General features: G+C 32.7%; 4 protein-coding genes across 4 annotated transcripts; 3 read left to right on the top strand and 1 right to left on the bottom strand.

Annotated features, from left to right (window-relative positions):
* The first annotated feature begins 4,820 nt into the window (after positions 1-4,820).
* LOC127714823 (E3 ubiquitin-protein ligase Midline-1-like) lies at positions 4,821-6,303 on the top strand. Its single transcript, XM_052220856.1, has one exon. The coding sequence runs from the start codon at positions 4,831-4,833 to the stop codon at positions 5,710-5,712; it is 882 nt and encodes a 293-aa protein (XP_052076816.1). The 5' UTR covers positions 4,821-4,830; the 3' UTR covers positions 5,713-6,303.
* Positions 6,304-35,984: 29,681 nt separating this feature from the next.
* On the top strand, positions 35,985-41,166 carry LOC127713981 (uncharacterized). Its single transcript, XM_052219932.1, has 3 exons — positions 35,985-36,246; positions 39,618-39,847; positions 40,873-41,166. Exons 1-3 carry the CDS (start codon positions 36,069-36,071, stop codon positions 41,164-41,166), a joined length of 702 nt encoding a protein of 233 aa, XP_052075892.1. The 5' UTR covers positions 35,985-36,068.
* A 1,342-nt stretch (positions 41,167-42,508) lies between these two features.
* On the top strand, positions 42,509-48,854 carry LOC127715145 (ankyrin-1-like). Its single transcript, XM_052221168.1, has 2 exons — positions 42,509-42,606; positions 45,608-48,854. The coding sequence occupies exon 2, from the start codon at positions 45,652-45,654 to the stop codon at positions 48,604-48,606; it is 2,955 nt and encodes a 984-aa protein (XP_052077128.1). The 5' UTR covers positions 42,509-42,606; positions 45,608-45,651; the 3' UTR covers positions 48,607-48,854.
* Positions 48,855-60,549: 11,695 nt separating this feature from the next.
* On the bottom strand, positions 60,550-72,088 carry LOC127715146 (uncharacterized). Its single transcript, XM_052221169.1, has 3 exons — positions 72,047-72,088; positions 66,658-67,023; positions 60,550-65,699 (listed from the first exon to the last, which is right to left on the bottom strand). Exons 2-3 carry the CDS (start codon positions 66,995-66,997, stop codon positions 63,769-63,771), a joined length of 2,271 nt encoding a protein of 756 aa, XP_052077129.1. The 5' UTR covers positions 66,998-67,023; positions 72,047-72,088; the 3' UTR covers positions 60,550-63,768.
* Between the last annotated feature and the right edge of the window lies 1 nt (position 72,089).

Raw genomic sequence — 72,089 nt, 5'->3', positions numbered from 1 at the left:
TAACAAGAAGCAATCTTATATCAATCTTAGAATAATTGGCAGCCCTTAAGACTTTCGAATTTCTTATGGATTTAAGGGAATTCTTTGCCTTCCCTTATCATAAACTTATCAATTCGGGTAACTCGAAAAGATCTTCATTTTCTTGTCCTTTAGTAAGAACTCTTTGCATCAACATAAGCATTTACGAGCGTAACACGATTCTTACTTAACTCCTTTTAATGTAAGTGTGTTTCTACTCACCGCTAAACTACTCTTTGAATGAAAATAGCGCTTGTTTTAAATATGATGAATAATGAACAGGTGAAGAAATCAAAATCGCTTTACTGGCATGAACATAAGGATTTTGTGTTATTAAAATTTACAGTTACAAATTTTTGGAAATTATTTTAAATTAAGGAATATATCTCCCTCATGCCAAGCTCTGATTCTTTGCCCGATTTTGGTTATACTCTTTTGTTATTTTTGGTTTATAAGCTCTTCATATTTTTAATAAACTTTGGATTTTCAAATATTTTGGCCTCGATCATCACTGAAGAGAAATTTATTGTCCAAATGCGCATCTGGTGCAGAAAAATTGATACCTTTAATGTTATCACAAGACGTTTATTCCATGACCACTTAAATCCTCTTGATTTTGTGACGGATGGACAAATTATAAAAAAAACAACAAATTATCAAGAAACATCGGTTAGACAGAGCGAGCATATATGACTTATGGTTATATCCTTTATAATACCGAGCCCCCTTTTTTCCTGATACTCCCCAAAAGAGACCCATTTAGACACTAAAATATTAAAGAAATGTTTAATGTATACTTCTAACAACTGTCTTATATATACTGATTCTCAAATTTCCCCTAAAATTATAAAATAGTATCTCATTAATTCTGATCCTCAAATTTCCACCAAAACTAACAAAACTACTACATGTAACTATATATCGATCTATCAGTACAGTTTATTCCGTTCATGAAAAAGATGAACTGCATTTTAACGGAATAAACGGTATGAATATTCCGATATTTCTTATTTAAATATTTCAATTTAAATAAAATACTGTCTTATATCTACTGATCCTCAAATCTGCTGGAGGCCGTATGGAGACATATAGTTGTTAAATTCACGTCAAGTCGTCTCTGGTAGAGAACTGTCCCATTGGCAATCATACCACATCTTTTTATTTCTCAATGATCCTCAAATTTCCCCCAAAAACTATAAAACATCGTCGTATGGGGTTTCGAAAATGAATGAAATCTTTCTTTTATTCATAGATAGATAACCAGTGAAAATGCAAATTTCTCCGTTGGTGGGGGACGAGTATATTTCTTTATGTTGAATATTCGGTTTTCGTGATCTTTTTCACTGAGTCATCATATTCTTTTTTCTCTAAAATTTCCCACGTTGTTAACTTTATCAGGATCATCCTTATAATCAATCTTGTTTGACTATGTGTGTCTACAAGACTCGTCTCATGTTAGCTATGGTTGTATTCTTGTCATGGTGGTTTTACAAGCAATTCCTTCAATGATTGTTTTTCTGGTCCAATAATTCCAACTGCATGGTAAGTACATTTGCACCGCATCCTTATTTCCGTCTATTTCTTATCCCGATTCCATATCACTTATTTCAGTTTCATTTGTTGATTGTACCTTTCGTCCAATGAATATTGCAATGTAATTGAATTTGATATCCACAGACGTTGAAAAATTACCAAGTGCAGGATGACCCATACCTTTTATAAATTGTCACATGTATACTTAGTTGCAATAAAAACGCAACACTTGAGGGTAGATTACATAATATGATAAAAATTAGGAGCAACACATCTTCAGAAGTAGCTTAATCGTGGTACGATTTTGCAGATTTCTTAGAAAAAAACAGAGAAGATACCAATGGTGCTATCAAAAAGTCCAATAAACAGGCAACACATGGCCAAACAGGAAATAAGAAAAAATAGACAAAAACGACAAAAATAACAAAACATGTTCACATAAACTAAAGTTTGTGCATCAAGAATCCGCACAAAAAACCGGGGTGAAGTCAGATACTTAGGAAAAGTAAGCAGTTCCTGCTCCTTAAGTGGCACCTGTCGTGTTCATTCTAAGTAAAAGTCGCATTCGGCATAGTCGACGAAAAAAGGACAGAACTGATGTTACGTCAAGTTGATCATAATGTTTTCATCTGTGACCCAGATAATTTAGATTTGTCAAACAAATCATGAGATTGGGTCCGTAAGGAATTACTTTGATACTCTTTATGAAAGCAGAGCTTGAATGTTGCTACACAGAAATGGAAAGTTCACAATGGGGAAAATTGAAATTATTGCTTGTGTCGAATAAAGTAAGTTTTCATCCATTGTTGATTTGCATGTGTAGGTCGAGATACAAAACATACTTCATTTTATTTATTGCATCATTTATTTTAAAGTAAAGGTTGATAGATGCACTCATCATAGTAACCACATTTGCATCATTCAGTAAAAGGATAATGTCTATCTGAAGTAAAAGGTAGATGTCAGCTTCCTGACATATGTAAAGGTCTTGTATGAAATCTGCACCATAAGAATAAACGAACAGCTCGACCAGCAAAGTATGATTTGTCCTGAAACAAGATATTTGTAACCATGTTAGCCATTCTTTTTTTATGAAACAAACTTTGACTAATTCTTTCAATTTGTCTGTAACTTTACAATAAGGATTACTAATATAAAGAGTTGGAGTCAAATGTTGTTTTGTATATTATTGCACGAGGAGAGAGACTTACTTTGTATTAAGGGCTACTATAACATTGCAGTGTTTTAAATTTCCACGCCAATTCACTCGCATACGAAAAAAAGTCTCAACGAATCTCTACATAAAGTTTGGCGACTTTAAAGGTTACGGTTGATTTGGATTTGAAACAGTTTTGATTTGAGCGCCACTGATGAGTCTTATGTAGACGACACGTGCTTCTGGTGTACCAAGTTATAAGCCTGATATCTTTGGTGAGTTTTTTTCATATCTTTTGTAATTGTTTTTGCAACGAATAGGTATAGACAGAAAACAAACTGTAACGATGCTCAGCAATTACTATTCTCGATATATCTCGATCTATTAGATGCCATTAAATGATGATTTCTGACCAAGATTTGACTACGTCAATAACATGAATAAATAATGTGCTCCTGGCAGGGCAGAATACTATCATTGCCCGAATGACCCCCTTCCCGTTTGTAGGGCAGTTATTACAAACCCGGAAAGCTGTATATTTGAAAAATAAAATATATCGTTTTGGAACAATGGTTTGATTTAAAACAGTTGTAAAACCTTGATTTTCTGGGTTTTTTTTTTTAAATTAGAACATAACTAACTATATATTGCTATCCATGTATATGTACAGTTTTTTTTCCAAAATTTATGAAAAGCTGTTTGAAATACAATTTTGTGATTATTTTGAAAATATATTTCATCCTTATCTATGTGTTTTTAGACGTGGTCATGGGTGTCAGACCACACTGTTAAGACTGCAAGAAGATTGGCGTGCAGCATTAGATAATAACCAGTATATAGCTACGGTTTTAATGGACCTTTCAAAGGCTTTAAATTGCCTACAACATGAAATTCTGCATGATAAATTATCAGCATATGGCGTCTCTTCTCATTCGATTTCACTTCTTCAATCTTATTTGTCAAACAGGAACCATTTTCTGACACCATTGACATTTATCTATCATTCAAGAGGTCTTTGAAGGCTATATCATTCTTCAGCTATCTAAAACTCAATTGTATTGCACATTAACTTTCATATTTGAACAGTCATCGGGGCCAAAATAAGAAACCAAACTCCTAACTGTGTATTGCTACCTGTTATACATTTTTCATGTCGGGGCCTTTTAAAGCCGACTATACGGTATGTGTTTTGCTCATTGATGAATACTGTATGGTTGCCTATAATTGCCTACATCCACTTCATTTGAACTCTGGTGGGTACTTGCCTCATTGGCAATCATACCACATCTCCTTATTTTTATATTGTACTCAATAATAATAGCTTTTCTAAAAAGCTTGTATTCCAGAGGTAATAGCATTTAGAACATAAAATTTTGAAATGCATAAAAATATATTCTATAGGATATGTATTTCAAATATAGTTGGCGTCCATTGCATTGCTGTACAGCTATATTGTATCTTTGTAAAGCCGACTATACGGTATGGGTTTTTCTCATTGATGAATACTGTACGGCTGCCTATAATTGCCTACATCCACTTCATTTGAACTCTGGTGGATAGTTGTCTCATTGGCAATCATAACGCATCTCCTTATTTTCATATTGTACTCAATAATAATAGCTTTTCTAAAAAGCTTGTATTCCAGAGGTAATAGCATTTAGAACATAAATTTTGAAATGCATAAAAAATATATTCTATAGCATATGTATTTCAAATATAGTTGGCGTCCATTGCATTGCTGTACGGCTATATTGTATCTTTGTAATTGCAAAGTTAGCAGTTTCTATAATGAGCTTCCCTTCTAATGCTGAGTATATATATGAAACTGTTTTTGACATGTATTGCACAGTATAGAATACACGTTTTGAGTCTTAAAATTATCCATTTTGGGGAAGTGAATTTTTTCCAAGGCTAGTAATTTCTAAATACTAGTAACATCTTCTACCAAAACACACTCTAAACACATTTTGTCTAAACAAAGTCCTAAATATATAATGAGAACTTTAAAAATCAATAGACAAGCTTCTTTGAAAGTTGATATTTTTAAATACATATAAAGATTGTCGATTATATCAAGGGAAATAATTAACGGTATTATCAAAAGGAAGTGAAATACCTGTACAATGGCAACGGTAGGGCAGAATTATGAACAGGATGCATTCACGTGTCCTATTTGTCTAGAGACACTCAAGTCACCGAAAAGTTTGCCATGTTTACATACCTTTTGTGAAACATGCATTGGTGAGTTTATTGTATCAACTGAACAACGCGCAGACCAAAACCTTTCCAACTACCCTTGTCCTGTATGTAGGAAAGTTGTTACACCCACCAACCCAGAAGACGAAACATCACAATGGGCAGCATCGCTTCCGCATAATTTAACAATTTCATCATTAATATTAATGCAAAATGCAAAGAGTGTCGAACAGGAATGCCATATTTGTAAAAGGCAACACAAAATTTCCAAGGCTACACACTGGTGTCGAGATTGCATCGAAGCCCTTTGTAAAGAATGCTTGCACCTTCACGGTCTTATGAAACTTTTTGCTGACCATAAAATTGTCCAAGTTAAAGAAATAGATACGTCTGCCTCCGAACAGGAGCCCGACTTATGCATGATATCGGATTCGTGTCCAGTTCATAGCTCGAAAAGTGTGGTAGCGTTCTGTTTTGACCACCATGAGCTTTGTTGCGTGCTTTGTGTTACTGTTCAACACAGAAGGTGTGAAAATGTTCAAGTTATTAAAGAAATGAAATATCTGAAATCGAATAAAATAAACGCACTCGTGTTTGAAGTAAATGATATTAAGTCGAATATAGGAAATATAATGAAAGACAAGGGTGTAAAACAAGTAAAACTTGAAGCTGGATTTACAGAAATTGAAGTAAGAGCGAACCAACTCATTTCATCCATTAAAGGTAACTTAGACTACATTTTAGCCTTGTTTATCAAGGAACTAACATTACACGAGAGGAACAAAAACGCGAGTTTGAAAAAAAACTAAAAACGTTAGAAAAACTGAAGAATCATTTTGATCAGCTACAAAGCGTGACAAAAAGTGTTCAAAAGACGGGTTCTCTGTCCCAAATGTTTATCCATTTCGAAAAATCAAAAACCGAAGTAAAATTCATCCTGACCAAAGCAACACAGATTCTGAATACACCATCGGTTCGTGATGCTAAATTAGAATGTAATGCATTACTGGACCAGGTTGAAAATGTTGATCGTCTTGGAAAGCTAATATTAACACGTACGAATCCTTCTGAAATGAAAGAATATGTAAAACAAATTTTTCCGCACAACTGTTCTCTTTTGAAGGAAACTAAACCAGAACTTTGTTATGGGAATATTACGCTTAAACACAGTAAAACTATTTGTTTAGGTGATTTCAATGTTCACGGGGGTGCTTTTATATCCGATGACGTGGTTGTAATTGGAGGAAATGAGGGCGGTTCTGGTGGATTGATAAAAGCGATAAATATATCAAACGAAAAAAATGATTTGTGAAAGCACTTTTAAAACAACTGTTAAACGATTAGCGTATGATTTTGAAAGTAAATCTCTTTTTGTTTCTTGCTATGAGTCGATGTTGTTCCATTGTCATGATTGTTTGAACAACGAATTTACAAGCAAAATTAGATTAAAAGATTGCGGCCTTGAATGTAACAATGGAGATATTTGCACTTTTGATGGCGTGTTATACGTTATTGTTGACAATGCAATACAAAGAATGGATTTCACAAAGTTACAAGATGGAATGTTCGAAAAGTGTTTTGACTCCGATACAACGTGTTTTAGTCTCAACGGACTTGAGATTGATTCAAAGAAAAAACATTTGCTCTACACATCCGAAGATTGTGAAGCTGTATGTACATCTTTGAAAGGCAGAGAAATATTTAGATACAAAGATGAATGCCTCAAGCAAGCACAAAGCTTAGCCGTCCATTCCCATGGATTCATACTTGTAGCAAACACCGGAGAAGGCTCGAACGGATCTATACATGTGATATCCGAAGATGGAAAAGAAGGACGGACTGTTTTGCATAATTGCTTGAATAATGAACCCATTCGAGATATTTGTTTTGACAAGATCAACGAACGTCTCGCTGTTTTTGAACCGAGTTACGTTGAAATATACGATGTCTGTGTGGAAAAAAAACTCAAACGCAAGAAAGCCCGTTAGTAAATGAGTGAGTTATGAGAAGACAAATGCTCATTTTGTAAACAAATTGTAGTTTACATAAATCTTTACTTATAATTTTTGTTTGATTTTAGAAAATACACAAGTGTTAAACATGACAAAAAGTAATTGTAATATTCCAATTATTAAAAAGGAGTTTAACTCTTCCACATATTCACTTGTGCTTGTCAAAATACAGGAACCTCATCAGCGGTTGTCTTAGTTTTTTGCTTTTTGCCTCGCCTGCGACGAAAGATGCAGTTTGCGAGACAGTGGGATTACTATTCGGCGGTGGCGGCAGTTCAAACTATTTTATAAAGCTTTATATTTCAGAAGGTAGAAGACAAGGGTTCTGCATACCTTGTATGCAGATACCTTATGTTACGAAGTTTCCGTCTGTCATTGTCATGGTTCAGCGACTGCTTGAAAAAAATATAGTTTTTATGTGAATTTCTCACTTATTATGAGTAATAGGATAAACGTGTTTGGTAAATGGGTTCATTGTAACGTCTACATGTCCGTCAGACAGATTTCACCTGACTTCGACATAATTTCATTTATCTTACCTCCTATACATTTCTAGGAATATGATTGGTTAAAAGCGTCCGCGTTGAGACCGTGTATATTCCATATTAGGTTAGTAGGGAGGCGGGGCTTATTTCAATACACGGTTAGTAGTGGTGTTACGTCCCTTTATAAAAACAAAGCAGTACCGAGAAAAAAATCTTAAAGGTTTCAACAGACAAAGAAATTGACGATGAAGATTGAAATAAATTCATAAAACACATTTAAAGCTATATATATCAAGTTGTTATTGTTGGTATCTGTTTTTGTATGATCAATGGAAGTAGTTTCTTAATGCTAACGGTACTGAAGAATTGCTCATTTTGATGGGTCACTAGACAATGTCTAAATATCACACGTCAAGATAGTCGGTAAGATAAATTCGTTACATAGTGTGCTAGTGACGTAATACGGTATATATGGGGTCAGAAATTCCATATGGGGATTCGGGCTTCGCTCTCATCCCATATGGAATTTACTGACCCCATATATACCGTATTAGGTCACTAGCACACTATGTAACTAATAGTATTAAGTGATCAAGGTTAAAGTTACATGATAAGGTCTGTTTCTCAGAAACTATACGCAGTAGGTCTATAGATGGTGTGTATGAAATGATTGTAAAGGGTACATGTCAGTCTGACAGGTTTTATCTGACCTGACCTCGTTTTAATGGTTCATTGGTCAATGTTAAGTTTTTGTTTATGGTCTGTGTTTTTCAAATACAACAAGCAGTAGCTCGACTATATTTGGTGTATGGATAAACTCATCATAGATACCAGGATTGAAATTTTATATTTACGCCAGACGCGCGTTTCGTCTACAAAAGACTCATCAGTGACGCTCGAATCAAAAAATGTCAAAAAGGCCAAATAAAGTACGAAGTTGAAGAGCATTATTGTAAGGTGTACATGTCATTCTGGCAGGCATCATCCAACCTTGACCTCATGTTCATGGTTTGTTGTTCAATGATTTTGTTTTTGTTTTTTTGGTCTGTTTTTCAAATACTATAAGGTGTACATGTCAGATTGACAGGTAGGTCAATTATATTCATTACATGGAATGATTGTAAGGTGTACATGTTAGTCTGACAGGTATAATCTGACCTTGACCTCAATTTCATGGTTCATTGGTTATTGTAAATGTTAAGTTTTTTTGTGTTTTGGTATGTTTTTTAACTACCATAAGCAATACGTCAACTATATATGGTGTATGAAATAATTGTAAGGTGTACATGTCTGTGTGATAGGATTTATCTGACTTTGTTTCATTGCACTGCATTTTTGCGCCTTATCGAAGTCGGGAACCTCTGGTCTGTATTTTTTTGGTTCATTTATATGTTTTGAAGTTTAGTGTGACGCCAATTTTCTCTGAACTAGTATACTTTTTTGTTTCGGGCCAGCTGAAGTCCGCATCCGGGAGCAGGATTTTCTCACTGTGATGAATACGCATTGATCGCCTTGGGCTGTTTTCTGCTCTTTGGTCGGGTTGTTGTCTCTTTGACACATCACCCGTTTCCATTCTCAATCTTATATTTGAAAATGTGATACTTGTAGTAAAACTTTTATCTTTAACACTTTCAACATAAAATTAATGATTAGTAAAACAGACGAGACATTTCGTCGTGTGCATTCTTGTTTATATGTATGATTGTGTTTTCTGTTGAGTGTGTGTGTTTTTGTTCTAATCGATATTTTGGTAACATGGTGCAATACATGTTTTTGATACACTCTTAGTCTGAAATGTCTTTTTTTAGAAACCGAAAGTTCACATTTAAATATGTCTTTCAGTTTTTGTGTTTGCTGTCTCAAATTGCCGTATAACCAAAATTTACTTTTTCACCTCCAAATATTAAATGCAACATAAAACGCTGATAATATACTGCGTGGCAACATGGAAAAGTTAAACATGACCCTAGCATATCCTGCTATATCAATTATGCATGGTGCGACCCCATTTATCTTATATCTTAAAAATGGAGCTGAATACTGGTCTCAGACTGCTTCAAATAGAAGTTCTACTACACTAGAAGAAACTACAAATGTAAACATTCACTAACAAAATAACCTGTTGACATTCTGCGAAATAATTCGGTTAAAAGGGAACTTGCTTAAACTTAGCTTGCTTATAACCCAATTGATTTAAACTTACAACAAAAATAAACAAACATTGCCATTATTTTATAATAACAAAACCGTTTCAAACTACAGTAAGATGTGAGCCTTTATTTCTTGTAGAAGACTTCACTGTCACTCCGAGGTGAGGAATAAGAAAAGAACCTTGTTCTTTTGTTTATCAAGATCAGTTTATATGAAGTGCAAATCCAGTTGTATACGAGTATGTCTATTGTAGAATAAAGGATGATGGGAAAAACTGCGTTTGTTTACTTTTTGAAAATACAAAATAATAAATTTGAATGTATGTTTAAACAGAATTTCATTAGAATAAAACTTTTTAATGTATGATAACAGGATTTAAGTCCCAAAAAGTGTTATTTAAGCAGCAGAATCCATAATATTGATTACTGAATGCGATTCATTTTAACTATAGATGCGATGAATTATCACTGTAAGTGCAATCATTTCTGATGTGGAATTTTTGGAAGTGCGATGAATTTTCATTGTCGTTTTATATGATTAATCGACATACAACAACTGAAAATAGTTTTTAAATGACTTTAATATTGATGATATTTACAATTTGAAATGCAAGCTTATCTTAGATGCTTAATTGAATATACACGGGTATAACCACGTTCATATCATGAATATTCAAATATTATTGGTGAGTTTGCTATTAGCTTGTCATGGATCCGAAAATTTACTGGAGCAGAACAACCATGAATATAACGAATTTTCTTTGAAAAGTTTTATAACTCGCTTAAAAAGATAGAACATTTGTCACGCCGTGTCATACATTATTTCTACCGTATTGATAGGTTTTTGCACAACGAACAGTACAAGAATGTACAACGAACGGTACTAAAGAAAACTACAAACAGAATGAATCGTACAGTGTCAAAATTCTGAGGTCAGTTTTTCAAGTAAATGTCTTCAAATAAAATTAAAACAACGGGTTTCTCATTCGTATTATGTATTTTAACAACAACAAAGCACAAAATACACAGTCGCATTTAGTGAAAGAGCCAACCAACTATGCTCTATTTGTAGTTTAATCAAGTTTGAGTTACACACAGTTGTTGTTTCGCGATGTTTACAAGTAATTCACAGACCTGTCTATTTAAAATAGTCATATGGTGTTCATGTAATATAAATGATATACAATGCTGCCAGGAGCAGTAAACTTTGTTTTCATAAACATTGAATACTTAACTGAACAGTTAGTCTATTAGTCTTTGGTGTAAATATAAGAACAGTATATCTACCAACATTGCTTCGCGATGTATCGATTAACGTCGGAATCAACTGTACGGCGGTTATACCCCGTGGTATAAAACCATTTAAACATGTAACAATAAACTGTTTTCAATATTTCTGTGTATTCGCACAATTGTGTATTGGCTTATTTGTAACACCGACTTATAAGAAATTCAAGCATATTTAAGGTGACTCGACTGTTGCTCGAACTTTCTTTACTGTATAAGATTTATACACAATGACATGATAAATATCAATTATCCAGTCATCCAAGCGTCAATTGTTTGTGCAAGAAGAAAACGTTTCCACTCATTCAATCGTGAAATGAAGATCGTATTGTGAATGCTCTTTGTTATCTCAAATGCGTCCATTAGAGCTATTTTCCTAACGCTTGTAGTTTAAAGGTCTGGTTGGCCATGTTGGCTTGCTTGCTTTGTTTGTATAAACGTTTGCTCAATCTTAATTACAATGCTTGGGCAACATTTACACAATATATCAAGGCCAACCATACCTTTTAACTACAAGCATTAGGAAATTAGCTCTAATGACGTTTAATATATTAGTATGCGATGTAGATTTAGACCGAAACAGAAACTTTGCTTTTCCGGTGACGTGGATTGGCTTAACTGTCCAAGATATATGTATAAATTTAATGATGACGTGTCATAGGAAAAAAATTAATTTTATCCTACATATAGATCAGGACAAATTATTTGAGAAAATAGAATTGACTATATTAGCAATAAATACCATGTTTAAGGAACTTATTGATATATTACCTCAGACTTTCACTCACTAAGTATTCATATATAATCAATCCTTCTGACTTCATAAATTTTGTTAGAGAGTCGGCTGAATTAAGACTTTATATAATGAAAATTAATTAATTAACTGTGAAAATGCATCGCATATACAATAGAAATGAATCGCCCTACAGTGAAAATGAAAGTCTAGTATCATTATTCGACAGTAAACATGAATCGCATAACGAAAACAGCATAGTGGAATTTGATTCAATATCAAAAAAGCTGAATAACAAAACCCGTTTCAAGTTAAACAACATTAATAACTATGTTAAAAGGTACATTTTTCTGCAAATGAAACTTAACTGCTACTTTTAAATCTCTTGCACGCTCTGTTCGTGAACTATTCTTAATACTTATATATTTGTGTATCAATTTTGCACCTGGATGGCTGTAGACGCGATGAAAACCCGTTCGCATCTCATACCTATATCATGAATTTTTAAAAACAGTACACATTATATATAATTTCTTAATTTATTCAAAAATCTTGAATTTGTCTGTTTATTTATCATTCTACATCAGAAATTCAACACGGATACAGTAAAAATGACATGTTAGGATTCGCACATTACATACACTGAAGATCATATTGGAATTTTGTGTCATGGTATTTATACATCATACATTTTCTTCTCAAACAACAAGTATGATCAATGAGTAATAATTACTGATTAATTTTCAATTACAGCACTACGATCCAAGAGTAATGACAGATTAATTTTCGGGACAGCACCTTGATCCAAGAGTAATTACAGATTAATTTTCAATTACTGCACTATGAGTTAAGAAAAATTACTACAAATTTTTTGGAAGAAATATATGTTGGTCTATCTGCTTTATTTTGTATAATCTCATTTGTCATATAGATTTTTTGCAAAGGTAAAGCGTACGTCTGGGAATCGACACTATTGATACGTAAAACAATCATCTAGTAACTAACTTCACAAATAAAGCCCAAACATATCCATAGTTGTATGGTCAAGTGAAGAGGTGATCTAATAACGAAATATTATACTGGATTACACTTGGCCTTAATTATGACTTCTTCCAGTTTTTTTTAAACATTACTGTGAAAATTAAATAATAATAAAGAAGACAATGGTACTATATTCTGTCTAAGTTATTTCTGTTTGATAAAATATTATATCATGGACTGATTCATTGTTGCTCTGAGTAGCATCTTTATCTACCTTTTTTTTTGATGATTTTCATAAATGTCAGTGTATTCACATCATCTAGTGTGATAAAAAATCCTTTTAGTAAGAGTATTTCATGGACATAAGGAACCAATATTAACTTCAGACTACCGGCTAGATACACATTGTATTACTTAGACTCATACGAACCCATACCGGCCTTGAGCCAAAAGACCCGTAGGTGAGCATCATTCTGTTAAAATAGTTATAAAACACAGAAAAAACATTAATACCTATGGGATACCTATGAAATTTGGAGTGCCACGGGAAAATGAGGGTATATTGGATAAGGACAGAAATTGAGCCTTGCAACAGGCCACCTACGGACCCCTCCAAGAGTTGTTGCAAGGGTTCTTAACGTGCAAAGAACGTGGCACTCTCTTTACACGAGGCATCGGATTTAACGTCCCCATTCTGACCGGACGTCACTACGAACTTGTACATCCCGCATAGCCAAACGGACGCCCCACTTTACCGAGGGTTTTACCCCCGGTCGGAGGAAGACCAATGGTGACCATATTTCTATTCCCCAGTCACCCTTGGGGGGAATATCATAAGAGAAAAACCATAACAATTTTCATAGCTACTTGATACTAAAAGTACCATAAACAAAGGCTAGTAATTTAATTTTTATTTATTATTCTTTAATCGAAAAAAAATCGCATTGCTTAAGGATGTAGTTAGGTGAGGTTTTGGAATTTGTGTCAGATATTCGGACTCTTTTTTTTTAACATACTATAAAAGGTAAAATATTTTACCCCATAACACCCATTTATCTTTTCATATAAGACTTAATAGCTCATAAAAGGTCATTTGCCAAAATTTAAGCAGATTCTTAATTTTTTTTCTTTTGATTTGAGACCCAAATAATACCAATGCAAATATAAGGTAAAAGTCCGAGTCAGCATTTTCCCGCTATATTTTAAAAATCAAATATCTCGAAAAGGAGCTCCATGACCTATCAATATTTTTAGCTTATTTTGTTCCTTAACTAATGCTCTTCCGACTTATAGTATCAATTTTGAATTCTTGATTTTTTTAATTTCACCTTAGTACATCCTTAAGTTATTTTGACTTTGTTTGTCTATATATATATATATACGATGAAATCTCGTGACATGTTACCTATAATCATATTCTTGTCACGATAGTTTTACATCAATTCCGTCAATAGGTTGTCTTTCTGGACCAGTGAGTGATTTCAGCTGGTTATTACTTTTACATCGCATGTATATTTCCATCTATTTCGTATCCCGATTTTATATCACTTATTTAAGTCTCATCTATTATTTGAATTTTTCGTCTGATGAATATTGCAATGAGAATTTGATATCCCCAGATGTCGAAAAACAACCAAATGCAGGGTGACCCGACCTTTCATAAATTGTCACATATATACTCAGTTGCTATCAAAAAAACAAACATTTGTGAATAGTTTCCATGTAATAAGAAATTAGAAGCAATAGGTTTTTAGAAGTAGCTCAATCGTAATACAGAAAAAAGGCAAAATGAATGCAATTTAAAACCCCCAAAAGTCCCCAATGTCAAATCGTTTTCTAGAAAATGCGAACCGCTGTAACACTGAAAAGGGAAGGATTAAAACTAACTTGTGAATACATGGGTCCCAATTGACTGTATTTATATAAAAACAACTTTTTGTTAACAACTTTTCTGGTTATAAGGTTGTTAATTGTGATACGACCAATCGATAGATTGAGGTTTCAGAGGGATCAAACTATCAAAGTTGCTAGTATTCATCTTAATGTATACACTTTTATATATATTCGCTAAAAAATAAATAATGTATTGTATTAACATCTATATACCATTTAGGCTATTATATCCGAAACGAATTATTATTACCAATTTTAGGGACCAATCCAAACCTGTTTAATTCCAAAACTGTTAAGCATGCCTGTGAACCATAAACATTCCTCATTCACAAAATATAGATACGAGAATAAGGTGATGTCAAATTAAAGGTTGGTTAAGGATGGGGGAGGTCCGCCTATATGAAGCTCCATATATGGCTAATGCATATGACTTTTTACAAGCCCAAATAATAATGTTACCTTGTTGCCAAATCTTTCAAAATCCTGGCTACGTTACTTGGATGTGATATGATTTCCAATGAGACAACTATCAATTAAGGATGTTTGCTACTCTTGTTTTTGAATTTTTGGCATATTTTTGGAATCCTCTGGTGTTATCCATGTATTGCCATAATTTTGCACGCTTACCCCTACTTTTATTTTCATAATTTTATTACATATAGTTTAATATGCCATATTTGAAAATCGTATACAGTCCTTGTGATTTTTTTTATAGTTTTTGAAACAAAAAGGTGGCCAATGTTAAAACTATGAAACATCTAGAGAGAATCATTTCCTGCCAAATTTTCAATGGCTTATATCTCGAAAACAAGCATTATTTTTCTGCTTTATCAGTACCTTTATTTATATACTATCATTTTAGAACAGTATTTTAAAAAAGCTTGTTATTTGGAAACAGAGTAGCGAACACCCTTAAGGACAAATATGTTTAAAATAACAGATAACCGTAAAACTTTCAACATGGCAACACCCATTCCGTTCAGTAAGATATTAAAATTAGGAACTCTGTATGACCAAATGTGAACTATGACAACTCAAAATGAAATCAACAACAGTGTTTGCCTAAAAGTAGTAATAATTGTTTGAATATATAGTATTTCCTGACGTCAAGACGTCAGACTACTAGATTCAACTTGAAAACTTCCGTTTGAATTGATGTAGGCGTCCATTACAATGTATCGTGGATAAAGTGATATGGAAATAGCTTTTCTAAAAAATGTGTTATTTCAATGGTTATAGCAGTTTGAACATAAAACTTTGACATGCATAACAACATATATGCAATTAGATGATATGTATTGCAATTGAAAAGTTGGCGTCCATAAATTTGATGTACAGCTATTATATTATGTCTTCTGAATTGCAAAATTAGCAGTTTCTTTAATGAGCCTGCCATGTCAATAATAAGTATATACAAAACATGCATTACACAGCAGGGAATAAACATCTTGAGTCTTAAAAGTAACCATTTTAAGGAAATAAGTTATCGAAACCTTTCCAAGGCTAGTATTTTCTAAATAATCTGAATTTGTTCCTTTTTTTATTTGGAACCAATGAGTTTGTGTTATGAATTTTCAATCTGACAATAGGTAATAAGTATTTGAATTCGTGCCTCGTGGGTTGGACCCAAGACCAGATCAAACCAAAGACTTGTAAACTTGTAATTGTAGCTTCTCCGATAAGCACGCCCTATTTAGAAGAGCAAAGAATTGTCATCCCGAAATAATGTGTCCAGTTATGATTAAAAGTCTTCCTGTGAACTATTATAATAAGAACCAGCGTACGTTTTAAAACCCGAATCAATGTGTTTATCTATTACAAAGCATGGCTCATATTCAAATGTTATCAAATTGTTTCTGTCCTAAATATGAATTTCACTAGCCACTGAACGTTAATACCAAAATCTTCTAAAAGCCTACAATACATTACCATCTGGTTGTATACAATAGTTGAACATTACAAACAACATTCTGTATAAAGCAAGAAAATAGCATTTTTTTATATATCAAATAAAGATATGAGCATGGTGAGAGGATGTCTTCACTACAACACATTTTATAACTTCACAGATATCTGTCGTAAAAACATTACCATTATTTCATATCTTCTATCAAATTTTCGTGGCAAATAACATCTTCCAACAAAAAACACTCTATACCCACTTTATCTGATCAATTTCAAAATGTAACTTTTAAAATCAATAGATAGTCAGACAAGTTTCTTTGAAAGGTAATATTTATATATTTATATACATAGAGGGAGATAATTAATGGTCTTAAAAGGAAGTGAATTACCTGTACAATGGCAACGGTAGAGCAGAGGAATGAACAGGATGCCTTCACATGTCCTATTTGTTAAGAGACACTCAAGTCACCGAAAAGTTTGCCATGTTTACACACCTTTTGTGAAACATGCATTGGTGAGTTTATTTTATCAACTGAACAACGCACAGAACAAACACTTTCGAGTTACCCGTGTCCCGTTTGTAGGACAGTTGTAACACCCACCAATCCAGAAGACGAAACATCGAAGTGGGCTGCATCCCTCCCACATAACTTTACAATTTCGTCATTAATGGATAGTTCAAAGAATGTCAAACAGGAATGCCATATTTGTAAAAGGCGAGACAAAATTTCCGAGGCAACAAGATGGTGTTGCGATTGCACTGAAGCGCTTTGTGAAGAATGTTTCATGAAGTCACCAACGAAAATCTTTTACGTATTAACCCAAAGTATGAACGAACTTCAAATCTAAACACAAATGCCTACAGTGCGCGACATGGTGCTCAACCAATTCTTGGCGGTGGTACCATAACACATGCAAAACCTCAGATTATCTTCAGTAGTTGAAAAAAATGATTAACATACTGTCGGATGATTGTATCTGCAATGCATGTATATAAAAATGGCGAATTTATTTTCAGGAAAGCCACCATTGTAAGAGACGAAAACAGACACTTGTCAGCTATGTATAAACATCGGACAACATATTAACCTTGAAATACATGATATGTCCAAGTTTTTTTTTAAAAAGTTATGGAGGAACATATTATTGAGTCGTCAACTAATCTCACCAAAGTTTTTCTTTGCGAATCGCGTTGTAAACGATCGCGGGACACGAGACATTTCGTGTCAATAACATGTAGTTTGCCACATTGCTCTGAGGTCAATCGCTTACCAACGCGATCTTCGTCGAATTCCCGACTTTGACGTTATACTTAATTATTTCCCTGCCAATCAAAAGGAATAATACCTTTCATTATCCAAAGAAAGTTACATCTGTAAAACATGCAACTATACTCTATCAAAGCTCGTCAGGAAACAAGCAACCATTTAAATTCAAAAAGATGGGGGGGTATAGTGTTCTTGTCTGAGATCGAACATTTTTTTTTCTTTCCGACTCTTATCAATCAATTAATTTTTTTTTCAAAATTTAACACTATAAGGTATGGGGAATATCTGGATTCATAATGATTTTTTTTTTGTCATTTGCTTGACAAATTTTTCCATCGAATTGGGGATCAGAATAATTTTTTTAGGAATAAATTATACAGTTTCATTTATACAAAAGTAAGTCCTTTATTGTTTAAAAGAATAAGGAAACTATTATCATGTTTTGGAAATATCGACAATTTGCTTGATATGACAAATCAAAAATTTAAATCACATGTTCAGATGATCAAGTTCTTGGAACAAAGAGAAGTGGAAACCAATGGCACTGCTATATCATCTCAGCAATTAAATCACAAAACATCAGAGCTTGTGTTAGAAATTAATAAATATGTAAAGCACAAGAAAAAACGTGTGCGTCTGAACTACCATCATTACTACAAATGTATGAAGGAGACATTAACATCTCTTCTGTTATGGATACGTTTTATAATTCTGCATGAAGAAAAAAAAAGACGGTTCCTTTTGTGGGATAATTTTATTTATAGAGATTGTTTCTCATACATATCTTTATATATTGCTTTCCATAGTTCAAATTGGAATCTCAGATTAGCATCATTAAAAAGCCTTTCCCCTCGGTTCCATCCCTTTGATCGGCATATGTACTTTAGAATAAGTCCAAGACATCTGACTGTCAAATATAGCAGAACCTCCACACAATATTTTAACGTGCTTTCAAAATGGGGGCTTTTCAGCCAGCTTAACAGGTAGGGCATGTCAGCAGCTTGCACTAGACGAGGCTCATGAGTTTCTTATGAACCGTGATGTTAAGGAATCTGTTCGGAAACAATCTCCATAACTTCTTGATAAAATTACTGTCTATCATCCTTTTCCAGCATTACTGCAAAAAAAAAAATTAAACAAGCAATTAAAGCGGGGTTCTAACCACATGTTCCCCATACAAACGGATCTGAACACAGGCCACTGGATTTATACATTAGATGCATCACGAGATATATACATGTCATGATATATATATAAATTAAAGATAAATATAAATCGAAAATGTTGAATTATAATTAATGTCTATGAAACCACAAGATCTTACATAATTGCCCAAGTTTTCAAATCATGTCAAATGTTTTCATTGGTCTTTACTTGCTGGAAAAATGTACTGGATTCTTTGTTAGCTGAATTATCAATGTTAGGTTATTGCATACCATATTTTTAGAGCTGTCAGTTTAAATAATGAATTAAAAAAGGGGGAATGGAATAAACATACTTAACCTTTGGCTATATATTGAACATATCTATCGAAAATGTGAGAAAAATTACGTTTAGAATACGAAATATCTCACTTATTCTGTAAACAATTGCAGGTATTGTAGGATTATTAAGGTATTCCGGTATTTTTTTAAACACCCCCTTTTTTTGTAATATACACCACAAAAATATTTAGTTAGGACAAAGAACCATTAACCCGGTAAATAGAATAATTGACATTGAGTTCATTTTGAGTGATAAGCGCTACTTAGCGACTTTATGAGTGTGTATTATATAATGTTACAGTGTAACAAACCTAATCAAATACACCCGTAAAAATAACATTATTTCCCCTGAAAATGCTTAACAACAAGACAACTGCTACCTTTTTTTACCCTATATCACATAATTATGAAAACACATTAGATAGATAGGGGATACTGTGGTTGTGTTCGTGTTTAAATGTGTAGGTGGCACACTCAGAACGATCGTCTCTAGATATTTTTTTTAATTTTCTACCTTCGTTTTCCGGGTCATCGTAGCAACACGTTTCTTTCCTTTCCAGCTATTCCTGATTATGAATTATTCTACAACATGCATTTATCCTAAAGCAACAACTCACCTTTACCAATGAGGATCGTCTAGTTCCTTACGGATTCCTTTAATCGTACCTGTCCTGACGACACCCATCGTTGTCGCGTCTACCATTGGAGGCAGCGAAATGACAAGATTTGACCGGAGAGCGAAATAAAAAAGAGAAGCAATTTTAGCAAACCGCATCCCGGACTGGTATTACTTGTAACACTAATAGATCGACAACTACCCACACTGATATGTGTCCACACTTGTTTATCTAAAAGGAGACAATTAAGGGAAACATTGCTAATATTAAGGAAGTGAATTACCTGTGAAATGGCAACTCCAGAACAGATTAATGAACAGGATGTTTTAACGTGTCCTATTTGTTTAGAAACACTAAAGTCACCGAAAAGTTTGTCATGCTTACATAACTTTTGTGAAACATGCATTGGTGAGTTTATCTTATCAACAGAACAACGTTCAGAACAAAAACTTTCCAATTACCCTTGTCCCGTTTGTAGGACAGTTGTTACACCCACAAACCCAGAAGACGAAAAATCGCAATGGGCATCATCCCTTCCACAGAACTTTATAATTTCGTCACTAATAGATAATTCAAAGAGCGTCAAACAGGAATGTCATATCTGTAAAAGGCGAGACAAAATTTCCGAGGCAACACAATGGTGTCGAGATTGCACCGAATCGTTTTGTGAAGAATGCTTACAAATGCATAGCCTAATGAAACTTTTTGCTGACCATCAAATTGCGCCAATTGAAGAAATAAATACTTCTACTAAATCAGAGGAATCCGATTTAAGTATGATATCCGATTTATGTCCTGTTCACACCTCAAAGGTTTTGGAAGCCTTTTGCTTTGACCACCAAGAGCTTTGTTGTGTGTCTTGCCTAACTGTACTACACAGGAAATGTGAAAATGTCCAAGTAATTGAAGATATAAAACACCCAAAAAGGGACAGAATAAACGCGCTTATGTCTGATGTAACTGATTTTATAGTAAAAGTAGAAACAATGATGAAAGATGAGAGAGTTGAAAAAGAACAACTTGATGCTGCCTTTACCGGAATAGAGGTACAGGCCAAGAAGTTCATCCATTCACTAAAAGATAAACTCGACAGCTTGTTAGCTTAATTATTAAAGAATTGGACATACATCGACAGGAAAGAAAACTTGAGTTCGAGGAAAAAATGAGAACTTTCGAAAAACTTTCAAACTGTTCTGCTCGCCTACAGTGCAAAATACAAAATGTTCAGGAGCATGGTACACTTAATCAAATTTTTATTCATTTCGAAAAATCAAAAATTGAATTTAAGTCCGTTTTAATGGAATCAAGTAAGATTCTAAATACTCCTTCAGTTTTTGAAGCTATATTAGTTGAAAAGTGCGAACCTAATTAAAGTTGAAACTGTTAATTGTCTTGGAGAACTTAAAACAATAAACAGTATTCCAATAGAAATGAACGCATATGTAAAACAATTGCTACCATTAAACAGCTTTGTTCTTTCGAAAACATATCCTGTTAGTAGTTTTGACAGCATTATTTGGAAACACATTAAAACGATTGAATTAGATGGCTTCGATGGATACAGTGGCGTGTTCGTAAAAGATGAAGTGGTTGTCATTGGTGGAGCAGCAGAGTCAGTTGGGAAAATAAAGGCTATAAATTTAATGGACGAAAGAATTGTCGACGAATGTGCATTACCAACAGCAGTTAAAAGACTTGCGTTCGATTTTGAAAGCGAGTCTCTGTTTCTTTCTTGCTACGGATCAAAGTTGTTTCGTTTAAAATTTGACAACGAATTTAACTCTAAAATGAACACTATTATGAAAGATGGCAATCACAAAAATGGAGGTGTTTGCATATCTGATGGTGTTTTATATGTAATTGTCGATACCACAGTTAAAACAATGAGAACGGAAAATGTAGACGGGACATTGGAAATATGCTTTCATACCAATACAAGTTGTAACAAACTCAACGGACTTGCAATTGATTCTAGGAATTCTCGTTTGCTGCACACATCAGAAAATTCTGAAGTGGTGTGTACATCGTTTAACGATAGGGAAATGTTCAAGTATACTGATATGTGTATGAAGCTAACTAAAAGTGTATCTGTCCATTCAGAGGGAATTATATTTGCAGGAGATATATCTGGAACGATTCATCTAATATCAGAGGATGGGGAACGAAGACGGACCGTTTTGAAAAGCTGCGACAAACTGAAATATATTCGCGATCTATGTTTTGACAAGTCTTGTTCACGTTTGGCTCTTTTTGGACCTGGTTATATCGAACTTTATGATGTATGTACTGGGAGTGGATAGCATTCATATAACGTTCAACGGTAGATATTATTAAGTATAAAGATTAGCAAATATTGCTAAAGACAAATTAATACTTTCATTCAGAAGGAATTTTATAAGTCAGAGATACGATTATACCGATTCATCTTATTCCATTTCATGGTGATGAAGAATAACCGTTTGATTAGTTGCGTTGCGATCTTTGTTTTTACAAGTCTAGTACACGTTTGACTATTTTTAACCCGGTTATATATACATTTATGATGTCTGTGCTTGAACTGCATTACAACCTAACCGCTAGATCAGATATGAATCTGCGGAACAGGCTACTGTGAGATAACTTTATGTACTTTGGGACGTGGTTAACCATTTCAGTCAAGTAGACATAGTATTTTCTTAATGGAATCATTCTATTAAACATTTTACAAAACGCCCGTAATATTACCAGAAAAGAAAACAGTTTTTGTAAATATAAAGAAAATATGTATTTTGAATTGTAATAATTTGTTAGTTTAATCTGGCTTGATCTTGGTTTATTTCATAGATAGGTCGATATGAATAAAAGGATATATGGGGTATGTCAATAAAACAGCAAACCAATGACACTTAAAGAAACGAAACGAAATATGGATTCCAACAATGTAAATGTGAATATTTAATATGTCAAAGAGAGTTGGACGGACGGAACCAGAGGTATATTCGAATTCGTACGTAGGAAACAAACTGGCAACGCCATTGCTAAAAACATATTAAATACGACGAAAGGACAAAGTACAGCTTAAAAAAAAACAACAAAGAAAACTACAAGCTGAGCAACATGAAACTAATCAAAAACAGTTGGTGTTCAAAGGTGCTTCTAAAGTGTAAGAAGATCCTGCCCTACAAATGACACTCGTCGGGTTGATTAAGTTGACTGCTGTATCCCTATTTTACATTTTTACCTATCATGTCTGTTTGTTTTATTCACGCATCGTTGTCAATATAATGGAATTTGATGCGACTGTAATACAAGTGAGAGGTTTAGCGCTATAAAACCAGGTTCAAGCCACCATTTTCTACATAAGAAAATGCCTGTACCAAGTCAGGAATATGGCAGTTGTTGTCCATTCGTTTGATGTGTTTGTGCTTTTGATTTTGCCATTTGATTAGAGACTTTCCGTTTTGGATTTTCCTCGGAGTTTAGTATTTTTGTGATTTAACTTTTTAGCAGAAATGAGTTTTATTCGGGGATGTTAATAACAAAAGAAGGCGGTAACGACAATTGAAACATATCCATTGTCATCTGTGAAACATATATCCCAAAGCGGTCAACCAACTCGTGTTAATGGATCACTTTTAACGTATCCACGCGGTTTCATTGATTCAATAGTTTCCTTGTAAGCAGCAGTTCTCTATCAAGGAAATCATACTTGCAAAAAGAAGCTTTGGTATATCGTATCAACTGGGAGATATATGTATACGTTGGCGCTGCTGAAAAAAAAATGCTACATAGAAATAGAAAATTCAAAATTCGGAAACTAGACGTTTCTCTTTTGTCTTAAAGTTTCGTTCTAAACCAATCCTCATTGTCAATGTTGTAAGGTATTAAAGTCAAGATGTGAAGCAGACTTAACTGTATCATTTATTTTTATTTCAATGGGATAAATACTTTCAATATAGTGATCAAACTATGAATTATATAGTGAACACTCCCCATATCGCCCAATTGTAAAAAAAATTAACTGATCAAAAGTGATCATATATACCTAATTCTTCAAATGAAAAAAAACATTAATGAATGAAAAAAACGTATTGAGAGTTTTTTTTCGTCATTATCATACAAAATGTTACATATATTATCATTCACTTTTGTCATTAATTCCCTTACTGTGTAAGTCCTCGAGACAGCACGCCCACAATACAAGTATAAGAATAAGCAAAACAAAAACTTACTATCTTTAACCAGGGACAAATGTTTACACAAGTGATGAAGTTTGTATAAACTTCTGCATGACGTAATAGAGTATGCGTCAATGATCTCAATATTTGGAGATCTTATTTCAACACCAATATTTGAGCTAACGATACAAAAAACAAATAAAGATAGTAAGATGAAAAAGAAACATATTCCTTCTAACAACGACACAGGCAGATTTATAATAACTAATAAACCTGTGTCGTGGTTCCAACTATTATATATAGCTTAATGAGTTATAATTGCGATCAGCAAATATGTCTTGAGAATTTACAAAATGTTCTCGTGCATTGTCTTTGAACCGAACGAAAAGCTATGAAATTATGTTTTACAAACATCATCTTAAATATTCCTTTTCTCCATTTTCAGCTTTTCGTTTATAAATAGATTATGACGACCCACTATTTAATGTAGCTAATAATTATATCTTTACCTACATACGTCGACCCCAAAATTATAAACACAAACTCAAGATTTCCCAAAAGGTACTATATATTAAAAAGATCGCAAAATTTCTAAATTCATGCTTACGGTGAAATGGATTATACGTCAATGAGAAAGCAACCAAAAAATAAACAAAGGCCATTTTCATCTTCATCTCAACATACGGTCGTAGTCTTTGGTTTTCTCTTTTGAAATTGACTTGAAGTGTGACTCGAAACAAAACTCGAATGCGAGGCATTCTCGAGCTTTAATTCGAACTTCCTACTCGAACTTAAACTTGAACTCTAACTCTACCTTGATGTTTAGACACACTATTAACCGAACTGAGCAAGCGTGTTAATAAAAGGCATGTATTGATATTCATAAGTGTTTGTTCCGTTTTATGAGTCATGTTCTAAAATTCTTTTCTTTCTTTTTTTTACGGAAATTCACAAAATCAATGATATGTGTGCAGTTTATTGTTTTAACATTATTTATGTGTGCTTAAGGATATGTGATATAACTATAAATGCCACTGTAAGTTTGATAAATTTTGGCAAACTTTGTACATGTATATGTATTCAAACAACAAAAATGAATTAAATCATAAGAAGGCATTTCTTAAACAACACCAATAAGTAAACTTATGAATTATCTTTCAGAAACAAATTTATTAGACATTTCTAGCGACAACAAAAAATGAGAGAAGATACAAAGGGTGTAGTCATCTGTAAGTTATAAAAAAATCTGGATAAAACCATTGCAAAAAAAAGAAACGAGGAAAGATAAAACTACAGGCCATACACACTATACAGAAAACTAAAGATTGTGGCACAATAATTTTGTCGTAAAGAGGCAGCTCACTGCGATGATTAGTCGTCAGGTTTCTTGGTCGTAACAACTGATCTACAGCAGGGCACGGAGAATTCAAATGTTTATGTCCTGTCCGACGTTCTGTTGATAAAATAAACTTACCGATGCATATTTCACAACAATGTGTAAACATGGTAAACTTTTAGGAGATTTTAGTTTCTCTAATCATATCGGACAAGTGAAACTATCACATTTATTTACAGACGTTGCAATAATAAATCATAAAAGCACAGGTAAAAAGTGAAATAACAAATATACCGAACTCCAAGGAAAATTCAAAACGGAAAGTTCTTTACCAAATAGCAAAATCAAAAGCTGAAACACATCAAACGAATGGAAAAAACTGTCATATTCCTGACTTGGTAAATCATTTATTAGTACTAAACTAAATTATCTTCCCTTATATAGAAATTTAATATGTGATGATATGATTTCATAAATGATCCTAGTTAAATCTCATAGTGTTTGTCATAAATCATTGTTAATTGACAAAGGCTTTCCCTTGAAAATTAAACAATTTTCTTAACTTTCATATTCGGCTTTTGTCTATTTTGTTATCCATCCTTATAACTTCGAAGTTATTTGTGTTATTTTTAATTATTTTTTCTCAAATACTGTCATAAAACCGAAAATGTTTTTTTTTTTATAATAGAAGAAGAAAAATACAGCAAATGTAAAGAAAATATGTGAAACAAATAAACAGAAGATGTCAGTTGAAGGTTAAATCGAATTCTTTTCAGTTTCTTTCCTCTTTTCGTTTCGCATTGACAAATCTGTTAATTCGCTACGAAATCAAGAAATAACATCTTGCAATTAGATCGGAATTTCTACTTTAAGTTAGAAATTAAACACATACAGAAACATTTATTGTTTGCAATAAAAAGAGAAAATGAACTAAAAAACAATAAATAATTTCACCAATTGAAAATTTTTTGCCCGTCCCCATCTTTTCTATCTTCTCAAAATCAAAGAACTATAAATTAAAATGGTTCGAAAATAATTATATAATTTTCTTTGTAAACATAAAGAAAAAAGTAAAATAACAAAAATACCGACCTCCGAGAAAAATTCTAAACGGAAAGTCCCTAATCGAATGGCAAAATCAAAAGCTCAAACACATCTAACGAATGGATAACAACTGTCATATTCCTGACTTGGTACAGGCATATTCTTATGAAGAAAATGGTGGATTTAACCTGGTTTTATAGCTAGCTAAACCTCTCACTTGTATGACAGTTGCATACAATAGACCACTTTCGAGTTATGTCCTTCACCGGAAAAATTCTTCAATTTTGTGCGCCTTTGTGACGTCATTTACCAGATAGAGGGGATCGCCTGTATTCCTGCTCTATTAAAGTTCGTCAAACGTCTTTGTGATCGTCATTATGCAGGATAAACTAGAAATAATATTTGTTCCGTAAGTACTTAATCACAATTCCTTAATGATAGCAGTGCTGAATATCAATTATAAAAATTTAATTTGCCGAACAATTCGTGCAATATAGCATTATCATTTTTTCAACCAATCGCTCAACATAGGAACGGAAGTGACGACGCCCCTAAACGCACGAATGCTGTTCACTAAAACCAAAGTTTTTGACGGAAATGCAACGAACTCGAAAGTTGTCTATTCCATTATCCTGACAACAATGTGTGAACAAAACAAACAGACATAATAGGTAAAAATGTCAAAAATAGGGGTACAGCAGTCAACATTGTGTTATAATCTTAATCACTATAAAAACAAACAAATATGTCAACGAAAGACAAGAATTCAAAAATTTACCATAGTACAAAAACACAACGGCGGGATGTATAAGTACCGAGCCACGTCAAATGGATATTACCAAAAATAGACCAAACAGCAAAACAATAATTTACAAAGACAAATAAAAGAATACCATAACACGTTATTAGGATTATAAACAACGCCAGTACCTAGAATCTTTACTTCAAGACCATCGTGTAATTTTTTTATACGAAATATTTATCAACAAGGTCTTGGTATCTTCCGATGGACTTTTTTAGAAAAAGGACGAGACGTTCTTTGACATACCCCTGGTTCATCAACTTACTGCTCAGACACTGGTGACGTTTTACAACTTCTGAGTAGCAGCTGCAAGCTCTTGAATACCGAATGAGATGGGAAATGTATATCCCATATGCAGGTGAAGTTGGTATATTGCTACAACGGTGGGGGGAAATTGATAATTTCAAAACTAAAATTGTCTCGTTTGTCATAGATTCTGGTACTGAGTACTGAGATGACCGCTTATGTCAAATTCGAGGTATAAGTCTAAAAATGAGGCAAAGAAGCAGTGTCTGTGGTTTCTTTAATTTTTAGTTCTGGAAGATATATTAATGGAACCAAATCAGAAAAATATGGATTGGTAATGGAAAGAACATCATCAATATATCTGAATGTGGAATTAAATGATCTGGCTTTTTTTATCTTCTTGTATTTGACTAGTGTTTGAAGGAACTCCGACTCGTATGAAAATAAGAAAAGGTCGGCAAGGAGAGGCGCACAGTTCGTTCCCATAGGAATGTCCATAATTTGTTGAAAAGGTCTACCTCCAAATTCAACAATATGTTGTCAAGAAACGTCCATATTTTTTTTTATCTTTTGTACTATATATCGATGACAGACGTAGATATATTACATATATACAATGTAGATATTATCAGATTATTACATGGCATTTTTCATATCAGATGTATTATCAGCCCAAGATTCAATATCAGCCCAAGAGCCGAAGGCTGATAATACATCTGACATGAAAAATGTAATTTTATAATCTTTTTATCATATGCTTCAACAATGGAGAAAAATAATAGTTTAATATATTGATCCTTTTAAGTGGTTCTCAAGCAGAAGTTCAAAAAGTGAAAAGTTTACGGACGACGGACGCCAAATGTAATACATCTGATATGAAATCAGTCTATCATATGCCTCAACAGAGGAGAAAAACAACAGTATAATATATTTTTATATTCACGATAAAAAAAAATCAACAAAACAAAATGAACACTGTTTGTCCGGAAAAGTCAACATTCGTAAAGTTACTTGCTAAATTATGCTGGAAACTTTGAAAATGCATTTATTGTATCATTTGTTTTGTATTTTACATAATATATTGTCCTGTTCCCTTATATTTGTTTTGTACCCTACTTTGTTATGTTTTGAGATATCTTTGAAATGTATTTTCCGGAATTTGTCGAGTAACGCCGGAATGCCATGCGATAACATTACGGAAAGGCATGCGATAATAGCCGGAAGCAGTTGATAAATTTTTCATATCAACCAGCTTAGCACCATTTCGGAAAATATGGAATTCACGTAAATTTAATGCTATTATTATACTGTAAAATTATAAATTATTTACTCTAAGTATATGATAAATTTATTTAGATTCAATGCCCAAAAAAAACTCAAATAGGCACACGTGTATAACAATGGACTAGTACAATAAACATACAATTTTATTAATATTTATCAAAACGTATACGTAGGTCACTATTATTTAGAATAGAAATGTTTAATTGATTTTGGAATGATATATTCGGTGTGAACTATAACACATTCATATTGATAAAGAACAGGAATAATAGTTATTGAATCACTGTAATATTTAATTTCTTCCTTACTAGTATTGTACGTGAAACATAATTATATAAATATTTTCTCTCAATATGTAGTTCCGGGAGCATCAGTTTGAAGTGCCAACTTTTTTTATTATTTTGCATTAAAGAAACAAATGTGTGTCTCCTCTACAAGTGGACCTCATGCAACAACAACACCAGGTTATCCCCTGGTCGTAAAATAATGAAATTCTGTTCTAGGCTATGTACAGGATTCGTGTATGGAATGCAGTATCAGCAGTCTGTATCTCTGACCGCTCATTGCTTCCATTGTGTCCAGTTTAAGACTCTGTTAGAATGACGGAGGAGATTTTCTTCATGTCTATTAAAACATACTAGTGTACAAATACAACAACACACTACAGTTAGATCATCAAATATTTCTATAAATCTTTTTTTTTTTATCGAACTCATCGTGGCTGACTGAAAATGGCTTCCTCAGATATATAGTGTTTGTTTCGTTTTTTTCTTTGTTTCCGCCTTATTTTGTTCGATTAACTCTAATTTCATCCGCTTTTGTGTCTGTTTTATTTCCTACACTAATGGGAATAATTTGTAATCAGATAATATTTTGATTAAATGACAACACATATTTCTATTTTTAAATAAAATCAAATCGATATTTCATTTTCAAAAGGGAGACAATTTTTAATAGTGAATGACGTATAAAATTGTCTACCAGGTTAACAAATGTGTTTACTGAACATTGGACCACAAGGGAAAGAAGATTTCCCTGTACATGTGTTTGTAAGTTTTTCAATGTTTTATTAGTTAATCTGACAGTTCTATGTCTTTGTCATATTTAATTTTCATTTCATATACATGATATATGTGTTGTTTGGTATTACCTGTACAATGTTAATTCATTCGAATCATTGTAGCGGAGAATTTCATTTATAAACATGAGATCTCAATGAGTCAGCACCATAGCATAACAGGTTCGTATGATGAATATAATCCTTACGTTGGTCAATTTAAAAGGCGTCTTTTCGGTTATCAAGGACTTAGTCCTTTTATCTACATGTGTATAAAGTTACAAAGGAATTATTTCCGCTGATCGTGTAGGCTACAACTTCCGTTGAGAGTAATTGTCTTGTCGTCATATCATTTAAATAAACTCCTTTGTCTACAAAAGAAAGACTCATATGTGACTCTCGAATAAAAACAAAAGTTTCAAAGGCCAAATAAAGTACGTAGTTTGATGAGCATTGAGGACCCCAAATTCCTAAAAGTTTTGCCAAATACAGCTAAGGTAATCTATTCTGACTACTGGGCTGTTGATACCCTCGGGGAATAAAAACTCCACCAGTAGTGGCATCGGCCCAGTGGTTGTAAATAAACTCATCATAGATACCAGGATTGAAATTTTGTATTTGCGCCAGAAGCGCGTTTCGTCTACAAACGATTCATCGGTGACGCTCGAATAAAAAAAAAGATAAAAAGGCCAAATTAAGTACAAAGTTGAAGAGCATTGAGGACCAAAAATTCCTAAAAGTTTTGCCAAATACAGCTAAGGTAGTCTATTCCTGAGGTTAAAAAGCCTTAGTATTTCGAAAATTCAAAGTTTTGTTAACAGTTAATTTATAACTATGACCATATAATGATAATTCATGTCAACACAGAAGTGCTAACTACTGGGTTGGTGATACCCTCGGGGAATAAAAACTCATCCAGCAGTGGCATCGACCCAGTGGTTGTAAATAAAAACAGCCTTAGTATTTCCAAAATTCAAAGTTTTGTTAACAGTTAATCTATAATTATGACAATACACATGATAATTCATGTCAGCGCAGAAGTGCTGACAGATAGTAATAAGAATCCAGCGAAAAGGTTTAGTATTACCAAAAAAAAAATCAAATGTTTGTATTCTCTGTACAAAACTGAAAGACTAAAGACTGTCATTGAAATTTATATTTAAGTCATTTTGAAAATTTAAGATAAACATTTGAGGAAAAAGCATAAATACAGTACACAACACTGAACAAACAAAACGCAATTATCTCTGGCTCAAAATAGAAAACAAGATAAATAATACTTTTATTTTGGCCGAAAATTATTGTACAAGTTCATTTAACAAATAATATACATATACATGAAATAGAGTATACAACATTGCGGGCCCTACAAAAATAACCCGCATAAGTTAAATATGTAAAAAGAAATATAAAAATAAAAATAACTCACTAGTACAATAATTAAAAATTAGGGATGGGCGGGAGGGTAACTTATCGAAAATATATCAAATTCTGAATACAAAGTACCTTAAAAGTACTCACTGAACAGGTACTATTGATAGTACAGAATTTCGAAATGTTGAAAGAAACGAACTTCGCATATAATTATGCGTTTTTAGAATTAAAAACTGTACAATTATCTCTGGCCCAGAATAGAAAACAAGATAAAAAATACTTTTATTTTGGCCGAAAAATATTGTACAAGTTCATTTAACAAATAATATACATATACATGAACTAGAGTATACAACATTGCGGGCCCTACAAAAATAACCCGCCAAACAAGCCCGCAAAACACAAAACAAAATGGATAAAGCAATATTATAGAATTGTAATAAATCAGACTCACAAGCTGATATTCTTTTGTGTAAGCCTGAAGAGACTCAAGAAATCAATACGATACTTTCTTGTAAATCTCCTACTAAAGATCCAATGAATATGCTACTTCTTTGTTAATCTTCTGACTCAATGAATAAAGAACATCATTGTAAGCCACCTACTTGAATGGTTATCTACAAAATATAAACAAAGAAAAAGTTAACAAACTACAACTATATAATTAAACATATGCAATTTACAAATGCGAAATGACATGAATAAAACACATTTTAAGTTGAAAAACTCCAGCTTCATTTAAATGCAAACCTCCATCTTTAATAGCAAAAAAATCTTTTTTAGGGGAACACTTTAACAAAACTCTTCTATAAGACTTAATGAAACTTATTTTCTCCTCTTTACAAATGCCAATTAAGGCTTTATTAATCTCAACAACCTCACTTCCTAACTGAACAAAATCAACTGGTCGCGGTAAAATAGAAGATATCAATATATTTATGTCTCTATTTCTATTTCTTGTACTATAAATTAAATTTCTAAATTTACATAAAATAATCTCTGGAGTATGATTCTCTACATCATTGGTACCAAAATGCAAAATAACATGAGAAAAGCTATCAAAATCATGAAGATACAAATACTCCTTATCAATAATATATTTAATGTAACCTAAATTAACTCCACTAAAACTCTGTACTACAGTGTCTTTTATCCCATCCAAATATTTCCCGATAGAATCACACAAAATCAACACCCTCTTCTTCATTATTGCAATTAAGGGATAAATTTAGTCATAGCCTTAGCAACGGAGACTTTCTCTGATAAAGAAAATTGAAGATACAATTGATAAGCATCACTTGCCCAATCGCCATGAACTTGTATTAACTCCGCAGGCACCTTAGATTCAAAGGCAAACGTAGCACCCCCTCGACGGAAGCTGTGTGTAGAAAATAGTCGTGGATTCCTACCTATCTTAATAATAAACTCCTTAATATACTGCTGAAAATCTATATAGATCACAGGAACTGACTTGTGTTTACTAGAAAATAGAAAAGCTGGGATATCTCCGTTGGCAGGAATTAATTAACACATATTCCTCTACGCTCTCAATGGGACATAATGCAGATCTAGTATTTTCAACTAACGGTATCTTCAAAAGTCTATTACCCATCTGTTTGGCTTTTGACCAATTGAAAATTACAATAGCAATATTACTCACTAAAATTACTTTATTTCTAGTTAACTGTTTATCTTTGTCAAATGACATTTTAGAATCGGGAACTAAATTTGATCTACGCGCCATTAAGAAAAAGGCAAATAAAAACAAACACCATATGGTGCACTGCATAGGATCGTCGTGATTTATAACTCTATTGATATCAAGTAAAATAATAACTTATCGAAAATATATCTAATTATGAATACAAAGTACCTTAAAAGTACTCACTGAACAGGTACTATTGATAGTACAGAATTTCGAAATGTTGAAAGAAACGAACTTCGCATATAATTATGCGTTTTTAGAATTAAAAACTGTACAATTGTATTAACGGTTCCAACTTTACTACATCAGATTCTCATTTTGACAATTAATATTCATTATCGACTCATCAGTGATGCTCCTCGATGTCAAAATATTTGAAATCCAAAACCAATATAACATTGAAATAGGAGATTTACATTTTTATATCCTTTGCAATAAATGCAAAATACCATTGGGCCAGGTGATCTATTCTCATCACTTCGCGTTTGTCGTCCGTCGTCGTCTGTCGTCCGTTAACTTTTACAAAAATATTCTCCTCAGAAACTTTGCTCCAATTATCCTTTGGGTATCTAGTTTTAAGACCAACAGACCCTACATTGCTAAAATAGAACATTGGGATAAAATGCAAGTTTTGTCTATTATCTTGAAAACATCTTTAGGAAGAGAAAATCTTAAAAGGGTAGAAATGTGAGATCAACCTTTTGTTCAGTTACTTCAAAATTATCCGACGACTTTTATTAGGAGTTGATACCCTCAAATGAAGAATTTTATCATAATTTTTATAATGTTTGGCTTTTATCTTGAAACCTATAATAGATAAAGAGAAACTTTAAAAGCAAAAATGATCAGCAAGAAAATTTACAAATAAGTATAACATTACCGAAATTGTTTATGAGCGACATAGGCTCTTTAAGTTTAATTTGTAACCATCAAACATAAAAATATTTGCCTTTTTAATATACCAACCTCCGTTTTTATGTTTAGGTGACGAAATCAGTAAATGTTACAGGTGGATAATTATATATCTGCAGTAAATACTCTAAAACTTTATTATCTTTTTGACGGAGTTTATTTTTCTAAAATGAACAAAAAGTCACAAAACAAGTGAATTTTACATCAATTTACAAAAATATAGTTTGATCTTAATTTCTTTTTGTCTTAATAAGAATAATTATTATGTGTATTGCACTATTTAAGTCATAAAAAACTGGATCACAGGTTTTTTTTAAGAGTCAAGAAAATGAAATAAGTGCGAGTGAGAATTCCCTTCGTACATTTCAAAATCAATCAGATAATTTACTTCATGTTCCGTTTTATTAACCAAAAGAGAAACGGGATCATTCAACTTGGACAAAGATCAAACACTACAAGATTTCAACAAACTGTAAATAAATTCACGAGGTACTACCTCATAGTTTACATCCACATCAATTTCTCAATAAAATGAAAATTAAACAAACAGACCATTACAGAGAAATGAAAAGATAGACTTAAGCGTTCTGTGATCTTTAGAATCAATCAATCATGAGTATCAGCAAATACATTTGAACCAGATAGGGAAAATCGAACTTAAACAAATAATATTTGCACAAGAAAAGGGCACAACAAAGCTACCTTCATGTATATTTTAAAAAGTAAATATATTTGCGGTTCTGATACATCAGTGGCTTTCAAATATTCAGCTTTGAGCGTTCCTGATGAAGATCCAAAAAAGCGTTCGAACGCATAAAACTTATAAGTTGTTTTCAATTTTTAACACATTTCACAGACTTTATCTGTTCTACTACTCATAACGGAGTTAATACGTATTCTTGTTTAACCAAGGCAGTAGGCTATCAACAGTTGTTTTTCATACATTATTTTGAATACACAGGAAATGAGCAAACAAGATAATAAGCCACAACAACAAAAAGAAAACAATATTAGTAGCTTGTTGGACGAGTCCCTTTGATAAATTTGGCCATAAATATTGACTTTCAATTGTCTTATCATATCTTTACACCACTATTTACGATTTGGTATTCATATTTAGCTAAATTATACGTTTTTCTATCTGCTGTTTTGTTTTTTTATTCATTTATTTATTGTTTTTCTTTTATCATTTTGACAACTTCAAATTTATGATATTTCGCCAAAATTTTGCCATTTAACTTTTTAATTGCATTTTTATTCTTATTCTGCAAAACAAACACACATAAAATTACACATTAATTACTCGTTTTGTTGAAAATATTATTACGCATTGTTGTAACGTTTTTTAAACGCATAAAATATACCCTTTATTGGGAAATAAAAAAATCACATTGGACACCATTTGAATGATATCAGCTTATCAAAATGAAACATATGTATCATGATATTACATCTTGATGAAAATATTATATATAGTTAGTTATCTATATTTGTAGAATGATGCTCGCTTGATTTATTTACTTCATTAAAAGAATGGACCTTGTTTTAGCTATTTTACTAGCTGTAGTACTAGTCATAATAACCATACTGTACCAAAAGGGATGGTTCAGGGTTTTGCTGACAGAGTGTCATAAAATATTTGTGAGTATTAGAACTATAACACGAAGTGCTAAATGAATTCAAAAGCGTTTATGCTGTCAGTGAGCATGTTCATTAAAGTAAAAGGAAATTTGAATGAAAGGAGTGAATGCAAAAATATCTGTAAATGGCATTTTTTTTTTACCAAAATCTTATTTCCTCGATTATGTTATTTTGGAAAAAGTGTGATATATGTATACAATATGTTTCCTTTTATGTAATTTATCAGAATAACATTAACGGCACCAATTTTTATCGCACCATATGCGCATTCCGACAATTAATGTATTTTCTCAATAACTGACAGATTCAATTCAGATCAAATATGATGAACGTTGAAAACATTTAAAAACGTTTACAACATTAGATAAGATATATCAAATCTAGGGCTAATGCTCAGATGCATTGTATATGTAATTTAGTCTTGCATTCTTAAAATTCCGGCTCATCAGTTCATGAAATTGAGTAACATCCTCGGACAAAGTTCACTTTCAAAAATTTGTACAATATTAGCTCGTGTACATGGTATTTAATGTTTCTTTTTTAATATTATAAAATCTACTGGGCGCATGATAATTATAGTATTCCGTATTGTCCCCTACATATGCCGTTTGGAGAAGATAAAGTATCGAATACCTGATATCAAGTTTTATATCAGTTCTGTCACAATGATGCTGTTGTTTTAACGTCATTTTTCTTTTTAAGATTTATTTAAGGAAATCTTGGAAGAGCATCTTCAGAGGACTGAAATATACTGAAAATTCATTAACAGAGAAAGAAGATAATTTTTTACGGATGTTTCGATTGATGAGTAATGTTGCACCTAAAGCAGTTCGAGATAAGTTCAACCATTATTACAATCCACTAGCACTATCGGCTACTCTTGCAAGAGACAAAGCTTTGATTACCAGCCGCCTTTTAAATTGCCGTATCATCAATAAGAAGCAAATGGATCTACTATATCCAACATCAGGTATTTAATATGAACATGCAATAAATATTTCCATAAAAGAATCATAGTTAACCAAATTGATTCTCAACAAGCTTGATCGCCAAAGATAAGGCAAAGTTTGTTTTTTTTACATATAAAAGACATATATATATATACATTTGAAGCAAATAATTGTGAGACGTAGAAGTCGCGGTTTTAATATATTTCATAAAAAAAACTTTGTTTCTTGAATGGTTGAATTTATCATTGTCTAAATAGAGATTTACGGAAAGTCTCGGTACCGACTGTTTACACCTACTTTGACAGATAAAATGAAGGGGATCGTCTCAAAATAAAATAAAAAGTACGAAACAATTAGCATTTCAAGTATAAGTTGAAATAACATGTAAACTAGATTTTAACCAATGATTTATTTAATTCAATAAATATTGTTGTCTGGTCATAAGTCTTGCACATGTCACCAGAAAATGTCTGAGTTTTTGTCTTGCGTGCCTCCATAAAGGTTTTCTATTGATATAAACATGAGGAGATATGGTATGATTGCCAATGAGACAACTATCCACCAGAGTTAAAATGAAATGGTAGTAAGCAATTATATGTCACCGTAATGCATTCAATAATGAGAAACCTATACTGTATTGTCGGATATAAAAATCCCTGATAGGAAAAAAAAGAAACCGTCCAAACGAGAAAACTAAGGGCCTAATTTATAACAAAACAATTTACGAAAAATGAATATGGCAGAATATTTTACGCTCCACTCAATTTCGGAACTTATGTTTAAGTGTTACCTTATAACATGTATAAATAAAGGAAACAATAGTATACCGGTGTTCAAAAGTCATAAATCTATTAAGAGTAAACAAATCCGGGCCACAAACTAAAAACGAAGGAAACACATCAACTATAAGAGGAAAACAAAGGAACAACTGGAAATTGGCAACAAAAACCAACGCCAAGATACATAGAAACGAACTATTTGATAACAATTGACATATTCCTTACTTGGTACAGCACATTTTTTGAAAAATGGTGGGTTGAACCTGGTGTAATGGCTAGCCAAACCTCCCGCTTTATGACAATGTTAAAAAATATTAAGATATACCTTTGTCAAATTCACGGTCACAAGGCCTTTAGATTTTCACGTTTCATGAATGTAACTGTTTCGCAATGCTGGCTTGCACGATTTGCAGATTAAACTTATGATTTTCATAGATTTGTCTTATTCCAATGAGCATGAGTTATGCGTTAGTAAGACTTTTTATTAGTTTAGTATCATAGAATCACAATAGTTTTTTTTTTTTAAATACTGTTAAAAAGAGAAAATAATTGGCTCAAATGGTATCAAGTTAATTATGTAGAATTTCGATCACGTTAGTTTCTCTGCACTTTTAATTAGTGAGATTAACTAGGCCATAAATAAACTTCCTATATCATGCATTTACACTCTGTGTAGTATTTGTATCCATCTGATGAGTTAAGCCTTTTTAAACTGATTTTTATAGTTTGTTCTTATGTTGTACTGTTAAACCACTGCCGTAGGTTAGGGGGAGGGTTGGGATCCGGCTAACATGTTTAACCCCGTCAAATTCTGTATGTATGTGCCTGTTCCAAGTCAAGAGCCTGTAATTCAGTGGTTGTCGTTTTTTGTGTGTTACATATTTGTTTTTCGTTAATTTTTTGTACATACATTAGGCCTTTGTTTTCTCGTTTGAATTGTTTTACATTGTCATTTCGGGGCCTATGCGGTATGGGCTTTGCTCATTGTTGAAGGCCGTACGGTGACCTATAGTTGTTAATTTCTGAGTCATTTGGTCTCTTGTGGAGAGTTGACTCATTGGCAATCGTACCACATCTTCTTTTTGTCGAGCCTTCGACTTTTGTCGAAAAAGCGAGACATAGCGATCCTACATTCCGTCGTCGGCGTCGTCGTCGTCGGCGGCGGCGTCCACAAATATACACTCTGTGGTTAAGGTTTTCGAAATTTTGATAACTTTCTTAAAATCTCCTGGATTTCTACCAAACTTGGACAGAAGCTTGTTTATGATAAAAAAAATAGTATCCAGAAGTAAATTTTGTAAAAAAAAATAATCCTTATTATTCGTATTTTACTTATAAATGGACTTAGTTTTTCTGCCAGTTAACATTACATTCACTCTGTGGTTAAAGTTTTTGAAATATTAATAACTTTCTTAAACTATCCTGGATTTCTCCAAACTTTGTCAGAAGCTTGTTTATGATCATAAGATAGAATTTAGGATCAAGTTTTGTAAAACAAAAATCCTGTTTATCCGTATTTTACCTATAAATGGACTTAGTTTTTCTGCCAGTTAACATTACATTATCACTCTGTGGTTAAAATTGTAAAAATTTTAATAACTTTCTTAAACTATCCTGGATTTCTACCAAACTAGGACAAAAGCTTGTTTCTGATCAGAAGATGGTATCCAGAAGTAAATTTTGTAAAAAAAATAATCCTTTTTTTCCTATTTTACTTATAAATGAACTTAGTTTTTTGCCAGTTAACATAACATTCACTCTGTGAATGACGTTTTTTAAATTTTAATAATTTTCTTAAACTATCCTGGATTTCTACCTAACTAGGACAAAAGCTTGTTTATGATCAGAAGATGGTATCCAGATGTAAATTTTGTAAATATATAATCCTTTTTTTTCCCTGTTTTACTTATAAATGAACTTAGGTTTTCTGCCAGTTAACATAACATTCACTTTGTGGATGAAGTTTTTAAAATTTTAATAATTTTCATAAACTATCCTGGATTTCTACCAAACTTGGACAGAAGCTTGTTTATGATCAAAATATAGTATCTATTTTACTTATAAATGAACTTAGTTTTTCTGCCAGTTAACATAACATTCACTCTGTGGATGAAGTTTTTAAAATTTTGATAATTTTCTTAAACTATCCTGGATTTCTACCAAACTTGGACAGAAGCTTGTTTATGATCAAAAGATAGTATCAAGAAGCAAATTTTGTAAAAATATATTTCCTGTTTTTCCGTTTATTACTTAATTATGTGCGTAGTTTTACTCCTGTTAACATTACATACAATCTGCAGTTAAAGTTCCTAAAACATTTATTAGCTTTATAAAGTAGGCGAGACACTGGGTTCCGCGGAACCCTTACATATTTTTTATATGTATCATGCATCTGTTTTGTAGAAATGTAACAGTTGGAGTCAAATTCAGTTACAGTTTTAATTTTGCATTTTATTGTAGTCAGGTGAGTGATTGTGGCTCATCAGGACCTATAAGGTTTTAAGTTTATAAAAAGACTTACTGAATGTGGGAGATGCCTCTGAGAGCCTCCTTTTGAAATGCTAATTTCATTTGTACATGTGTACCTTTATTTCTTTTGTTCTTCATTATAGGAATAACATCATCTGAAAATTACGATATTACACTAATGATATGCTTATTAAGAAACATGACAACTATTGTTCCACCTTTACATGGATATGACAAACTACCACCGGTCACTGAAGTAAGTGATGGAGCCGACTTAGCCAGGATAAAATACTACAGAAATGTACTGGCTCATACAGACAATGGTCAATTATCAAATGAACACTTTAACACGATGTGGATTTGTGTATCTGAGGTAAAACGTTTATAGATGATGTACAACGTTTAGGCTTAAATTATTTTCACCTCACGTGTGAGCGCTGAAAAACGTACTTTTACCTTTTCAAAAATCATTCTATAACTTAAAAGAAATCAATTATATATACATTCTTTGTACTCATACTAGATAGTGTTTAATCAGTAGTCATTGTTTCGGTGCTGACATGATTTATGACATTTTTTTTATAAATTTTCCGTAAATAAATTTAGAAATCATTAAGAAACTAAGTATCAAACTTTACATTTAATGGACATGACTATTCTTTTTGTGTTCCTTTTTGCTCATATAGATTTTCACGTGTACTTTTGTTTATTAATCGTATAGTGTTCCTCGAAATTAATTACACATTTTATTTATATTTGATATCAAGTATTCAGTAAATGTTTTCAATAAGCATCAGAATTTATTTTTCACATAAAAGTATACTTATTAGGAATTCCAAGAAAAAAATTGAATGAATTAAAATCATTTCATTTGTTTTAGTGATAATTTGTGTCTATTTTCCTAACTAAAATTATGAAATGAAATTCATCAAAATTGTTTTTTTTTTTCAAATGAGTAAAGTATTACATGCATGTGTTTAAATGAATATTGTATGCTTAAATTTTCTTTGATTCATCAGTCAACGATAAAAGATTCGTCCCAACGAGAGACCGGGTATTATATTTTTTAAAGAAAATGTCAGGTTTAAACAATTGACATTCATATTAAGGATAAGTCTTTATCATCTGTTTATTGATTTTCGGTGTTTAACGACACTTGGTTGAGGAAGCCGGAATAACAGAAGCAAACAACCGATTTTCGAATAGAAACATGGGGTTACTAGTTAATTCGGGTACATATTGGAGTCATACTTATCTGCACGGACGGGGTTTGAAATCACATGCTTCTGACTAGTTTATTTGTTACGCATAGCGCTCTAGCCTAGAAACAGTCAGGTTTGTAACACTGGAATTGCTTAAAATAATCAGCTTTAAGTTTGTGCGTTATCTTTACTTCAGGCAATCATAAGTCTTGGTGGAATGACATACAAGCCGAAATGTGAGGAATTGAGCCAGATAAATCTTAACAAAGATATTCTTACTTACATTCGTCAAGATTTGAGTGAATTCCGCGAAGAAATCTATGACCAAATAGAAACATTAAAAAAGCAGACAGTTAGCAATAAAACATCCGTAACTTTACTTCAAGCCCAGACATCAAATATTCACAGTGAATTTAGTATTCAAGGTAATATTTGTCCTACTTTGAAAATGATTGCATTAATTGTACTGACAGCACTATATTGCTTGTAATAGGTGATAAGTTGAATGTTTTGTAAAAGGATGGGGTTGAACCTCTTACAAGAAGTTTACTGTTATGACCATTTGTGTTCAAAATTCTGGAGTAAAGGCGAACTACTTTGACTGAAGTAATAACCATAAAGCACAATGACATCTGTGTCTGATGCATATGTAATGATTGACCCTTTTGATTTTTTTGTTGTCATGAAAAAAGAAAAGTATGCTTTTTATCATTTCATGTGCATCAGAACAGCTGAATCACGGTTACTCAACAGCGCTTGATAGCAGGACAAAGTGTGAAACGATCCCTGGTTACAAATTGATTCATTCATGTAGAAACTATTCACTGTCTATTTCAAACTTTTTTTAGATTGCTGTTATTTAAACATGTTAAATACAACAAATTGTTTAATATTGTTACCATAGATATTGTTTTTTAAATCCAAGATTTTAAGATAAGGAATGGACATAAATCTTGAACGATATATGCCACAAAATGTCAAAAACAATCTTCTTTGTGAATGTGGTTCAACTAATCTAAAACGTAATTCATCAAATGGCACTTTAAATGCATGTTTCAATTACAAACAACTTTTAAAGATAACTGAGTAGTATATTTCTTAGTATCCTTCAATTCAGATATACGTTTTCTGAAAACTGAAACAGTATTAAACATTCATACGCATGACAGGTTTATTCCTACATGGCAATGCTGAAAAGGGTTTTGTATGCATCCCTATGGTATGGGCATTCGTTTGTTCGTTCCTAAGCCCGTCCCTTATTCGGTCTGAAACCCCAAGTGTTGGTGGGTTTGTGCTACTCAGTCTTTAGTTTTCTATGTTGTGTTTTGTGTGCTATTGTTTGTCTGTTTGTATTTGTTTTAGCCATGGTGTTGTCAGTTTATTTTCAACTTATGAGTTAGGTATTTTTTTTCATTTCTTTTAAAGTGTTTAGTTTATACCGTTTACCATGACAAATGGACTTGAAACTGAGTGCACATGTGGATTATGAGGTGGAGATTCAAAATCTGTTATCGTTTTACCCAGAAATCATGATAAAGGACACATGAAAATAAATTTTCACTTCCGTTTTTTTTTATATAGATAAAAAATGCACAAAAAGCCTTGAAAGAAGCTGAACTACTATATTAAAGAAACTGACTGTACATTATCTTACAGTAAACAAAATAAAATAAACGCCAAGCTATAAACAACCAAGTGAAAAAGTAAAAGCAATATCACAACCTAATTAAAGAAGCGTAAAAGGTTAAAAATATTCGAAAGATATCTTTCTTTGTTAGTTTAATAAATCATGTTACACGATAAAAAAAGTAAATGTCTATTTTAGGTAGAAATACTAGACTTATAACCAATAATGTTGCTACGAAAATCGAAGATGTAGCTTTAGAACTGAGGAGGCACGAAGAAGATACTATCCCAAAGAATATAAGAGGTATATATGTGTATCCAAATCTTTTAATCATTTTATCCGTGTCATTAGCCCCTTTCTTTTCGCAACGGTTGTACCGGTAAACTAAATATTGTTTCTTTTACTTGTTAAAGGCTCAACTGATACCCTGAACACCACTAATGTGATTCAAGGTGCATTTAACTTCTATCATCGATTATATCATTCAAATCGATTCGCCTCTTATTTGCAAGTATATTTTCTTTAAAAAAAAAACATTATCATTATATTTTTAGCAGAAAATTATCAGACGAGAGTTGAATTGGGGGCCTCGGTGGACCAGTTGTCAAAGTATTTTAACTAATGTATCACTTGCCTGGGGTTGTGAGTTCGAATCCCTCATGTGACTGACAGGTCCGCTCGACTCCAATCTTACTTGATAAGGATTGTCAGATGTCCGTTGGTTCTCTCCAGGCATTCCGGCTTCCTCCACCAGTAGAACATCAATCAATCGATCAATCAATCAATCAATCAATCAATCAATCAAATTATACTAGAGTGTTAAGTATTCTGTTTATTTAGGGAAACTATGATTAATTTTCATAAACTGTTCGATTCGTTTTGGAAGAATATGATTAAAATTTAAATTATAATGTGAACACAAGTTAAATATGTGATTCACATTGTACCAACATTATCACAAACATGACACGCACTCAAAATTCGTAACGAACTCCAAGGGAAATTCAAAACGGAAAGTTAATTATGTCAAAATCGAAAGCTCTGACACATCTAGCGAATTGAAAAAAATGTCATATTGGTATATACATGATATACTAAAATATCCTGAATTGTTGTAGCGAAGTTGAAGTAGATGTAATAAAACGTTGTTTTTTAAGTGCTTCTAAAGGTTATGTAGAAAACATTTATGTTTAGATGAAGGAACATGCATATATCAAGAGAAAATTGAGGTATAATGTGTTATCTCCTCATTTACTCGCTTAAAATCATGGAATTGACAAAATTATATCTAATATCAAGACTTTATTTCTAAAAAATATGTAAAAGGAAAAAACTACTAGTATTTATTGTTCTACTTAAATCAAATGTTCTCATTTCTTGAGTAGTAAACATAACTACTCAATTTCAATAAATTCTTCAACGATCTCAGTGGTACAGGGGTGACCTGAAACGAAGATCGTATGTTTGAACTTCTTACCCGGATGTGACAAAATTAATTTCTGCGTTAAATGTAACATAATTTTATTTTTTTTTCAATTTCAAAACGAACATTTAACACATATAAAATGTCAGATAAAGAACAAATTATGTTTGCTCTTACCAACATCAGTTTTCCCAATAAAACCTTCCCCCCTTCTGCTCCATTGCTGAAGCTATTGCCCTGTGTGAGCCACACACTTAGTAATAATTGGTAATCATTGAGATTTTCCTTCCAAAGGCTTAATTTTGTTTACTGCTTGAATGATCATGATTCAGACTGGCGTTTGTGTCAGACAAAATCGTTATTTGCATGCTACGGGCATTGATATTTCACGAAATATGACACGTTGTTATTCAGTTATGCAAAAACGGCAACATATCTGTTCCAAACAGGCTTGAAAAATAAGTTCTGCGATACCATATTGGTGCACCATGTTGTCCTCAGAATACTTTTCTCCCATGGATTTTGCATTTTTTTTTAAATTTTCCAGGAAATCATGTGACATTTGGAGAGGTATCACGTGACCATATAAAAAGACTGATTTTCTTAAATTTGATTTTATGGATTATTAAATTATTAATCTTTCAGTTGAGTCCAATATGACTTTTGTATCAGCTTAAGTGCGAATGCTCTATTAATTTGGACGAACTTAGATAGTGTCTCTTTTCCTAAAGTAGAGTTCTTAATGCATGTAAGTGAAAGCGTTTCTGTAGATGTATAAAATTGCCACATGTGTTTTCTAGATCTATCTTTTGTCTGTGTTCAGGTATTTTTTCCACTATTATCATTTAAATGTCATCTTATCAGCCCATAATTTAAGTTTCATTGTCTTTATCTCTGTTGTATATTTTTGGGTTTATAGTTTAGATACTTTTTGTACTACCGTTATATATATTGAAGCTTGGTAAAAAGATATGTCAAAGGGAGTAAGAAAGTGTAATTTTTTTAAAAAAAAACATAGGTCGCTGTAGCATACACCTTACACCTGACTGAATTTAATTTAATATATAAAGAAGGAATGAGGAGATAAGGTATATAATTGATAATTTTACACCATAATCCACGAAAGATAACATTAGGGCAACAACAGTTTATCGAATGGACTTTAAAAAGTGTTTACCATCTACATATAACCGTACAATCTTTAACAGTAAATATAACATGTACGTTTCATGATAATCCGTTAATGTGATTGGCTACGAACAATCGAGCGTCAATTGAAAATTTACCTTCATATCAAAAATGTCAAAGTCTTCGATAAAAAATGCACAGGTCAATACAAGAAAAACTTAACAATATATTTTCATTGTCTTAGCATAAAATGAAATTATCTGAAATAAATTCTTCTTTTATGCCTGAAATGCCTTAAGCAAGTCAGAATATGACGGTGGTTTTACATTTGTTGGATTTGTTTTAATTTTGCTATTTGATATAGAACTTTCCGTTTCCAATTTTCCTTGGAGTTCGGTATTTTTGTTACTTACTTTTCAGTAATTTGATAGGTTGTTAAAATGCTGATCTTTCACGCATTTTAAGAATAAAGCACTTCCACGCTTCATATAGAATGTGCCTCGGTCAACACTTTTACAATGCAATAGAATTACAAAAAGAAGCATGTATTTCTTTAATAAATCCAATAACATATACTAATAATTTTTTGCTCAAATAGTTAAAGTTATATTAGAACCTATAACAGCTTTTCGTGACAGTAGTCAACATTACAAATAATTGGTTACCATTTTGTTAATATAAAAAGTTATCAAGCCAACTCATAGACGAGACAGAATTCTTCACAGTTAACAATAACCTTTGTTATTTTGATAGCTCAACATCGCCAGTATTTGGATGAATGGATAAAGGACGACCAAATGTTTGTCGTCACTAAAGCTACAAAGTACGTGAAGTCGTTTCTGAAATATAAAAGAAGAAACGTTGTTGTTGTCACTGGGAGCTCAGGAAATGGCAAGTCATCAATCATTCACCATGTTGCGTTAGAGTTATATTTTAAGTATGGATATGAAGTGATACCATTTGTAACAGGACCGCAAGATATTATCAACTTTCGAGACCCAACAACGAAACAAGTTTTTGTTGTTGATGATATTTGTGGCAAAGAAGCAATAAATGTGAGTTTAGTGGAGCTGTGGAGAGATCATTCGGAAAAGTTAGCAAAAATTTTCGAAGTTAATGAAGAAAGTAAAAACAATCATGAATTAGATCCAGTGTGCACACAAATGTCATCTCCAAAATTGTTGGTATCCTGTAGATTACACTTATACAGGGATGTTCACGTTAAATTGTTAAAGTTGCAACTTTTCAAACGAAGCGAATGCAATTTGCTGTCAACAGAGCTTTGTTTGTCATATAAAGAGAAAATGAAAATGGTGAAACGGTACGTACCAGACAAAATGTGCTACTCCTGGGGTCGAGAATCCTTCGATTTCTTTCCTTTGCTGTGTAAATTGGCAGTTGGGAAAAATTCCGATGAAATAGATAAACTTTTTTCGTCACCTGTTGACACTATCGAATATGATTTAAAACAGTTTATAACGTGGCAGAATAAATATCAGCTATGTGCTTTAGTTTTGTGCATCTTATTTTTGAATGGTTTTAATACAGATTGGCTTAAACTAGAATACGCACCTATCTTAGAAAGAGACAAGATAAAGAAAGTAGTGGACGAATGTGGCATAAATATTAATCTAGAACGGAAAAGGAAATGTTTAAAGTGTTGTTTTGAATCTTTGGAGTTGACATACTTGAAGAAAAAGTTTGGAAATATTTATATCATGATTCATGATAAAATAAATGAAATTGCTGCTTTCCTGTATGGGCAGCATCTTACAGAATGCTTCATCAAATATGCACCAACATCATTTGTTCGCGATCACTACAGATTTCAATCATTTGAAAGAAAAGAAAATGACAAAATAATAACATTATCGGAAAACATGAGGGGAGAATATTTGAATAGATTGATTCGTGATATGAAGCAAGGTGACATCGTAAGCACATTAAGTAATAAGAATTTAGTAATTGACACAATTCGAGCAGGAATTATAAAAGCTTTCCAGCATGATCCTGATGTAAGGTTAGCCATGAAACAATATTCACATTCTATGTATTCAGCACCAATTATGGAAGCCGCAGCTCAAGGTTTCGCTGACATAGTGAAGGTTCTGTTTGATCTAAAATATGTAGAATGCGATATCAATTTCAGTAATTGGTTTTGGAAAACACCTTTATTTGCGGCATGTGAAGGAGGACACACTACTGTAGTTAAACTTTTACTAGAAAACGGTGCTAGATTTTATGGTTGTGGTGAACATGGTTGTTCTCTTTTACAAGTGTCCTGTTCAAAGGGGCACATAGGAGTGGTGGAACTTTTGCTTCAAGAAAGTTTTGGATTTTTTCGAAAAAAGAAAAGGAAACGATCTAACCGTGTTACATCTTATGCAGCAAGAGAGAAAATAGAAAACTATGTAAATATATCAAAAGTTGACACTCAGGGACGCTCTTCGTTGTTTTTGGCCTGTAAAGAAGGCCATACAAATATTGTTAAACTATTGCTGGATAGGAATGCTGATCCCTTAAAATCTAACAATCGTGGACAGTCACCGTTGATGTCTGCATGTAAAAAGGGTCATCAAAATATAGTTGAATTGCTACTTAAAAATAATGTAAATGTAAATAAAAAAAGAAAAGATGGACGTGCAGCATTACACTTTGCATGTAAAGGAGGTTATTCAGCAGTTGTAAAACTTTTAATTGAATACAAGGCCAATGTTTCTCAGAGGGGTTGGGCTGGGCAGTCACCTTTATATGAAGCTTGTGAAGGAGGACACATTGAAGTGGTCAAAATACTTCTTAAAAACAATGCAGATGTCACACAGAGTGCAAAATATGGGAAGACGCCATTGTATGCGGCTTGTAAAGAAGGACACATTTGCATAGTAAAAGAGTTGCTAGAAAATAAGGCTGACATTTTTCAGAGTGATAAATTTGGGAAGTCGCCATTATACATGGCTTGTCAAACAGGCAACAAAGATACAGTACATCTTTTACTTGAAAATGGTGCAAATGTAAATCAGTGTGACCAACGAAACCAATCTCCCTTGTTTGTTGCATGTGGTAGAGGGTATTTAGATATCGCAAAGTTGTTGCTTAAGACAAATAACTTAATTTCTAAAAGTGATGTACATGGCCAGACACCCTTACATATTGCTTGCAAAGGCGGACATATAGATATAGTTGAGTGTTTACTTGATCAAGGGGCAAAAATAAACCAGCAAGGTCGCACTGGACAGACTCCAATTTATTTTGCATGTTCTAGAGGGCATATTGATGTAGTAAACGTGTTGTTGAACAATAATGCCGATGTTTTAATCCGCAATAAGTATAAACGGTCACCGTTGTATGTGGCTTGTGAAATGGGATATACATACATTGTACAACTTTTACTACAACACTGTGCTGACGTATTAGGGTGTGACAAATTTGAAACGTCACCTTTGCATACTGCTTGCAAGGGTGGCCATAAGGAAATAGTGAAATTATTATTGCAGAAAAACGCTGATATTAATCAATGTGATAGTTATGGGCAGTCACCATTGCATATAGCATGTAGAGGAAACAATAGTCAATATGACCCCCGGGAATTGTTTTTATCTGATGAAAGTTATACAGATATTGTACATCTTTTACTAGAAATGCATGCTGATGTAACATTATGTGACAATCAGGGCTTTACGCCTTTGAGCATTGCGAAAACATATGGAAACGTTGATACAGTACGCCTATTCAGTCAAAACGATTGCAATTGAAATTCACCACTTCAACATGTTCAATTCGATACTTTAATTATCTAACTGCTGTCGAACTGTATCAATCAAAGCACCGCAATGTTACAAAAAAAAAATTAAATGATAAATACAAATTAATGTTACAGTACGTTACATTGATAATACATACCATACTCATCTAAAAAGTCGTATCCATTCTTCGGACAGATTGTCAACGTTACTAAACGTTGGTTACTTATGTAAATATATTGCTTGCATTTCCGTCATCATCATGCATTTGAATTCTATATAGTATTAATTATAAATATTTTATTATTTTTAGATGAATTTATATGTTGTCTAATTGTGATACAAACTCTAACAATTTTTGTCATAATTTTTAGTCAATTTATATAAAGCTGATAATTATGTCTGCATAATACATATGAACTTAAGATTGAAAACCTTTGCAGAGGAAGGTACAGGGTGTGACTACAGCAGTCATTCGGTTGTCTTCAGCAAATCATGTCCATCGACCAAGAAGATTTCCATGCATACTTAAATCATGTGGTCTAAAATTAGGTATAGAACGCATGGCTATTTGCTGTTATCATGGATTATTACTACTTCCATTACCTTATGTGAACCTTGTTCTCCTATCTTTCTATTTTGACCTAATTAGCATCTTTTTAATTATATAAAAGAACTTCTGAAATTCAATATTCCAATACTAGTAATACATCGATAACATCAACTAAATTAAACGATTTTTTTTAAAGAACTCAAAGGAACTACTGGTGTAACTTTGATTTTGATATGATAACAACTGTAATCAGTTAGAAGTTAACAGACAGCCGGGCCGTATTTCTTATCTTAACTCGACCATGAAAACTAAAACATTCATTACAAGTGTGCATTAAAGTAAAATTTAAAGTTTAAATATTCATTTACAGATAGTGTCTGTAATACCGTGAAAGGTTCACTTCTCTGTGGCGAGCTATCCTATCACTTCGTTAGAAATATAGCTTTTTAAGGTTAAGTTATGTCATGTCTAGTCTTCCTGAAATGTTTATATCGAAACATTAGATAACACATTATCTTTCACAGCCATTACTGTCTTTATTATGGTGTACTTATTTTTCTTTTGTTTTGGTCTTTCGTTTTACTCTAAAATATCATATTCAGTTTATGCAAAATACAAATTAATTTCAGTAAACTAAATGCATTTCAAATATATTATTTAAAAAAATCGTAATGGCGCATAGATAGATCAGCAATTGTAATGGTCATGTGAGAAAAAAAGGTTCTTTTTCGGGATATCATGAAATCGTTTATTGCGATTATTCAGGATTATACGAAAAACTATCGTAGTCCTAAAGCTCGAATAAATCGTAACAAATACACATCTGTTTCAAAATATCAGTCATAAACAAACATTTGACTTTCCATATCACTTAGCCGACACCCACGTTTCTCTTTGTTTTTGAATATAATATCACTTGTGGAAGAGGGTGAATATTGAGCATGAGTTTGTCATTTGAAGGATTGTTTGTTTATGTCGGATGTATAATTCATTCACTTTTTTATACTTAAAGCGATTTAGTACTTTACATAATGTATATATAGAAGACTAAAATAATATGTCAGTTTTTTTTGTTTTATGGTTTGAGGGTTTTGTCTTGTTTTTATTTCAAAACTCCCGGACAAAAAGAAAAATCTTACAAAATAAAAGTAACAACTAAATAGTAACAGCGGATAAAAAACAGATGTTGCACACAAATGCACTGTATCAAAGACAGTAAAGAGCACTGAGTCACAGTTTTACACCTGAGTTATTCATTACTTTTGTACAAATAGAATTTATATATTTCTCCAATAACCTTTCATGTTTGTCAAGCACAAAGACAGTTACATATATGTGTTTATACTTTACATATTTTCAACCAACCCGAAATGGTGATATTTTGACATGATGCTCGACCGCCTCCAATGAAGGAGATCGTAGATTTCGCTCCCTAGATTGATCAAACCAAAACTTTACAAGTTCAACCTAGGTCTGGAGTGCTTTGCAGTAAGATGAATTACGTCATCATAAAGCAATAAATTTTAACCGGGTCTTGTATACCCACATGCAATAATCTTCAGTTATTAATATATTCTCCTGACAGAGACATGTTCCGAATTATTTATCTCATTCTATCCAATAGAACTATGGCCACATCACGAGGCAACAAATCAGAACCGATATGTGTTGATTAATATTTTCAAGATGGCGTTTATATCGATTGAAAAGATTAATGCTGATTTTTTATTATCCGTCAAGCATGCTGCAAAAAAGGTAGGCGCATATACTGGTCGGCTCGGAATTTAAAAAATGAGGATGAGTAGTGCAAATGATCTATCTGTGGACAGAAATTATCACTTATTTAACAGTGATACCATCAGGACAAAAAGAAATGCCAAACTCGGAGTAGAAATCAGAGCTCGGCATGGTGGAGATGCATTCCTTAATTACAGTTAATTTTATATGGAAAATGTGTATGCTCCTTCAAAAAACGAAAGGTTGCTCAATTTAGAAACGTGCCTTCCTGGTAATGTATCAAGAATTACAAAATTATCGGATTTCCCTACGGCTGTATAAACTTTTGGTATTTTGTATTTTACACTAGGCACAAGTTGAATAAATCTTATAAAGTCCTCTTCATTAGAACTTCTCGTTATTTAAAGTGTCACTTGTAAATTTTGGCTTCAACAAAATCACATCCGACTTTTGAGCTTGTGGTGTTTGGCTGGCAACCTTGCGACCTCATTTAAAAGGACTTAACATTAGATCGCTGTGTCTGTTGTTTTTATGTTAGTTCTTTTCATGCTTCATGCTTTCATGCTTCATACCAATTTATTGATTTCTACAGTTTCTTCTTGTTTAACATCACTACCCCAGGTAAGATGGCGGGTTGAGGGCTGTACAAGTATGTGTAACCCCGCCACATTCTTTATGTGCATATCCCAAGTCAAGGGCCTGTGATTCAATGGAAGTCTGTGGTTGCTGTCTTTATATTTGTTTATCGTTACTTGATTGTTTTTTTAATAAATCAGGCCGTTGGTTTTCTCGTTTGAATAGTTTGTCATGTCGGAGCATTTTCTAGCTGATTATATACAGTTTTGGAGCTTATCGTTGTTTCAAGACGTATTGTGATCTATAATTGCTTATATCCACGTTCTTCAGACTCTAGTGGATAGTTATCTCATTGGTAATCAGACCACATCTTCTTATATTTATATTGGCATAGTTCAGGTTCATGCGAACGTTAAACTGGTATAGACCTACGACAGTATAAACCTATACCAAGTCAGACTATCAGAACCACGTGGTGTTGTTGGGTGTCTTTGTCTGCGGGTCCATTCTTGTGAGTCGGTAAATGTAGTCTGTTGTATTGTACAATATTCTTTTGTAACTTCTGTTATCTTTTTTTAATGATCAAAGTAATGTTGCGAAAAAATTACCTCTAAAGCCACAAAGAAACCAAACAAATCATGAAACTTGCGATACTAAAGCAAAAATAAGATTCTGTTAACCCTGATTACATTTACAAGTATGTGATAAAATATTAACATTTAAAAAAACTTTCATCAATAGGTATGAGACAACGCTTATTGTGCAGCGTCTTCTATAGATTAGAAAAAAGTTGAGTTTATAATTGATAACGTTTTCCCATAACTCTCGGAATTTCCACGTTTATTCAATTTCTTTAAAGCTATGTTAAATCTATTCACATAACGACGAATATGTTTTAGTTAGTACAAAACTTCATATTCTTCTACAAACTGGTCACCACAAACAAACAAAGTTGTGCCGGACTTATCAAAACAAATATCTTTAGACTCGTCGATTTTGTCAAACTTATCGGACAGTGTTTTTCTTTGCTTTCCATCTTCTGATATCACATGCAATTTACTACTTTGATCACATGCTATTATACATCCTTGAATATTAACAGCAACGGAGACTATGGATTTCATATGCGCGTCCTTGTAGCGAAATATTTCGGTGCCATCTATAGTAGTTGCCACTACCTCGCTAGTATCGGATGTATACAGTAAACGTCTGTTTTTGATATCGGCTGCAAGTCCATTTGTCTTACCATATTTTGTACTTATGTCGAAACATTCTTGTAATTCTGTTTTTTCAATGTTCATTTTTTGCAGTTGATTATCTGTGATACAATACACGATTTCATCACATGTACAGAGCCCGCCACTGCTCGGATTGTTAGTTTCTTTTTCGTCGTGTGAATAAAAAATACCTTCTTGCAACTTGAAAGTAGATATTGACAAAACATTTAATACCAATATATCAAGGCTTTTAATATCGCATGCCAAACTTCTGATCCAGCTTTCAGGCGTGGTGTTGGCTACACATGCACCAGTTACACAATCGACTGCATTTAACGTCCCGTTCAAACAATTATCAATGTTTGTGCCACCCACCAAAAGGATTGTGTCCATCATGCAAATAGCATTAACATTAAACGCGAAAGACATTGTGTTTTTGTGTCTCAATTTTATGTTTTTTAATGTGTCGGTATCCAGAGGATTAACATCTATGAATTCATTCATATCAACCGGTACATTACAATTAGCTTTAATTGGCACGTTACAATACACTTCGATGTCCCAGAACCTGTCTTCACTTTCTATTTGATGTAACCTTCCATTAAGAAACAATATAGATTCCTCAACTGATTCTGCATCTAAAATTTTGTTTGTTTCCACGATTTTAGATTTTAATTCAGATTTCGATTTGTTTAAATGAATAAACATTTGATTCAACGAGCCATAATCTTGTACAGATTTTGTTATGTTCATCAATGAAACAATGCTGCTCAGTAAATTTTCGGCAGTTTTCAACTTCCCTTTGGAAACACCTTTATGTTCATCGCCTGTTATACTGAGCTCTTCTAAGAATGAGGACAGGAGAACATCGATTCTCTCTTTTATTGAAGCGGCAGAGGTTTTTGCAGCTAACTCGATATCTTTGAAATAACTTTCAAGCGTTTCGTGTTTGTTTTTCTTTTCTTCAACTATTTTTTTATCTTGACATTTAACTTCTTTCAATTTAGATTGGAAGGATTCCTTCCATCCGTGTTAAGATCTGTCATTTCTTCAATAGCCTGAATATTTTCACATTTCTTGTGCTATAATGTCAAGCAAAGCACACAGCAAAGTTCTTGGTGATCAAAACAGAAAGCTTCCAAGATTTTAGAAGTATGAACTGAACATTTATCAGAAATTGAACTAAAATCAGGCTCGCCTCTGCTAGCACACTTACTTATATCTTCAATTTTTACAACCTTATGATCTGCTGAAATCTTCATCAGGTTGTGTAGACGCAAAAAGTCGTCACAAAACGCCTCACTGCAATCCCGACACCATCGCGTTGCTACGTTTAGAATGTTTTGTCTTTTGCACAGATGACACTCTTGTTTCGAAGATTCTGATTAGTCCATTTGTGCTGATAATGTAGCATTTTGTGGTAATGACGATGCCCATTGTGATGTTTCATCCCCTAGATTGGTAGGCGTAACAACTGATTCACAAACAGGACAAGGGTAATTTGAAAGTTTATGGCCTGTTCGACGTTCTGTTGATAAAATAAACTCACCGATACATACTTCACAAAAACTGTGTGAACATGGTAAACTTTTAGGAGATTTAAGTTTCTCTAAACATATCGGACAAGTGAAAATATCACATTCAATTTCAGCCGTTGCCATAATAGATCATAATAACACAGGTAAATTACTTCCTTATAATACATTCAGTTATCTCCTCCTTACATAATGATATCAAAGTACTTAGAATACGTACTATTTACTCGGAAGAACCCAACATCTCGCGTCTGGCAAATAAAACACAAAATCACTACATACTACTAGGAGTTAATTGCAATTGTTTCTCACGGCCATATTTTGTACGATAATATATTTAACAGTTAATCAATTCAGTAGATTCCGTGGGCAAAGAGGGTCGAAAGGGACAGCTAACGAAGGTGGCGGTGCGAGTACGGTCTGAATGCTTGGCTATGGGTTCAGTAAGTGTTTGCATTCTGAACGTACGTGACTGCATATTTCTGTATAATATACAGTCAAACAGACATCCTCCCACGAATAGGTTTTCCATGAGGTTTGAGAATTACAAAAGTCTATACACTCATATCAACCTTGATTTTTTAGCTCACCTGGCCAAAAAGGCCAAGTAAGCTTTTCTCATCATTTGGCGTCCGTCGTCTGTCGTCGTTGTCCGTTAACTTTTACAAAAATCTTCTCCTCTGAAACTACTTGGCCAAACTTAACCACACTTGGCCACAATCATCATTGAGGTATCTAGTTAAAAAATTGTATCCAACGACCCCCCACCAAGCAACAGGGCCACCATGACTAAAAATAGGACATAGGGATAAAATGCAGTTTTGGCTTATATCTCTGAATTAAAGCATTTAAAGTAAATCTGACATGAGGTAAATATGTTCATCATATTTTGATCTGTCTGTCCTGAAATTTTCAGACGAATCAGACAACCCGTTATTGGGTTGCTGCCCTTGGATTAGTATATTTTTTAGGAAATTTTGCAGTTTTAAGTAAGTATCTTGAATATCGTTATGGTTCAGCAAAGTAAGATCTACAAATAGGTCAAACACGACCAAAATTGTCAATTTAACGACTTAAGGAGTTATTGCCTTTTATCGCCATTTTTTAACACTTTTTCGTAAATTTTTGTAATTTATTACAAAAATCTTCTCCTCTAATACTACATAGACAAATTTAAACATACTTGGCCTTAATCATCATTAGGGTATATAGTTTTAAAAAAAATGTGTCCAATGGCCCCGCCTGCCAACCAACATGGCCGACATGACTAAAATTAGAACATAGGGGTAAAATCCAGTTTTTGGCTTATATCTCTGAAACTAAAGCATTTAGAGCAATTTTGACAATGGTTTAAATGTTTATCAGAATAAGATTTACCTGCCCTGATATTTTCTGACCAATCAGACAACTCGTTGTTGGGTTGCTGTCCCTGTATTGGTCATTTTAAAAAAAAAATGCAGTTTTTGGTTATTATCTTGAATATTATTATAGATAGAGATAAATTGTAATCAGCAATAATGATAAGAAAAGTACGATCTACAAATAAATCGGATGACCAAAATTTGTTAATTGACGCTTTAAGGGGTTATTGCCTGTAAAAAAAAAGTTTTTAACAATTTTTCGTTTTTTGTATTCTTTTAAAAAAATCTTTTCCTCTGAAACTTTGAAACAATTTAACCAAACTTGGCCACAAACACCATTAGGGTATATAGGTTAAACGATGTGTCTTATGACCCTGCCTGCCAACCAACATGACCGACATGGCTAAAAATAGAACAAAGAGTTAAAATGCAGTTTTGGGCTTATATCTCTGAAACTTTAAAACAAAAGTATAATGGTTGCCAAAAAAAAAGTTGAATATTCTTTTCATAAGAATAAGCTCCTTTTATATTTGAACAGATGATTTGTCGGACAACCATGTTTAAGTAAAGACAGTGGCGGATCCAGAAGGGGGGTTCCGGGGGTTGGAACCCCCCTTTCTTATAATAAATGCAATTGAATGGGTACATATACATATATTGTTGGAACACCCCCCCCCCCCCCCCGCCCCCCCCCCCCCCCGCCCACACACACACACTTATTTTGGGTTAGGACCCCCTCCTTTTAAAATGACTGGTTCCCCCCTCAATTGGTTGTCAGAGATTCAGACTTCTCAGATAGATGGATCTACTTTTATTAAAACATGTGTACTCTTGTTAGTGACAGTGTCGCATATGTAGTGTTCACGGTGATCGTATACATATTTAACACTTTAAGGTATGGGTAAAATCTGGATTCCGATCCCCCTTGAAGTTAAATGGTTGTTCCCCTATAAAAAAGGACGGTTTTATTATTATCATTTTTTTTTTTAATTTTGTTTTCTTTTCTTTTTTTTCAGTTCGAAATTCCTGGAAATCGATGGATTGCTAAGTACTGGTAATGATGTCGTTGGATATATTGAGGTAATTATGATGCTTCTTAACGTCTGGTGGAAATTACGAAGAAATGTGTTAACTTCAGATAACTTATAATATGGAAGAAAACGAATAAAATAACTTAAAGCAATTGTCAAAACCAAAAGCAAAGAAACAGTAGTTTATTGCTGTTCTTTATCTCAAAGTCACAGTGAGGCATTCAACACTAAGCAAAAGTGCCTACATCATTTCAAGAGACAGACATTTCATAAACATATATAAACATTCCTTTTTATAAACACTTTCAAACAAGAGGCATGTATACTTTTAACTCAGTACAAGCGTGTTTACCCTGTCGTGACTATGACAAAACAGACAGAAAGCTAACGATGAAAAAAAAAACCACACACAAAGTATAGAAATAAATCAGAACGCAAATGTATGCAGACCTCCCCTATTTACCTTCAGTGTTGAATTAATCTATATATTTAAATTTATTATTTTACTTTTAAGGGTTATATTGATCCTGTAGATGTCGCTTAGGTTTTTATATGCTTTATGATATGTTATCTTGTCCACAAACGTCGTCAATTAAATAGAAGACTAATAAAAGGTTAGCTATATTTACATTCAGCATTTACATCATTTAAGAAATAACATTTTAGTATACTTATTCATGTATACTCTGACTAAATTAGGTAAAGTAAGATTGATTGATTGTTGGTTGCTTAACGTCAAGTGGCAACTATTTCATGCATGTTCAGGACTAGTAGTAAAGTAAGATGAAATGTTTTATCTTATTAATTGTTGAAATACTTATGTATCTAGAGTAACGGGAAACAACGACTATTTTAATTACCATTGCAACATGTTTTACTGACCTGGATTAAGCTGTACTCTGAATAGAGAATGATTGACAAAGAGTGCTGAACAACATGAACAAAGAGTAACAATAGTAAAGAATAGAGAAAATGTTATAAAAAATATAAATTAAATAATAAAGAAATGATTTTGTTCGTTTCCGTACCGGTAACCGTCGATAATTTAGTTTCATTCAAAACTTCCTGTTTCAAATTTCGGTTTTCGTATTTCTTCGAGTAATCTAACCAAAATGATTAAGTCAACATATTCTGCTGCTCTATGATGACAACATCATCTACCGTGAATAGAGATTGATTACATGAGAAGAGCATGAAATATCCAAAGCGCGAGAATCGTGGAACACATTGGTACAAAAAAAACATGACTGGATTAAAGAAATTGACACAAGCACGAATTAACTTGTTAGATTTACGACCGTATATATTGAGTTCAAAATGTCGACAAACATGCACATTTCATTATAGCAAGCCCTTATATTTACCCATGGCTGTCGTTTTTTGTTGACAAACAGCAAACACCCTCTGTCCCAACACCCTCAATAGAGTCATTAAATAACTTCTATTTCATTAGGTTAATTTTTTACATTGTAATTATATTTGCATCTTGCATAAGCACAAACCCTATTATTTTCAACACTGTTTAAGTTTTCATTTTATTCTGTACTCATAATACTTGTGTTGCATACCAATGCATTTGCTTCATTTGATGGGGACTACAAACCATCGCTTGGAAAGCAAAATAAATTTGGTGTAGGTAGTCCAACTGAAGAGAACATTTTTTCACGTTTTTGCTGTTAACTATAAATAGGTTTCTAAAGCGGCAATTCCATGTAGCACAGTGGTTGCCAATCAGAGATATTTATTTAAGAATTTTAAAAACTATGTACGATTCCTTATACATGTATATACACGATATAAGCTTATTATTACACGTGCATGTATGAAGAACACGTCACAAGAGGGTTTCAAATGAAATAAAAATTTTTAAATAAAATCCTCCCACCCACCCCATTTTTTTCAAAAATGTGGATGAAAATAATACTAATTAAATTTAGTTGGCCTTATGAAAGTGACATGTATTCAGAATGATAAAGTTATTTCTGAATTTTTTAAAAACAGAGGAAATACAAACGAACAACTGGGGACATGCATGTTTTTAAAGTAATATTCATATATTTAGATGCTAGAAGTAAAAACTCTACACTTGAGATGCCGTTACGAAGGCTTGCAAGATCCTGCGGAACACTTGATCAAGACGTGGATCAAAAGATGGCAGAAATTAAGGGGCTGTCTTCCCAATGTTCTTGTTTCAAGAATGATTGGAATAATCAGGCAGCCCCTTATTATGGAACTCCATTGACCACGATGTTGGGTCATGTTGATGAGGCAAAAATCCACGCTGAATTGTAAAGACTTAAAATGTTTATTGGTAAGAATTAAGAATTTAAGATTTAAATAAAACCATATTGAGAGTCATTTGTATTATTTAAAGATTAACAAACTGAAGGATAATGAATGTATGAGGAAAGCAAGCAATAACTGATTGATTGATTGATTGATTGATCTAATGGGTACCTTTAAAGGAAAAAATAATATGTGATTCATCCTGAAATCTAATGAAAAAAGCAGTGTTTGTATGATGTGCTGTACTCTACAAAACAATGTATTTGGCACCTTCAAACATGTTAAATATTAAAAAGAAGATGTGGTATGATTGCCAATGAGACAACTCTCAACAAGAGACCAAATGACACAGAAATTAACAACTATAGGTCACCGTACGACCTTCAACAATGAGCAATGTCCATACCGCATAGTCAGCTATAAAAGGCCCCGAAATGTCAAATGTAAAGCAATTCAAACGAGAAAACTAACGGCCTAATTTGTGTACAAAAGATGAACGAAAAACAAATATGTAACATATCAACTAAGGACAACCCCTGAATTACAGCCTCCTGACTTTGGACAGGCAAATACATACAGAAAGTGGCGGGGTTAAACATGTAATTATTGTTAGCGGGATCCCAACCCTCTCCGTAACCTGAGACGGTGGTGTAACAGTACAACATAAGAACGAACTATAAAAATCAGTTGAAAAAAGGCGTAACTCATCGGATAAACCCTGCTTCATCGTGTATTTGAGTGGATGCCGTTGAACACTTTCTATCATATTCGATTTTCTTTTGGATTATTTTTCTGTACATATATCATGCTGCATTTTTGGGGTTTATTTTTTTTTTTGGGGGGGGGGGGGGGGTGGGGGTATGTTTTTGTCATGTCTTGATGGCTATACATTATTAGATTTTCTCCTTGTTGAAGGCCGTGCAAGGTGACTTGTATTTGCTGACATCCACGTCATTTAGTCATTAGTAGATAGTTGTCTCATTGGCAATCATTTCACATATCCTTATTTTATTTACAGCTGTACATTGCTAGTTTTTTTATATGTTATGAAATTTAATGAATTTTCATACCAATAAAATAAGAATTTAAAAAAATTGTCAAATTTATTTAACAGTGAGTGAGTTAAGATCAGTGAAGTCTGTAATTGAATACAATAGGTACTTGCTAGATCAAGCTGAAGATGATGTAGACAGATTGCTCATTGCTGATGGTAATATTACTCGGCTCAACAAAAGCTCAATAAAAGTCTTAATATTGAGATTCTTGGGGGAAATGTTTGAACAATTTTAGATTCAAAATGATTTATTTTACAATTAAAGGGTCACGTTCATACGCCTTTCCCTCTCTTAATGCAGTACTAATGCATTGCTTCACATTAGTGGATCCAGGGGTGTTCCAGGGGTTGGAACAACTCTTCTTTTTCGACTTATTAATTAAAAAAAAGTTTGATTATGTGAACATTTCATGGTGTTCCCGAGGTTGGAAAAATGGCTGGATTAGAGCCGGTTTCATTATAATTGGTAAACAAGTCATTTCAAATCTAAATTCTTTATTAACTAGAAACAATAAAGTTCATCAGTATATTCAAATACAATTTATACATATATGGTAAATTATACAATATTAACAATACATATATAAGTAACAATAGGTGACGTCAGAAGTCAGAAGAACATTTTATATTTACAATAAACTGTCTCTAAATTCAAAAGAGAAAAGTATATTTGAAAGTTTTAACTCAAACCTTTTTTTCAGGTCTGTAAGAAGAAGCTAGTATTGTTATGAACACAAGAAGGTGTAGACGTGTTACCCGTGGATATGGTGTAGAGAGAGAAACTGAAGAAAACAACATGATACAATATAAGAAAAATCTAAGTGACATATTGCGAAACAATAATTAATCGCAAGAATGAAATTTGGCGGAAGAAAAAAAAAATAAAAACCAATTGTTCAGAGTGCAATTGCAGGTCTTTCCACTCCACATCACTTTTCTAAATTATTGATGAACAACTTCTTCCGATTGATTCAAAGTAACTATTAGCGTCCTAGCATAGGTTTCTACATACTGATTCAATCAATTTATGGTTTCTATATATATATTTTTGCCTGAAATAAGGGCGATAATTGTCAACTTCTGGTTAAAAAAATGTCACTTCTGGTCTAATGATAGTTAAATTCACACTGATTCCAAAAATATATGGTTTCTATATACTTTTGCCTGTAAAAAGGGAGGCATTAGGTACTTCCGGTTTATTGCAGGTCACTTACGGTCTCAAATGATAGGTTTATATATGTGTATTTAAAAAATATAAAGTTTCTAGGTACTTTTGAATGAAATAAGTGCAAAAATGGCTACTTCTGGTTTCCTCAAGGTCACTTCCGGTTGGTATTTTTCAAGGTCATAAGTCAACCAACATGTTGCAAAAGACCCTATGGCTTTATCATGCACCAAGTTGGAGTAATATTCAATTAATCTTAAATTGAATCATTTCAGGGACAATAACCCCTATAAGACGTCATTGGAATATTTCAGACCAAATGTATCATATCTTAATCACAATTAGGCAATCATTTTACACTAGTTGTTGTATATATATCTTTAAAAGTGACAGAGGAGATCAAATCACAAGGAAAAGTCAAAATTTAGAATAATACCTTGACCTTTGACCATGGCCTCAATTTCGTTTAAATGAACCAAGGACCTCAAATCAATTACCAGAGATCTCTATCACTTACCATTCATACTATACATTTATATATTCATTATGTCAAATACATAAGGGGAAATAACTCTCATATGGAGTTTTCGTATTGCTTCGTTCAAAATTGGACAAACCATCCTGAGGATATAACGAGCAATTTGGTAAAGTAAATTTGTCGCTTTCTTTTACGGTTACGGAGGAGATACACTCACACGGAAAACAGTGTTCGGGGAGATAACTCCTACAAAGAAAAGTATTCGGTTTAGCAGGGTCAATTTCAAAGGCACATAAACTGTTTGATATCATATACAAAACACCTAAGCGACATCTTGCGAAACAGAATTTATAAGCAAGAAATAAAAGTGGCGGAAGAAGATAAAAAAAATAATAATCAGAACAAATACAATAGGTCTTTCAACAGAAAAGTGGAAAGACATAATAATCAGAACAAATACAATAGGTCTTTCCTCAGAAAAGTGGAAAGACCTAATAATCAGAATAAATACGATAGGTCTTTCCTCAGAAAAGTGGAAAGACCTAATAATCAGAAGAAATACTGCATACATCAAAGACTTACATCAATCAAAACACACACCATGCAAGGGCAGAAATTTAATCAGAAAAAAAACAAAGTAAACGCAGGGAATTGTGTATTTTTAATAACATGCTGTTAGTTATTCTTGATCTTGATTTATTTGCTTGACAGTCAATAATAATTTAAGGAGATACAGGATGTACGTTATTCATATAACAACCTAGCGTCACTATAACAAAACATTTAGTTTTCAACAGTAAATGTGTGTCTTTACAAGTTCTCAAACGCCCTATTATGCATAAATTAGTTCGACTATAAAAGGTCTATCAGTTGTACCCAATTATTAAAATGAAAAAAAAAACATTATGAACTATGAAAAGGAGTGATATGTTTTCTTGCATTATCATGCAAAATGTTTGTTGTAAGCATTCACTATCGATATTCATGACATTATGAGATGGTTGGTTACAGATTAGACGGCAAGGAGACAGCACACCAATTATATGAAAAATTTCAACAAAAAAACACCCGACTATATCTATAATATTTTACAAGTTTCTACAACTAATCCATAAATTTTGCATGATGAGCAGACGACAATATACAAGACTGTTACATACACAACAGGGTCCATTGAAGAAAACTTGCAATTGTTCGAAATAATAAGTATGTTGTGACCCAGGAATTGAGAAAGCACAAGATTTATATGTGACTATATGGTTGTTGTAACAATTTTTAACACATAATCTATTAAAAATGACAGGGTTTTGTTATGTAATGTTCAAAGCTGATCGTTTAATATACAAGTCCACAACACTTGTGTTCTGATCAAAAACAAAACCCTGTCATTTTAAAGAACCAAGTGAGCTTTTCTCATCACTTAGCGTCCGTCTACCGTTGTCGTCGTCCGTTAACTTTTAAAAAATCTTCTCCTCTGAAACTACTGGACCAAATAAAACCAATAAGGCCGCCATGAATAAAATTAGAACATTGGGTAAAATGCAGTTTTCTCTGGAACTAAAGCATTTAGAGCAAATATGAGTGGAGTAAAATTGTTCATCAGGTCAAGATCTATCTGCCCTGATATTTTCAGACGCATCAAACAAACCCTTGTTTGGTTACTGCCCCCGAATTGGTACATTTAATGAAATTTTGCAATTTTTTGTGAGATTATCTTGATTAGAATTCTAAATAGAGATAAACTGTCAAAAGAAAGAAAAAAAGTAAGCTCTACAAATAAGTCGACATGATCAAAATTGTAAATTGACCCCTTCCGGAGTTATTGCCTTTCAAAGTTTCTTTTTCGTAAATTTTCGTAAATTAGTTTATACAAAAATATTTTCCTCTGAAACTACTGGGCCAAGTTCTTGATAGATACAGGTACATTTTAACAGCAAGAATGTTCAGTAAAGTAAGATCTACAAACACGTCACCATCACCTAAACAGAATCTTGTCATGAATCATATTCCTGCCAAAATGTGCGTCCTTTGTTTAATGTACACATAGACCAATGTGAGCGAAGGTGAGTAACAAGCATAAATCAATATGGACAAACAACTGTTCAGTTAATAAAAAACACTGGTATACAGAAAAACATAAGATAAATAGGCGAAGGCCCACAATAATATTCATAACAATAATCACATCAACCTAATTATTGACAACATTCGGAATGCTCTGTTTCCCTTTACATCTGGATATAATTCTTTTGATTGTATATAGGCTTGTCTCGCTGATTCTTTGTCTCCAGAAAGTAGAAAACATATACCTACGATATTATAACATTCACCTTCAACCATACAAGGAACTGAAACATAGTTTTTCTTTACCATGTATATAGCCAACTGTATATTCCGAAAGGAATCTCGGTATTGACTGCAATTTTTGAGATGAAAATGACATAGAAATTGCAGAAAATGAGCATAAACAACTGGTGGTATTATACATTCTTCTCCAATTTGTATTAACTCCTCTGGTATTAACGTAGAGGTTTTAGAAAAATACACAAAATCTAAAAGCAAACACTTCCACAATTGAACAAGATCCATACCTCTAAAGAAATGTAAATCAAATAGGTCATAATGAATATCGGACAAATTCAGGAATTGTTGAAGTTTTTCTTGTGAACATTTCAACAAAGAATACTGTACGATATTAAGAGCTGTATTGTATTGTTTTCTTCTGTAGAAAAACGAAGCTAACAACAGCCATCCAGATACAGTATCATGATTTGTGTTCAGTAATAAAGTACTTATACAGGTATTGTCCTGTTCATAAAGAGATTTATTACCGGAATTATCCTTAAATGGAAGTAATTGGTCACATTTGCAACAAAATTTTGACAAATAGTATGTATATAGGATTTTTATTCTTGAACTCTTACTGGACAATACCTTGTATATAACTTTTTCTAAAAGAAAACAAAAGGTCTTCTGCAAGGTGTCAGCCCCAAACATAACCGATATTAATAACTTTTCCACCCGTTTGACATGTAAGCAACTTGACTCATTGATAATATCAAATGCTAATGCATTGAAATTCGGCATTTGTTCTGACTTTAAGATACATTGCCAACCAGAGCTGTAAAGAATGTGCAACCTATTTAAAAGTGTTTTATGCGCATGTCCGTGTATCTTATTCTCAAATAAATTATTCTCAGGAATGAAATAATGCGGACAAACTGAGTATTCAACATAATAAATAAGCCTACTGAAACACGCCATAAAACAAGATATCAAGTTTTCGGGTCTCCATATTGATAAAGGTAGTTCTTCACATATCCAAAACAAAACTGTTTTCATGAAATATGAACAAAGCAATTCTTTGCAATCTACGTCTAAAGCTATAACGTCTTTTAGAATTTTCATTAGTGAATAACATAGTAATTGTGTATGTGTAAATGAGTATATAAGTAGTTTTTCGCCAACGGAAAATGAATCGCGCCATTCTAATTCTTCTTCTGTTGACCCTTTCACACCAACTGGTACGAATAGAACCCCGTGTTTAACAATAGTCTGTTTAACATCCCAACTCGGCCATGAATTGTTGTTTGATCGTGTAATCCATTGTTTTGCTGGTGTTATCCATAATTTACTATGTAAGCAGTATACTAAGTCAATAAATCCATCGGTAAGAGATGGTCCGTGATAAGTCAACAAACCCTCTTTCGAGAATCGTTCTTTAAATAACAGGTTTGAATAGAAGAAATCATTACCTATCTCTTCGCAGTCTTCAAGGATATCCTGGTCATTACTATGCAGTAATCGTAACTTAGTGAAACCTGGGTGTGTATCTTCCGTTTCCAAAGTAAAGTGTATGTTATCAGCATTCAGAGCAATATGTATGTCTTCACGAACGTCAATAAATTTAATAACAACCATAACATCTAAATCACTACCTAGCATCTCAAGTCCCTCTCCAAAACTCCCACTGGTAATTATTGTATGTTTCTTGTCACTTTGTAAATTGTCTCTAACAGTGTTCATCATTCTGATTGATTTAACATGCTCCTCTGTACCAACAATATTCTGACATAGATAATGATATGTTGATGTTTTTGGTGCAGCTGATTCTATAAAAAAAAAGACAAAGCAGTAGATTCACAAAAGTTTAAATCGCTATTTCGTTGTTTTATCTGGCTAACAGGAGAGTCATATTGGCCCTTGCATGCAAAGTCCACATTGGCCCTCGCGTGCAAAAGCCATATCGGCCCTCTTCCGGTTTGGAGAGTCATGTACAATCTTTGAGTATTACTTGATTATGAAGTAACCCTGATGTTTATAGAACTGTTTGAACAGCGCAGCGTTCAAAGGAATAAAAATCCTTTTTATTATTGAAGTGACGATTTTTCGATCCAATTTCATTATCTGAATATGTAGTGAATAGATCAAATAAAAAAATGTTACATGACATTTACCATATCGGTCCTACTGTCATCCCTCTAGAAATATCGGGAAATTTTGCTTTAGCCCTTGGTACGATATGGGAGTCTAGGGCTGATGATACTAAGGCCGATATGGAAAATGCCATGTAATAATCTATAATACAGTACCGTTAGATAAGTCGTGTCTTTCTTAGCATTTCAGAACCAAATTTTTATTTTATCAATATAATGATAAAATAAATAAATGCACCACCCTATGTTGGTAATGCTACTAAAAGACATCTAAACACGGGTAAGTAAACATTTAAATGTTAGTCCGACGAAACGACTAATTACTTAAAATTAGGTTGATAGAGATCTATACATTCGATTAGACATCAGCAAAGGTCACACACTTTTGTTAAGCATATATAATTACGTTTGTACGTTTGTAAATGTATGCCGCTTAATATGTTTATGTTTCTAGAGAAACCAAAGGATTTTTTTTTTTTAGCTTTCCAAGAATGTGCAATATTATTAGAACCTATGTACATAAGCGATGATAATGTGAATGTGAATCTCTGTAGAAACTGTAAACTGTAACCTCATGTATTGTTCAAAGCAACTGTATATTTTATTGGCAAAACATTAGAACTTTGTGTAATACCTGTATTCAAGTGTTGCCTTTCATTGACTGAATCAAGAGATGTAGATGTAGCTGGATAGTTAATAAGTGTATTGATAGTCTGTTTAACTTCATTCCTAATTTCTGGAGTCATCTGAGCTGTAACTTGCGTGGAAGTATGCTGTCCAACGACATACCTAGATCTGCTTCTCATATGTGTCAATACGTCTCTCTGTTGTACTCTTTGGTAAATGATCTCGTCGGACTGATGACTAACGCTAACAGATGCTGGCTTGTTTACCTGTGCTGAGGACCGTAACCTTTTCCTCGCTGCATAAGGACTTTTAGAGGACCCCTTTGACATACGAACCGTTTTCCCCATTTCTGTAGAATGTTTTGTTTTTCAAACTGAAAAATATTACAATAACATTAGTGAAATGACCCTTGAAAAGTAACATTTTTAAAATTGCCAGTCATTCATGACCAAAACTCGTAGCGTTTAAGTGGTGTGACTTATTTATAAACTTCATCAATTTATTCATTATTGGTTTAATTTAAATTGCTTGCTACGTAACTGATGATAGTTTTTAAATCGCAGACGTGCATGCGAGACGTGTCTTAAAAGTGACACTAGCTACGAGATAAATAAAAAATATAATTTCTTTAGTTCAATCATTAATGAAAGTGAAATAGTGAAATAATAATTCTCTTTTAGCAGGTAGAATGGTTCAATTTTGTCAAATTAAGCTAAGAAACATTGATAATGAATTATTCACTTGCAAGTGAATAATTCGGCCTCATTAAATCCGTTTCATGTGAACTTCAATATCACCCCTTGGATAACGATAGAATAACGCATGCATTTTCCGTATACGGTTATTTAAAGGAAAAGAATGTCAACATTGAAAGTGAAACAAAGGTAAATCATTTGACTGACTGATTCGATCCATAAAAAAACATTGTTATACAGGTTAAAACGATGATTAACATATTTGTTTAATCTATAATATAAAATTAAACAGACCTATAAAAATCCAGTTTTATTTATCTTTATTTAAAAATCTAGTTGCACGAGTTGCTTAATCTATTTAAATCTATATTTATGTTTACATCGCTTATATGGTCATAGGAGGTCAACTCGATAGTTAATTAGATGGCGTCTAGACTAAAATACACACGAAACGAAGCTACATATTATTGAGACTATGTCATGTAAATTGTTTATTTTAGACCTTTGATAGTTTGAAAAAATGCTTTAAATTGTTATAAATAAAATATGAGAATTTGAGTCAAATAGGTGAACATGAATTTGACAGCTAGTGTCAATTTAAAATCCCTGTGCGTTTCCGTTTTATTCAAAATTATGCGTTTGTTACAATTTCTATTTTCTGGAAACGAAATTCATTAATTCATTAACAAATTAAAAGCTTTTATGAAATATGTAGTAAGTAATTCTCCGTAATCTTAACAAAAAAAAATAAAACTAAATCATTAACACTAATTACTGGATCAATACCATGTTATGAAACGCCGTAACTGTCTTATGGTAAGAGTTCCATATGACAATCCCACCCAAAATGTTGTAAAAATATATTTAATTGATACATATTTAATGTACAATAGTAATATATTTGTTTTAAAAGGTATTAACCAACATTTAAGGAAAATAGGGGTGTCAATCAGAAATAGGGGGTGTTATTATTGGTTTCTATACATTTCCTACCCAGAACCCAATTTCCGTCCAGAACTCTCCCTCTATTGTACTTTCTTTTGCCAAATTTAGCCTCGTCTATTTCTACGATTAAACCGGGTCTTCCAATTTTCTGTTGCTTGATATTTTCAACGGCATAACAACAAATTTCACGACACTAATTGTAATAGTCATTTTCAGTTTCTTTTGAACTTTCTAATTTTATTTTTTTCAAATTACTTTGTCTTTCGTTGTTTGATTATAGTTATCAAAGGTACCAGGATTATAATTTAATGCGCCAGACGCGCGTTTCGTCTACATAAGCTTCATCAGTGACGCTCAGATCAAATAGTTATTAAGCCGAAACAAGTTCAAAGTTAAAGAGCATTTAGGACCCAAAATTCCAAAAAAAATTGTGCCAAATACGGCTAAGGTAATCTATGCCTGGGATAAGAAAATCCTAAGTTTTTCGAAAAATTAAAAGTTTTGTAAACAGGAAATTTATAAAAATGACCAGATGCTGAAGAAATAGAAGTACAAAACAGTATATGAGAAATAAGCTTTTACGTAAAGAAACACTAGCATTTTCAAACCATGCATTTTTTCGAAAGGAATATTGGATTTTATTTGTCCGTTTACACTTTCTTCTATTACACTGGAATCTAAACTGTTGTTTTTTCCTTCCACTACGATTAATATTGTATATTTTACTTTGAGTATCTCCACATTGATTGCATTTCACAGTTTTAGGCAATAAACCTGAGTTTTGACAAAATTCTATAATGCTGTCATCATCTGTTAGAATTTTTCCTAATCCAAATAAATTCAAAGTTTTATATTAACCGCGCTTTTTTCTAGATCTAGTATTAACATTTTCACCACCATCTATAATATTTTGAATATTATTATTGTTAAGGTCACCAACAATGTCAGGCACATATCTACATCATTGTTGTTTATATCAGGCATATCTGCATCTGATTCTTCAAAAACTAAAAATAAACTTTTACTTACACCAAAGTAAGATCTTAAACTCTCTGATTTTTCAACTACGTTGTTAGTTTTTTGTTGACCACAAGCAAAAGGCGATGCTTACTCAGACAGTGAAAATAAACTTTTACTAGGATCACATTCATTGTCACTCTCAAAACCTGTCTTTATATTAAATTGTCCACATTGAAATATGAATCTGATGACACCTCCTCACTTATCTCATTTTTCGGTTTATTAATAACTTTCTGTTTTCTTTAATTCATGTATGTTTGATCCTTACTGGAACATGGACTTGAAGAATTGCCCATGTTAAATCAATATCAATTCCAAATAAACTAAGGAAATGAAATAAATAGTGAGTACATTTCAATTCAATAGTATTCCAATAAATTTAAATGTAACTACTGGATTGTGAAAAATACTCATTTCACAGGTTTTCTAACTATAAATCAGAGATAGGCGTCTTTTAGGGCAGTGTGAAATCGTGCAGTCAAACCCTATGAAATCTAGTCTTGTTATAACTCGTCAACTTCCAAAGAAGATCTATAAGATTTTGTTTAGATGTGCAGAATATTCACGATGCGGAATGTATACATTTCATCTGTACGGGCTTTAGAAACGAGGCAAATATCAAGCTTACTTGGGTTTTTTTTCCCCTGTTTCGTTGTACAAAAATTTGTGTTTTCCCAAAAAATATCCATGTATTGATTTCATTACTTAATTATATCCCTTTCGGGTAAAATAAGCTTATACGTAAAGTTACTGATTTCAAATTAGTTTCACGTGAAACTCGCGTGCATGATATTTTTTCACGTGAAATTCACTTGAAAAGAATTAGGAAATATCGAGTTTGTTTGGAACATGTAATCCGAATTTTAAATAAGTCCGAATAGTTAGTAAAGTTTACAGGCATGATAGGAGTGAATACGGTAAAATCGTTTGTTTATGTGATAAATTGTGTGCTCGTAGAACCAAATTGTTGTTTGACAAATAGAGTGATGCTCAGTATGTTTTTTTGAAATGTGTATTTATAAATACATATGAAGACAATTTATGTATCTATTACTTAAAAGTAATATTTTTACGTGGTTTTTTTAAAGGATTTTGAACGTAATTCGTGTTACTGTCCCACATTCGCTCCTTTTCAAGAGCATGCAGAAGTCGTTGATAGACCATAAAACATCATAATCGCAAATATTGAAAGTTTGTGTTTGATTGTTTTTAAAATGGGATCATATTAGATAAAAATAAAAATTGAATCACAACATATAATAATCTTAAGCTCGGAATCACATAATATTTGTTGGTATATATGCAGATGCATATACGTCAACGTATATGATACGGTTGATACGTTTTTAATGACAAACCTCTATTTGTAGTAATTATATATAGATGGCAACTAGTATAACTAGTTCTGATACTGGTTCTGCAACAGTGCGTACTATTTATAAAGTTTGATGTCAGGTGCATAAGGCACGAGGAAAGTTTTGGCGGTTTCTACGGTTGGGGTTTAATGGTACTATATAAAGTTTGGCATTTAAATGTATAAGTATCGAAGGTGCTCGCAGTTACGTCGAATTGAAGTTGGTCACATTTGTATATATACAGTTGCTGCTATGTTTATGACATGTATTTACATGTTGTTTGAATCGAAGAAATCTGTACAATAAAGTGAAATAAAATATTGTAAAAAATAATAATATGTTACTGCGAGCAACTAATCCTATTTCTGTATATGTCTTGTTTATAGCCTATTGAATTTAGAGATGAAATACTTTAAATTCGGACGAGCAGGGCGAGGGAGAATTTAAATATAATAAAAGTGTTATAAATGTAATGAGATGTACTGTAATATAATTGATGCTTAAGATGTATAAGTAGTAAAATGTGAAAATATGAGGATGTCAAAAAGAAATGGGGTGCCAAAAGAAAAAAAGGTTGTCAGCAGAAAATGGTCTATATGAAAAGCAACTAATTTATTATATTTGTTTTTTCTATATTTTTTTAACATTTTTTTTTCCTATTATTTTTATAATCCCCCAAATAGACCATGCCCCATTTTTTATAAGCTCCTTTTAAAATAAAACTTTTCAGAATGTTTTCTAATCGGGGAAAATATACTTTTGGGTGGGGGTGCCATATGGAACTCTTTCAAAAATATATTTTTCCCCATAAGAAAACATCTTAAAAAGGTTTTTTTAAGGGTAGCGTTATAAAATAAATGGGGCATGGCTTTTTGGGGGGTTAAAAAATAATTGGACAAAAAAATTGTTGATAAAATATAAAATAAAATATATTACACCCACCCTCTCTCCGACAATTAGGCGAGTATTTAATTGAACTATGTCGGACAGGTCTACTGTGTTATTTTATAACATAAAAGTAAACAAAAAACAACTAAAAACAACCTTAATAAAAGAAAATAAAAGAAACAAAGCAAAGCAAAAAAAAAACCAACTAAATACAGGTGAAAGTTCCTATTAAAATGAATAGATATGTCTTGAGTTCATGATATTAGAAATTTCATCATGTTGTTCACCTTGTGTCGTCCGTGATATAATTATAAAATTGATGCATATCTTATTTCTTGGGAAACATGCCAACATCTATCATTCAATTATGCTTCTTTTTGATAAGCTTATGAGACAGCACCATTTGTTCAATTGGAAAATATGTTTAATCTGAACATGCTAAGAAACTTGTAAAACAATACGAGACGAAAATGCGTTATTGAATAAGTATTACCTGTCATTTTGGTTGAGAACTTTGGCTTTATTTACTTTTTTCA

This window comes from Mytilus californianus, unplaced genomic scaffold (genome assembly GCF_021869535.1).
Source record: "Mytilus californianus isolate M0D057914Y unplaced genomic scaffold, xbMytCali1.0.p SCAF_9, whole genome shotgun sequence".
Taxonomy (NCBI): domain Eukaryota; kingdom Metazoa; phylum Mollusca; class Bivalvia; order Mytilida; family Mytilidae; genus Mytilus; species Mytilus californianus.
This window is presented reverse-complemented; position numbering and strand designations above follow the sequence as displayed.

Bases quoted from the DNA above. Each gene is read 5' to 3' on its own strand.
- LOC127714823 (XM_052220856.1), top strand. From the start codon at position 4,831: ATGGCAACGGTAGGGCAGAATTATGAACAGGATGCATTCACGTGTCCT.
- LOC127713981 (XM_052219932.1), top strand. From the start codon at position 36,069: ATGTTTCGATTGATGAGTAATGTTGCACCTAAAGCAGTTCGAGATAAG. The intron at 36,247-39,617 runs GTATTTAATATG...TCTTCATTATAG, and splicing joins TCTACTATATCCAACATCAG to GAATAACATCATCTGAAAAT. The intron at 39,848-40,872 runs GTAAAACGTTTA...TCTTTACTTCAG, and splicing joins TGTGGATTTGTGTATCTGAG to GCAATCATAAGTCTTGGTGG.
- LOC127715145 (XM_052221168.1), top strand. From the start codon at position 45,652: ATGTTTGTCGTCACTAAAGCTACAAAGTACGTGAAGTCGTTTCTGAAA.
- LOC127715146 (XM_052221169.1), bottom strand. From the start codon at position 66,997: ATGGGGAAAACGGTTCGTATGTCAAAGGGGTCCTCTAAAAGTCCTTAT. The intron at 65,700-66,657 runs GTATTACACAAA...TTTTTTTTATAG, and splicing joins AAGGCAACACTTGAATACAG to AATCAGCTGCACCAAAAACA.